The sequence below is a fragment of the Nicotiana tabacum genome, chromosome 13, assembly GCF_000715075.1.
Source record: "Nicotiana tabacum cultivar K326 chromosome 13, ASM71507v2, whole genome shotgun sequence".
In the NCBI taxonomy this organism is placed as follows: Eukaryota; Viridiplantae; Streptophyta; class Magnoliopsida; order Solanales; family Solanaceae; genus Nicotiana; species Nicotiana tabacum.
In genome coordinates this window covers 118492578-118564666 of record NC_134092.1, presented here as the reverse complement: position 1 = coordinate 118564666, position 72089 = coordinate 118492578, and the positions used below count along the sequence as shown (strand labels likewise).

General features: G+C 38.6%; 3 protein-coding genes and 1 pseudogene across 3 annotated transcripts; 1 reads left to right on the top strand and 3 right to left on the bottom strand.

The window, feature by feature from the left end:
- Positions 1 to 39769: 39769 nt before the first annotated feature.
- Positions 39770 to 41653, top strand: LOC107791604 (uncharacterized). Its single transcript, XM_016613689.2, has 2 exons — positions 39770 to 40039; positions 41004 to 41653. The coding sequence occupies exons 1-2, from the start codon at positions 39928 to 39930 to the stop codon at positions 41315 to 41317; spliced, it is 426 nt and encodes a 141-aa protein (XP_016469175.1). The 5' UTR covers positions 39770 to 39927; the 3' UTR covers positions 41318 to 41653.
- Positions 41654 to 44587: 2934 nt separating this feature from the next.
- LOC107791603 (ribonuclease H2 subunit A) lies at positions 44588 to 50667 on the bottom strand. Its single transcript, XM_016613687.2, has 8 exons — positions 50437 to 50667; positions 50251 to 50322; positions 48456 to 48579; positions 48285 to 48372; positions 45764 to 45901; positions 45576 to 45663; positions 45350 to 45470; positions 44588 to 44991 (listed from the first exon to the last, which is right to left on the bottom strand). The coding sequence occupies exons 1-8, from the start codon at positions 50519 to 50521 to the stop codon at positions 44814 to 44816; spliced, it is 894 nt and encodes a 297-aa protein (XP_016469173.2). The 5' UTR covers positions 50522 to 50667; the 3' UTR covers positions 44588 to 44813.
- A 1910-nt stretch (positions 50668 to 52577) lies between these two features.
- On the bottom strand, positions 52578 to 52760 carry LOC142168559 (U2 spliceosomal RNA; annotated as a pseudogene).
- A 10927-nt stretch (positions 52761 to 63687) lies between these two features.
- On the bottom strand, positions 63688 to 66698 carry LOC107791602 (uncharacterized). Its single transcript, XM_016613686.2, has 3 exons — positions 65535 to 66698; positions 64435 to 64589; positions 63688 to 64336 (listed from the first exon to the last, which is right to left on the bottom strand). The coding sequence occupies exons 1-3, from the start codon at positions 66103 to 66105 to the stop codon at positions 64073 to 64075; spliced, it is 990 nt and encodes a 329-aa protein (XP_016469172.1). The 5' UTR covers positions 66106 to 66698; the 3' UTR covers positions 63688 to 64072.
- Positions 66699 to 72089: the final 5391 nt, after the last annotated feature.

The window sequence follows — 72089 nt, the reverse complement described above, 5'->3', positions numbered from 1 at the left end:
TTGAAGATTTGGCGACACTATTTATACGGTGTCCATTGTGAGGTTTATACCGATCACCGGAGTCTACAACATCTGTTCAAACAGAAGGATCTTAATTTGCGGTAGCGAAGGTTGTTGGAGTTGCTTAAGGATTATGATATCACCATTCTCTATCATCCCGGAAAGGCCAATATAGTGGCTGATGCCTTGAGTCGTAAGGCGGAGAGTTTGGGAAGCTTAACATACTTACCGGTAGCAGAGAGGCCTTTAGCATTGGATATTCAGGCTTTGGCCAACCAGTTTGTTAGATTGGATATTTCCGAGCCGAATCGAGTTTTGGCTTGTGTGGTTTCTCGGTCTTCTTTATATGATCGCATCAGAGAGCGCCCGTATGATGATCCACATCTGCTTGTCCTTAAGGACACGGTTCAGCACGGTGATGCCAAGGAAGTCACTATTGGAGATGACGGTGTATTACGGATACAGGGCAGGCTATGTGTGCCTAATGTAGATAGTTTGCGTGAGCTGATTCTCCTGGAATCTCACAGTTCGCGGTACTCTATTCATCCAGGCGCCGCGAAGATGTATCAGAATTTGAGGCAACACTATTAGTGGAGGCGAATGAAGAAAGATATAGTTGGGTTTGTAGCTCGATGTTTAAATTGTCAACAGGTAAAGTACGAGCATCAGAGACCGGGAGGATTACTTCAGAAACTTAAAATTCCAGAGTGGAAATGGGAGCGTATTACCATGGACTTCGTAGTTTTTCTTCCACGGACTTTGAGGAAGTTTGATGCGGTTTGGGTAATTATAGATCAGTTGACTAAGTCCGCGCATTTTATTCCAGTTGGTACCAATTATTCTTCGGAGTAGTTGGGTGAGATTTATATCTGCGAGATTATTTGCCTACACGGTGTGCTAGTGTCCATCATTTCAGATCGGGGCACGCAGTTTACATCACAGTTTTGGGGAGCAGTGCAACGAGAATTGGGCACACAAGTTTAGTTGAGTGCAACATTTCATCCTCAGATGGACGGACAGTCCGAGCGCACTATTCAGATATTAGAGGATATGCTACGCTCTTGTGTCATTGATTTCGGGGGTTCTTGGGATCAATTTCTGCCACTCACAGAGTTTGCTTACAATAACACCTACCAGTCGAGTATTCAAATGGCTCCATATGAGGCTTTGTATGGGAGATAGTGTCAGTCACCGGTGGATTGGTTTGAGCCGAGTGAGGCTAGGCTATTGGGTACTGACTTGGTACAGGATGCTTTAGAGAAGGTCAAAGTGATTTAGGAATGGCTTCGCACGGCGCAGTCTAGACAGAAAGGTTATGCCGACAGGAAGGTTCGTGATGTTGTTTACATGGTTAGGAAGTAGGTTCTGCTCAAGATTTCACCCATGAAGGGTGTGTTGAGGTTCGGGAAGAAGGGCAAGTTGAGCCCTCGGTATATTAGGCCTTTTGATATACTTAAGAAAATTGGAGAGGTGGCTTATGAACTTGCCTTGCCACCTAGTATATCAGGTGTTCATCCAGTGTTTCATGTATCCATGCTCCGAAAGTATGTCGGGGATCCGTCTCATATTCTGGATTTCAGCACAGTACAACTGGACGGTAATTTGACTTATGATGTGGAGCTGGTGGCTATTTTAGACCGGCAGGTTCGAAAGCTCAGGTCAAAGAACATAACATCAGTGAAGGTATAGTGGAGAGGCCAGCCAGTCGGAGAAGATACTTGGGAGATTGAGAAGGAGATGCGGTACAGATATCCACACCTATTTGAGACTCCAGGTATGATTCTAAACCCGTTCGAGAACGAACGCTTGTTTAAGAGGGGAGAATATAATGACCCTGCCGGTCGTTTTTAGCATTATAACCTCGTTCCCCCATTTACTGCTCAATTTATGCCTTACAATTGATTTATGACTTATCGGGTTAGTTGGTTCGGGTTTGGAAGGAATTCGGAGTGAAATGAGACACTTAGTCTCATAATTTAAAATTTTAAGTAAGAAACATTGACCGGATATGGAGTTAGGTGTAAACAACCTCAGATCTAAATATTTATGATTCCAATAGCTCCGTATGGTGATTTTGGGCTTAGGAGCATGTCCGGAAAATTTTTGGAGGTCCGTAGAGGAATTAAGCTTGAAATGCTGAAAGTTGAATTTTTGGAAAGTTTAACCGGGGGTTTGACTTTTTGATATCGGTGTTGAAATCCGATTTTAAAAATTTTAATAGGTCTGTTATGTCATTTATGACTTGTGTGCAAAATTTGAGGTCAATCGGACGTGATTTGATAGGTTTCGGCGTTGTTTGTAGAAATGGAAAGTTTCAAAGTTCATTAGACTTGAATCTATGTGTGATTCATGTTTTTAGTATTGTTGGATGTGATTTGAAGACTCGACTAAGTTCGTATGATGTTTTAGGACTTGTTGGTATATTTGGTTGAGGTCCCGAGGGCCTCGGATGAGTTTCGGATGGTTAATGGATCAAAAAGTGGACTAAAATATCTGCTGCAATTTCCTTCTGCTGCAAATTCCTTCTCCCAGAATCGAGCCCAGAAGCGAGCCCAGAATCGAGCCTTGAATCGTTCCCAGAATAGGGCCATGATCGAGCCCAGGATCGAAGTCACGATCGAAGGTAGGGCCGAGAGCCATGATCGAGGGCCAAGATCGAGGTTCAGAATCGAGGTCCAGGATCGAGGCCGAGGATCGAGGGTTGTCTGGGCAGAATTATAAAGCAGGGGACTTCGTCCCATTCGCCATTTTTGACAAATTGGAGCTTGAGGAGAGGCAATTTTTAATAGATTTTCAAGGAAAACTTGAGATAAGTCCCTTGTGATCATTTCTACTCCATAATATTGAATTATCATCGAATAATACGACTAGATTACATGTTTTTGAGGTGTATATCGGAGATTTGAACTTAGAAATTTGGAAATAAGATTTGTAGATTTGAGGGTCGAGTTGTGGTCGGATTTTGGTAAAATTGGTATGGTTAGACTCGTGGTTGAAAGGGCTTTCAGATTTTGTAACTTTTGTCTAGTTCCAAGATGTGGGCCCCACGGACGATTTTTTGAGCTAAATTTCGAATTTTTATAGAAAATTTGTATTTTCTTATGGAATTAATTCTAATAAATTTTATTAACTGAAATGAATTATTTATGATTAGATTCGAGGCATTCGGAGGCCGATTTGCGAGGCAAAGGCATAGCAGAGTAAAGAATTTCATGTTTTGAGGTAAATAACAGTTATAAATCTGGTCCTAAGGGTATGAAACCCCGGATTTTTGTGTCATGTGATTATTTTGGAGGTAACGCACATGCTAAGTGGCAGGCGTGTGGGCGTGCACCGAAGGAATTGTGACTTGGTCCGTCCTGTGAAACTGTAAAGTTGAATCACTTGTTATTAGCTATATGCTATCTTTGTGTTGAAAACATTTGACTGTAAATCATGTTAAAAATCATGCTTAGGCTATGTGATAGTACTGTTCGGACCTACAGAGGTCGCGTACTTGTTGAATTATTTGATAATTGCTGTCTTGTACTCGGTCATGATTTTACTTGTACATCATACCTCAGTCTTTCTTGATATTTGTTGATTCACTATGTTATTTTTGTTTGGGCTGATCTTTTTGATTTTCCAGAGCCCGAGAGACTAGGGAGGTTGAGGACTGAGTAAGGCCGAGGGCTTGTTGGTGAGGTAAGGATACTATGGCACGTGAGTTGTCCGTGCAGGATATTATAGCACGTGAGTTGTCCGTGCAGGATATTATAGCATGTGAGTTGTCCGTGCGGATTATGGTGCTTGGGCTGTAGGAGCCTCTCCGGAGTCTGTACACCCCTAGTGAGTGCGGGTACCCATTGAGTGCTGAGGGCTGAGAGCCGAGTAGTTGAGCTGTTGTGACGAGTTGAGTGACTATTGCATGAGAGGTTGTACTTGCTTTTCATTTGTTATTGTATTTAGTTGCTATCTGTCATTGTTGTGAAATTCTCTGAAAGATTCTATATCCAGATTACATGAACATGAACTGTATAAAATTGATTTGATTTGAACTGCTGGATTTGAAAGCATGTCTATTCTTTGCTGGAATTCCTGTAAGTGAACTATAACTGTGTAGCTCGTCACTATCTTCAGTTCCTTATTTATTATTGTTACTTGCTGAGTTGGTTGTACTCATACTACACCCTGCACTTCGTGTGCAGATCCAGGTATTTTCGGACATAGCGGGTGTTGATTCTTTCGCACATTTGATTTTTCGGAGATTCTGAGGTAGCTGTCGTGTTTCGCTGACCCTGCCTCTCCTTCCCTATCTCCTTATTTACTGTATTTGGTCATAGACTATTATAGACCATTTTTTCCTGACTTGTATTCATATTAGATGCGCATGTACTTAGTGACATCGAGTTTTGGGAGTAATTATATTTGTACTTGTGAAATGTGATTTATTGAGATTGTCGGCTTGCCTAGTATTGAGATAGGCGCCATCACGACGGATGAGATTTTGGGTCGTGACAATGAGGTGCTGGGAATTTTTCTCAAATGGAAGGCGATGATAGAGACTCAAACAGGCTGAAAGATAAAGTGCCTCCGCACAGATAACAGTGGAGAATACAAAAATAATCTTTACAATAAGATTTGTGAAGATGATTGAATTTTGAAACATTTCATCGTCAGAAATACACCACAATAGAATGGAGTGACAGAACGCATGAACCGGACTTTGTTGGAGAAGGTTCAGTGTATGTTGTCCAATGGTGGCTTGGGTAAAGAATTTTGGGCTGAGGCAATAACATGTGCATGCCACCTCATTAATCATCTATCATCTGCCACTATTGGTGGCAAAACACCATTTGCAAAATGGTATGGAAAACCTGCTGAAGATTATAGTTTTTTGCATGTATTTGGCTCAATTGCATACGATCATGTGAAAGAGTCAAAATTGGATCCAAGAGCAAAGAAATCTATATTTATGGGGATTACTTCTGGAGTCAAAGGATACACTTATTGTGTCCAGAGACAAGAAAAATTATGTTTAGCAGAGATGTTACCTTTGATGAATCTGCCATAACAAATAAGGTGACAATTGAAGATTTCAAACAAACTGATGGTGCTTCAAAGCAGGTGGAGTATGAGGGAAAATTAATTTTTCCAACACAAGGAGAAAATAAGAAAACAATAGAAGATTTTTCCTTGAAAGAAGAGTCGGCAGAGAGGGAGATTCTAATTCAGGAACCTCAACAACTTGAATTAATATCAACTAGCAAGCCAAAAAGAACAATAAAGAAACATGTTCGTCTCATAGAGACGGTGGCTTGTGCAGCCTCAGTTATAGCTGATAGTATTCCTACCACTTATAAAGACGCAATCCAAAGTTCAGAAGAAGATAAGTGGAGGATTCCCATAAATGAAGAAATGCAGTCCCTTCATCAGAACCGCATATGGAAATTGGCCAATCTCCCGAAGGGCAAGAAAATAATTGGGTGCAAATGGGTATTTGCAAAGAAAGAATGATTTTCTAACCAAGAAGATGTTCGCTAAAAAATAAGTTTGGTGGCCAAAGGGTACGCTCAAAAGGAGGGAATTGATTATAATGAGGTGTTTTCTCTGGTCGTGAAATACTCCTCCATTAGAGTTTTGTTGGCTTTGGTAGCATAGTTGAATTTGGAACTAGTTCAGTTAGATGTAAAAACTGTATTTTTACATGGAGACTTGGAAGAGGAAATCTGTATGACTCAGGCAGAAGGATTCAAAGTTGCTGAAAAGGAAAATATGATGTGCAAACTTGAAAAATTATTGTACGGATTGAAACAATCTTCTAGACAATGGTACAAACAATTTGACAAGTTTATGTTGCGGCAGAAGTACAAAAGAAACAAATACGATCATTGTGTGTATTTGTGCAAGCTTGAAGACGGATCTTTCATATATCTTCTCCTATACGTTGATGATATGTTGATAGCTTCCAAAAGTCAAGAGGAAATTGAGAAGTTGAAGATTCAACTAAGAAAGGAGTTTGAGATGAAGGATTTGGGTAAAGCGAAGAAAATTCTTGGCATGGAGATAAAAAGGGATAGACATTCAAAGAAACTCTATCTATCTCAGAGAGAATACTTGAAGAGAGTAATCAATCGATTTGGCATGAATGAGAACATGAAGTCGGTTAGCACTCCTCTTGCTCTTCACTTTAAGCTAAGTGTTTCTATGTCACCGAAGAATGAAGTTGGACGAGAGTATATGTCAAGAGTGCCATATGCGAATGCTATATGCACAAGACCTGATATTTCACATGCTATCGGAGTTGTAAACAGGTATATGCATGATCCAGGAAAGGAATATTAGCAAGCTGTGAAATAGATTCTACGGTATATTCGTAATACCGTAGATGTTGGATTGATTTTGAGCAGGAAGATAGTCAGTATCGGTTGGATATTGTGACTCGGATTATGCGGGTGATTTGGGCAAGCGTAGATCAACTACTGGTTATGTTTTCACTTTTGCAAATGCATCAGTTAGTTGGAAGTCTACTTTGCAGTCAACGGTTGCTTTATCTACTACTGAGGCAGAGTACATGGCAATTACGGAAGCTGTAAAGGAGGCAATTTAGCTTCAAGGGTTGCTTAGAGAGCTTGGTATTGGTCAAGAAAGCATCACACTATTTTGTGATAATCAGAATGCTATCCAATTAGCAAAGAACCAAGTTTATCATGCAAGGACGAAGCACATTGATATTCAATGTCACTTTGTACGATATATTATAGAAGAAGATGGAGTCATGGTGCAGAAAATTCGGACTACGGACAACCTTGCCGATATGCTAACAAAAGTAGTGATTGCGATCAAGTTTCAACATTGTTTGAACTTGATCAACATTGTTGAACTTTGAAGATTGAAGTTGAAGACACAATCAGAATTTATCAGTGAGAGAAAATTAAAAAAAATGGAATCTTGCCAAGGTGGAGATGTGTTGAATTTGACAAGATTAATGTGAATTAGTGTGAACATTTGAAGCCTCCTTTTAGGAAGAAATTGGTAGATGCATTTTTCATGCATTTATATTGCAAGATCACACTTAATATGATGTCATGCATGACATTATTAAGGCTATTTCCCTTCTATAAATAGCAAAGGTTTTGTTCATTTGTAAACATCTCTTACTTGCCTTCTTATCTCCTAAGGCATTTGAATCTTCTTTCTCTCTTGTAGTATTTCACTTGTATTTTTGGAGTGAAATAAAGTTTGAATTGATTGTGTCTGAGGACTAGGCAAAAATCATATTTTGCCGAACCTCGTTAATTTCTGGTGTTCTTTTTATTATTGTCTCATTTACTATTTATTAGCCACCTTTAGATATAGTAGTGATTTAATCACTCTCTATATATTCGGCTTCCGCAACATATAATATATAATATAACAATAAGTTATATTAACATTTTTTATTTCTTGTCTCTATAAACACCAACACATAAGTGAATAGAGGGAATTCAAATATCATCGTCATGCATAAGTAAATAGAAATGATTTAACTAACATATTTTATCCTTATCAATTATTTATTACTACCAGTATTATTTTTGCAAATTATTATATTGAACTTGTTATGAATAATCACTGTCGAGTACGGCAGCACCGGGCCATGCATTGCATCGGGTAGACTTTTTAGAGCCCCGGAACCAAAATGTGGTTCTTTTGGACTCAAAGAACTATAATGTGTAGAAAAAAAAATATGATGACCATTTTATATATGACGCCCTTTTAAAGGGCGCTATACCTTAACGGTCATTTGCTCAGTTAAGTATAGCGCCCTTTTAAAAGGCGCTATATATATAAAGCCTTTTCGAAAGGCGCTATATATATATTATGTGGGCCCACCAATAATTTTTCTGGGCTTAACTGGCATAACAATAATTCAACTGGGTATAGCGCTCTTTTAAAAGGCGCTATACCTCAAATAATTGTACCCCCTGGACTGGTTTTTGCCTTATTTAAAGAGGTTAAGGATTTTGTAAAAATTCATTCTTAAATATTCTCAAGTCTTCTGAAATATTTCTTCGTTAAGTTGAAATATTAACAAATGTCTGGATGCAATGACGTACCAAGGTGTTATTGTGGCAAACGTGTGAATTTGAAGCCATGTTGGCCAAATAGTAATGTTGGGCGCAGACGCTGGATATGTCAACAACTTGTAAGTTATTGTTTTGAAAAAAATATTTGTTAATATTTTATATATAAAATGTTAACTAATAGTGTTATGTTATAATCCATATTGGTAGGACGAAATTTAATGTAGATTTGAAGAATGGTATGATGAACCCATTAACCAGGAATACTACAAATTATGTTTGCAGTATGTTTGGAATATGACCGGTGAATACGAACTCCAGATCTTTAAAATGCAATGACAAATTGCGGCAGTGCGGGAGAAACTAAAAGAGGCGGAAGAAGAAAAAAATAGGTTGAAAGAGAAATTTAAGTGGTTGAAGCAGAGAATAATGGGCGATAGTGACTAAACAAATACAAGTATGTGTTGAGTGTAGTATTTTATCTTTATATTTTCCGTATCATGTACTTTCATTAGTTGTACTGAATTTAAATTATGTTAAGTTGTTATGTTTGTGTTTGTGTTGTAGTATTAAAATAACGAAGAACCGGAGAAATAAAAATATAATGCGCATATAATGTAAACAATAAAAATTATTGCTATTATTTACTGAATGTCATATGTACATAAAATAAAAAAAAGTCAATATGTCCCACATCTTGTATGCTTTAAAGCAGCCGTTGGCCTGACGCGCATCCTATCCTATCCCGCCCGGCTACACTATCAGGATCATCCTCATCATTTCGCCTCTTTATCGGAGGATGCGTTGCAGCATGATCGTCAGTAGGGCTGGCAGGCTCAGTAGAAGGGGTCGTCGGTCCAGCAGTAACCTACAGAATAATAAGATATTTTAGTATATGAAATATATATTAGTAATGTACGTGTTAAGTCACAAAAATTAAAATTGTCTTACCATGGTCTCGGCGGGCTCCTGAATATAATCATCCGTCTCAGCCATGTCAGTATCGCACAAAGTGGCCTCCGTGACGGGCGAGGATGATGCCTTCAAAAAACAAAGGCTTTAGATATTTATGATGAATAAATGAGATAAAAACAAATATAAATAATAGCAATACAAACAAACTTACGCCTGTGAAAGATCCTCAGCATCCCTCGATGATGAGCCATAACTCAGTCGGCGCCCACTATCCACATCTCGTGTCGGACAATCATCAGCAACCGTCGATGGCTCTGGAGTGTCATGACCCAAAATATCACCCGTCGTGATGGCGCATATCTCAATACTAGGCAAGCCAAAAATCTCAATAAACCACAATTTCTCTCAAGATTGAAAATATAATATTTAAATACAATACAAATACTCCCCAAAATCTGGTGTCACTGAGTACACGAGCATCTAATATGAATACAAGTATGGAAAATATAGTCTATAATAGTCTGAAACCAAATACAGTGAACAAAGAGATAGAGAAGGAGAGACAAGGTCTGTGGAACACGGCAGCTACCTCAAAATCTCCTGAAAATCAATCGCGCGAAAGGATCAACACCCGCTATGTCCGGGAACACCTGGATCAGCACACGAAGTGCATGGTGTAGTATGAGTACAACCAACTCAGCAAGTAACAATAATAAATAAGAAACTGAAGATAGTAACGAGCTACACAGTTATGGTTCATTTCCAGTAATTCCAGCAAAAGAATAGACATGCTATCAAATCTGGCAGTTTAATGTCAAATCAATTTTTATACAGTTCCTATTCATGTAATTCGTATATCAACAATCTTTCAGAGATTTCACAACAATGACAGATAGCAACTAAGTGTAACAACAAATGGAAATCAAGTACAACCTCTTAGGACAACAATCACTCACTGGGCTCCCAGCCCTCATCACTTTCTGGGCTCCCAGCCCTCATCACTCACTCTCAATGGGTACTCGCGCTTACTGGGGGTGTACAGACTCATGAGGGGCTCCTACAAACAAACTTATGAGGGGCTCCTACAACCCAAGCTCTATAAGCACGGACAACTCACGTGCCATAATATAAATATCTGAATCTGCACGGCCAACTCATGTGCAATAATAATATAAGGATCAGCACGGCCAACTCACGTGCTGCACGACCAACTCACGTGCAATAATAATATAAGGATCCGCACGGCCAACTCACGTGCTGCACGGCCAACTCACGTGCAATAATAATATAAGAATCCGCACGGCTAACTCACGTGATGCACGGCCAACTCACGTGCAATAATAAGCCAATAAGGCATGCTGCAGGCGGGCAGCCCCGATCCATAAAATATCCTCACAATCAGGCCCTCGGCCTCCCTCAGTCATAAATCTCTCCAGTCTCTCGGGGTCTCAATAATCATGAAATCAGCCTAAACAATAATGATATGATGTATCAATAATAATAACAAAGACTGAGATAAAATGTGCAAGTAAAAACTGAGACTGAGTAAATATAGCATTTAGCAGGCAATTCAACAAGTACACGACCTCTGTGGGTCCCAACAGTACTATCACATAGCCTAAGCATGATTTCTAACATGATTTACAGTCAAATTTTATCAACACATGGAGAGCATATAGCTAACAACAAATTATTCAACTTTACAGTTTTTCGAGACGGACCAAGTCACAATCCCCCCGGTGCACGCCCACACGCCCATCACATAGCATGTGCGTCACCTCTAAAATAATCGCATGATACCAAAATTCGGGGTTTCATACCCTCATGACCAGATTTAAAACTGTTACTTACTTCAAGCCGTGAAATTCTTATTCTGCAATGTCCTTTCCTCGTGAATTGGTCTCCAAACGCCTCGAATCTGGCCATAAATAATTCGTTTCAGTCAATAAAAATTATTGAAATTAATTCCATAAGAAAATAATGATCTTCCATAAAAGTCCGAAATTTAGCTCACAAATTGCCCGTGGGTCCCACTTCTCGGAACCCGATAAAAGTTACAAAATCCGAAAGCTCATTCCACCACGAGTCTAACCATACTAATTTTACCAAAATCCGACATCAACTCGACCTCCAAATCATCAAATCTTATTTCAAAATCCTAAGTTAAAAACCCCTAATTTATACCTCAAAAACATGTAATCTAGTCGAATTATTCGATGATAATTCAATATTATGGAGTAGAAATAATCACAAGGGACTTACCTCAAGTTTTCCCGTGAACACCTTGCTCAAAATCGCCCAACCCGAGCTTGAAATTCCCAAAAATGGCAAAAGCTCGGAACTCCTCTGTTTTTGTACTGGCCAGAGGTTTTCGCACTTGCGACAACTTGGTCGCTTCTGCGCCAACTGCATGTGCGAAAAAACTCCCGCATCTGCACCTTTGCCCGCATCTGCGCGCCTATTTGCGCTCCTGCGTAAGCCGCTCCTGCTCGCGTCCCTCCGCATCTGCACTCACGCAGGTGCGGAATTTCCCTCGCACCTGCGACCACTTCCCCACAGTCCATTTGCGCATCTGTGCTTGCCAGGATCGCTTCTACGAGCTCGCACCTGCGATGGAATTTCCGCAGGTGCGATTGCAGCAGAGGACAGAAACTTCAGCTATTTCTTCTAAGTCCGAGTTGGATCCGTTAACCATCTGAGACCACCCGAGGCCCCGGGGGCCTCAACCAAATGTACCAACAAGTCCTAAAACATAATAAGAACTTAGTCGAGCCTTCAAATCACATCCAACAACACTAAAACATGAATCACACATAGATTCAAGCCTAATGAACTTTGAAATTTCCAATTTCTACAAACGACTTCGGAACCTATCAAATCACGTCTGATTGACCTCAAATTTTGCACACAAGTCATAAATGATATAATGAAAGTATTCAAATTTTCAGAATCGGATTTCGACCCCGATATCAAAAAGTCAACCCCCCGGTCAAACTTCCCAAAAATTTAACTTTCGGCATTTCAAGCCTAATTCCACTATGGACCTCCAAATAATATTCCATACATGCTCCTAAGCCCAAAATCACCATACGGAGCTATTGGAATCATCAAAATTCAAATCCGAGGTCTCTTACACATAGGTCCATAACCGGTCCATTTTTCTAACTTAAATTTTCAATTATGAGACTAAGTTTCTAACTTAAATATTCAAAATGACCGGCCGGGTTGTTACATTCTCCCCCTCTTAAAAAAACGTTCGTCCTCGAACGAGTTTTAGAATAATACCTGGAGTCTCAAATAAGTGTGGATATTTGTTCTGCATCTCCTGCTCAGTCTCCCAAGTAGCTTCTCCGACTGGCTGGCCTCTCCACTGCACCTTCACTGATGCTATGTTCTTTGACCTTAGCTTTCGAACCTGCCGGTCTAAAATAGCCACCGGCTCCACATCATAAGTCAAATTACCGTCCAGCTGTACTGTACTAAAATCCAGAATGTGAGACGGATCCCTGACATACTTTCGGAGCATGGATACATGAAACACTGGATGAACACCTGATAGACTAGGTGGCAAAGCAAGTTCATAAGCCACCTTCCCAATTTTCTTAAGCATCTCAAAAGGCCCAATATACTGAGGGCTCAACTTCCCCTTTTTCCCGAACCTCAACACACCCTTCATGGGTGAAATCTTGAGCAGAACCTTCTCCCCAACCATGTGAACAACATCACGAACCTTCCTGTCGGCATAACTCTTATGTCTAGACTGTGCCGTGCGAAGCCGTTCCTGAATCACTTTGACCTTCTCTAAAGCATCCTGAACCAAGTCAGTACCCAATAGTCTAACCTCACCCGACTCAAACCAACCCACCGGAGTCCGACACCATCTCCAATATAAAGCTTCATACGGAGCCATCTGAATGCTTGACTGGTAGCTATTATTGTAAGCAAACTCTGCGAGTGGCAGAAATTGATCCCATGAACCCCCAAAGTCAATGACACAAACGCGTAGCATATCCTCCAATATCTGAATAGTGCGCTTGGACTGTCCGTCCATCTGAGGGTGAAATACGGTACTCAACTGAACCTGTGTGCCCAATTCTTGTTGCACTGCCCTCCAAAACTGTGAGGTAAACTGCGTACCCCGATCTAAAATAATGGACACCAGCACACCGTGTAGGCGAATAATATCGCGAATATAAATCCCAGCCAACCGCTCCGAAGAATAATTAGTACCGACTGGAATAAAATATGCGGACTTGGTCAATCGATCTACTATCACCCAAACAACATCAAACTTTCTCAAAGTCTGTGGGAGTCCAACTACGAAGTCTATGGTAATACGCTCCTACTTCCACTCTGAAATTTCAAGTCTCTATAGCAATCCGCCTGGTCTTTGGTGCTCGTACTTTACCTGTTGATAATTTAAACACCGAGATACAAACCCAACTATATCTTTCTTCATCCGCCTCCACCAATAGTGCTGTCTCAAATCCTTATACATCTTCGCAGTGCCTGGATGAATAGAGTACCGCAAACTGTCAGCTTTCTGGAGAATCAGCTCACGCAAACCATCTACATTAGGTACACATAACCTGCCCTGCATCTGTAATACACCGTCATCTCCAATGGTGACTTCCTTGGCATCACCGTACTGAACCATGTCCTTAAGGACAAGCAGATGTGGATCATCATACTGGCGCTCTCTGATGCGATCATATAAAGAAGACCAAAAAACCACACAGGCCAAAACTCGATTCGGCTCGGAAACATCCAATCTAACAAACTGATTAGCCAAGGCCTGAACCTCCAAGGCTAAAGGCCTCTCTTCTACCGGTAAGTATGCTAAGCTGCCCAAACTCTCTGCCTTACGACTCAAGGCATCGGCCACCATATTGGCCTTTCCGGGATGATAGAGAATGGTGATATCATAATCCTTAAGCAACTCCAACCACCTTCGTTGCCGCAAGTTAAGATCCTTCTATTTAAACAAATATTGTAGACTCCGATGATCGGTATATACCTCTCACTGGACACCGTACAAGTAATTCCGCCAAATTTTCAAGGCATGAACAATAGCTGCTAATTCAAGATCGTGGACTGGATAATTCTTCTCATGTACCTTTAACTGTCTGGACGCATAGGCAATCACTCTACCGTCTTGCATAAGTACTGCGCCGAGACCAATTCGCGACGCGTCACAATACACAGTATAAGACTCTGAACCTGTAGGCAACACCAATACTGGAGCTGTAGTCAAAGCTGTCTTAAGCTTCTGAAAGCTCTCTTCACATTCATCCGACCACCTGAACGGAGCACCTTTCTGGGTCAATTTAGTCATAGGCGATGCAATAGATGAGAAACCCTCCATGAAACGACGATAATAACCGGCCAAGCCGAGAAAACTCCGAATCTCAGTAACTGAGGATGGTCTGGGCCAATTCTGAACTGCCTCTATTTTCTTCGGATCCACCTTAATACCTTCACTAGATACTATATGTCCAAAGAATGCTACCGAACTAAGCCAGAACTCACACTTAGAGAATTTGGAATAAAGTTTCTCCTATCTCAGCCTCTGTAATGCAATACCCAAGTGTTATGCATGCTCCTCCTGGCTACGTGAGTACACCAGAATATCATCAATGAATACCACGACAAATAAATCAAGATATGGCTGAAATACACTATTCATCAAATGTATAAATGATGTTGGGGCATTGGTTAGCCCAAAAGACATCACAAGAAATTCATAGTGGCCATAACGAGTCTTGAATGCCGTCTTTAGAATATCCGAATCCCGAATTTTCAACTGGTGATACCCAGACCTCAAATCAATTTTGGAGAATACCCTTGCTCCCTGAAGCTGGTCAAATAAATCATCAATACGCGGCAAAGGATATTAATTCTTGATTGTAACTTTGTTCAACTTCCTATAATCTATGCACATCCGCATAGTAACATATTTCTTCTTCCCAAACAGAACCGGTGCACCCCAAGGTGACACACTAGGCCTAATAAACCCCTTTTAAGGAGTTCCTGAAGTTGCTCTTTCAATTCTTTTAACTCAGCTGGTGCCATACGAAACAGAGGAATAGAAATGGGCCGAGTGCCCTGCACCAAGTCAATAGCGAAATCAATATCCCTGTCAGGTGGCATACCCAGCAGGTCTGCAAGAAATACATCCAAAAGGTCTCGCATAACTGGTACTGAATCAATAATAGGAGCATCTGCATCAACATCTCTCACAAAGGCCAAATATGACAAGCATCCCTTTCCAACCATACGTTGGGCCTACAAATATGAAATTACCCTACTAGGAACAAGATCTAGAGAACCCTTCCATTCAACCTTTGGCAACCTCGGCATCGTCAACGTCACGATTTTTGTGTGACAGTCAAAAATAGCATGACATGGACACAACCAATCCATACCCAGGATTACATCAAAATCAACCATACCAAGTAATAAGAGATCAACTCTAGTCTCCAGTTCCCCAATAGTTACCACACACTACCGATACACATGATCCACAGTAATAATATCGCCCACCGGTGTAGATACACAAACAGGTGAAACTAAGGACTCACAGGGCATATCCAGATAATGAGCAAAATATGATGATACATATGAATAAGTGGAACCAGGGTTAAATAATATAGAAGCCTCCCTATGACACACTGAAACAATACCTGTGATCACTGCGTCTGAGGCAACAGCATCTGGCCTGGCAGGAAAAGTATAAAATCAAGCCTGCCCACCACCTGATCGGCCTCCCCCTCTTGGGCGACCCCTAGCTGCCTAACCCCCACCCCGAGATGGCAGGGCGGGTGGTGCAACTGCTTGTGCTGGTGCCGTCAGTCGAGAACTCTGCTGTGAAACCCCACTCAACACCCTAGGACACTCTTTATTAAAATGTCCAAATTCTCTGCACTCGAAACAACCCCTCCTCTGATGGAATTGCTGCTCCTGATAACCCGAGGAATGACCTGCAGAAGCCTGTGTGGACGAGGCATGATGAGAACTTTGCACCGGTAGTGCACTGAATGAAGACTGGCCTGAGTGAGCACTGTAAGAACCATGGCTAGCTGATTCACCACGATGAGCTGGACGACCCGTCTGAGCGTGTCTGTAAGAACGATCCCTACCTCGGTGAAACTGACCCCCTGAAGGAACACCGCTGTAATCACCCGGACCATGAGGCCTCTTAGCCTCTCTCTATGCACGTTCCTGGCTATGAACCATCTCTATCTTCTGAGCAATATCCACTACCTCATCAAAAGTAGCACCAGATACTTTCTCCCTAGTCATAAGTAATCGCAGCTGATATGCGAGGCCATCAATGAACCTCCTAATCCTCTCCCTATCAGTGGGAACCAACCAGACTGCGTGACGATCCAACTCAGAAAATCTCATCTCGTATCGCGTCATGGACATATCACCCTGGCGAAGCTGCTCAAACTGTCTGCGCAACTCTTCTCTGCAGGACTGAGGTACGAACTTCTCCAAAAAGACCACGGAGAACTGATGCCAAGTAAGGGTGCTGCACCAACAGGCCTAAGTCTCTCGTAAGTCTCCCACCATCTAAGTGCACACCCAGAAAACTTAAAAGTAGTGAATAAGACTCCACTAGTCTCCAGAATACCCGTTGTCTGAAGCATTCGTTGACGCCTATCCAGAAAATCCTGAGCATCCTCTGACTCAGTACCGCTAAATGGTGGAGGTCGAAACCTCTCAAATCTCTCAAGCCTCCCCTACTCATCATCTTCCATAACAGGAACTACCGGGGCCTGAGCAACTACAGCCGGCTGGGCTGGTAGTGCTCCCGGTATCTGAAGTCCCTGTACTACCTGGTCTGGAGTACGGGCAACATGGGTGTGAGTACCTCCCCCAGCCTGAGAAGTGGCAGGCGCGGCCTGAGCCGAAACCACCTGAGCAAGACCAGTGCAGGCTGCCAATATCTGGGCTAAAGTCTCCTGAATGCCTGCAATCTCAATGGGCATAGCTGGTGCCTGAGCTGACCCTGTCGGCTCAACTATATCTAAAATCTGCTCCTGTGATGGAATAACTGGTGGTACTACAGGTGATGTTCCAACTGTGGTACGAGCTACACCTCGACCTCTACCTCGGTCCCGGCCTCTACCACGGCCCCGGCCTCTCGCGGCCCTAACTGGTGGCTGACCGTCCGATCCGGTAGTACGTGTCCTCACCATCTGTAAGAGAATAGAATAGCAGAAATTTAGTTTCCAGAATCAATGAATTCGCACGACAGAATACAAGAAAGTGAAATTTTTCTAAGGGTTCTGCAGCCTCTCGAAGATAAGTACAGACGTCTCCGTACCGATCCGCAAGACTTTACTAAACCTGCTCATGACTCGTGAGACTTATGTAACCTAGGCTCTGATACCAACTTATCACGACCCAAAATCTCACCCGTCGTGATGGCGCCTATCTCAATACTAGGCAAGCCGAAAATCTCAATAAACCATAATTTCTCTCAAGATTGAAAATATAATATTTAAATACAATACAAACACTCCCCAAAACCTGGTGTCACTGAGTACATGAGCATCTAATATGAATACAAGTCTGGAAAATATAATCTATAATAGTCTGAGACCAAATACAGTGAACAAAGAGATAGAGAAGGAGAGACAAGGTCTGTAGAACACGGCAGCTACCTCAAAATCTCCTGAAAATCAACTGCGCGAAAGGATCAACACTCGCTATGTCCGGGAACACCTGGATCTGCACATGAAGTGCAGGGTGTAGTATGAGTACAACCAACTCAGCAAGTAACAATAATAAATAAGGAACTGAAGATAGTAACGAGCTACATAGTTATGGTTCATTTCCAGTAATTCCAGCAAAAGAATAGACATGCTATCAAATCTGGCAGTTTAATGTCAAATCAATTTTTATACAGTTAGGACAACAATCACTCACTGGGCTCCCAGGCCTCATCACTTCCTGGGCTCCCAGCCCTCATCACTCACTCTCAATGGGTACCCGCGCTCACTGGGGGTGTACAGACTCATGAGGGGCTCCTACTGCCCAAGCGCTATAAGCACGGACAACTCACGTGCTGCACAGATAAATCACATGCCATAATATAAATATCTGGATCCGCACGGCCAACTCATGTGCTGCACGGCCAACTCACATGCAATAATAATATAAGGATCCGCACGGCCAACTCACGTGCAATAATAAGCCAATAAGGCATGCTGCAGGCGGTCAGCCCCGATCCATAAAATATCCTCACAATCAGGCCCTCGGCCTCCCTCAGTCATAAATCTCTCCAATCTCTCGGGCTCTCAATAATCATGAAATCAGCCCAAACAACAATGAAATGACGTATCAATAATAATAACATAGACTGAAATAAAATGTGCAAGTAAAAACTGAGACTGAGTAAATATAGCATTTAGCAGGCAATTCAACAAGTACACGACCTCTGTGGGTCCCAACAGTACTATCACATAGCCTAAGCATGATTTCTAACATGATTTACAACCAAATTTTATCAACACATGGAGAGCATATAGCTAACAATAAATTATTCAACTTTACAGTTTCCCGGGACGGACCAAGTCACAATCCCCTCTGTGCACGCCCACACGCCCGTCACATAGCATGTGCTTCACCTCCAAAATAATTGCATGATACCAAAATTCGGGGTTTCATACCCTCAGGACAAGATTTAAAACTGTTACTTACTTCAAGCTGTGAAATTCTTATTCTGCAATGTCCTTTCCTCGTGAATTAGTCTCCAAACGCCTCGAATCTGGTCATAAATAATTCGTTTCAGACAATAAAATTCATTGGAATTAATTCCATAAGAAAATAATGATCTTCCATAAAAATCCAAAAATTAGCTCAAAAATTGACTGTGGGGCCCACGTCTCGGAACCCAACAAAAGTTACAAAATCCGAAAGCTCATTCCACCACGAGTCTAACCATACTAATTTTACCAAAATCCGACATCAACTCGACCTCCAAATCATCAAATCTTATTTCAAAACCCTAAGTTAAAAACCCCTAATTTATACCTCAAAAATATGTAATCTAGTCGAATTATTTGATGATAATTCAATATTATGGAGTAGAAATGATCACAAGGGACTTACCTCAAGTTTTTCCGTGAAAACCTTGCTCAAAATCGCCCAACCCGAGCTTGAAATGCCCAAAAATGGCAAAAGCTCGGAACCCCTCTATTTTTGTACTGCCCAGAGGTTTTCGCACCTGCGGCAACTTGGCCTCTTCTGCGCCAACCGCATGTGCGGAAAAACTCCTGCATCTGCGCCTTTGCCCGCATCTGCGCACCTATTTGCGCTCCTGCGCAAGCCGCTCATGCGCGAGTCCCTCCGCATCTGCACTCACGCAGGTGCGGAATTTCCCTTGCACCTGCGACCACTACCCCACAGTCCATTTGCGCATCTGCGCTTCCCAGGCTCGCTTCTGCGAGCTCGCACCTGCGATGGAATTTCCACAGGTGCGATTGCAGCAGAGGGCAGAAACTTTAGCTATTCCTTCTAAGTCCGAATTTGATCCGTTAACCATCCGAGACTCACCCGAGGCCCCTGGGACCTCAACCAAATGTACCAACAAGTCCTAAAACATCATACGAACTTAGTCGAGCCTTCAAATCACATCCAACAATACTAAAACAAGAATCACACATAGATTCAAGCCTAATGAACTTTGAAATTTTCAATTTCTACAAACGACTTCGGAACCTATCAAATCACGTCCGATTGACCTCAAATTTTGCACACAAGTCATAAATGACATAACAAAAGTATTCAAATTTTCAGAATAGGATTTCGACCCCGATATCAAAAAGTCAACCCCCTGGTCAAACTTCCCAAAAATTTAACTTTCGGCATTTCAAGCCTAATTCCACTATGGACCTCCAAATAATATTCTGGACACGCTCCTAAGCCCAAAATTACCATACGGAGCTATTGGAATCATCAAAATTCAAATCTGAGGTCGCTTACACATAAGTCCATATCCGATCCGGTTTTCTAACTTAAATTTTCAATTATGAGACTAATTGTCTTATTTCATTCCGATAAATCATAAATCATAAATCAATTGTAAGACATAATTTGAGCAGTAAATGGGGGAACGGGGTTATAATATTCAAAATGACTTGTCGGGTCGTTACGTGGAAGACTAGGAAAATTCTGATTCCACTCATGTCGCGTAATAGTCGTGCCCGCGATGAACAATGAAGCTAACGGGGTCACCTGCGAAGTCTCTGGAGTAAGCTAAAGGCTAAATGACGGCATATCACTAGGAGCATAGTCTGACTCATGGTGGTCACCCGGCTGATCAACTCCAACATCCTCAACAGGTGCCTCAACGCCCCCTTGCTGGGGACCACCTCCTCGCCGACCCCCACGACCTCATGGAACACCCCTACCTCTCTGGGCACCCCTGCCATGTCGACCACTTTCCGGCTCCACTGCTGGCCCACGATGGTACTGCTCTGGCGGCACATTATCAGCCTCGTATCCTAAGCGCTCATCATCTCGGGCTCGCCTCAATTTTTGGGAAGCCAGATTTGTAACCTGCCGGCCATACTCGTGCAAAGCGGCTACTCCCTCGCCGGTATGCTGCTGTATCTGCAGTCCCAATTGGTGGAACAGATGTAGACCAATAGCCTGCACAACATGTAAAATATAAATTATGGAACACTAGGTTAACGTTATAAGTAAGTATACCAAATAACATACCAGTGCCTCGTTCCTCCCGGTGTATGGGACGTACTGACCGCCAACACGATGAATGGGATTCCCGACGAAAAGTCGGGTAACGCTGCGGTACCAGCCCATATAGTCATGCTCATCAACCGTCCGGTCAGGTGGAGGGGGGGATTAGGTCATGTCTACCCTGAAACGATCATCCCGCTGGTAATGTGTCATATGCCAAGCGGGCAGTGGAAGTACAAGCTGCGGTCGACCAAACTGGTGAAGGACTCGCTCGGTGGCATGATGCTCGACAATATCGAGACACATCAACGGGACGGAAGAGCTCCACATAATTCGGCCGGTCGAGCAATAATCGGGCAAACCAGTTATTAGCTCGTCGTTGTATGGCCTTCAAATGAACTATTAAGTAAAAACAGAAACTGTGAGTATACGAAACACATATAAAGCCAAGCCAAGTAAACTTAAGTATACATTTACCTATGCGCCCTCCAGCAAATCCAACAAATCCCTGCAATAGGGGAGATTATGTCGAGCCTCGTACTCCCATCCATATCCTCGCCTATCAACCCACCTCCTAGCTAAAGGGAGAAACGGAGGTGGTGCATCTGGAGCGAAGGGTGGTAGAGGTGGCCGTAACTGCAGGAATCGCTCCCAGGCCCAAACCTAATATACAATGTGGACGTAAAATTTAAGGTATATTTTTACTATGTATGTTATAATGAAGAGAGTATTCGACTATGTTTTCACCTGCAGCAGCGGAAAAAATCCGGCAACGTCTCGCTAGGTGCCCATGCTCGCTCGACATATCTGCCTGTACAAGTAACCGAGAACAGCAGCACCCCAGCTGTAATCGTGTAAATCATCTAGTCGCTCAAGATGATGAAGAAATCCCAAGCTGACTAGGTTTCCCGAAGTGTTCGGGAACAAAACCCCTCCAAACATAAGCAACAGCAACAACCTCGTGTACCGGTTAATATGAAGCTCCGGTGTATCATCCGTGATGTCAGCATGCATCGCCTCCAGATGCAGCCGGACGGGCGTCAACTGCAGACGACTAGCCCCAATCAATGCAACCTCATCCGCTAGCTGAAAACCGGTGAGCCGCTGTAACATCTCCAGGTACTGCAAACCCGTATACTCTCTGATGGCATGCGGCAAAGCAACAGGGCGTCCATCAACCGGCAGCCCATACATGACCTCCACGTCCTGAAGCGTGATAGTGGCCTCGCCAATGGGCAAGTGGAATGTGTGCGTCTCCGGTCACCACTGCTCTATCAGAGTCGTGATCAACGACCAATCCAGCTACAGCCGGCCGATCTCAACAATCCTATAAAACCCTGTATCCTGGAGGCATCTGACTATACGGGGATGGAGATGGTGGGCCCTAAGAAAGTCCCACGTAACATCTACTCTCCTGGCGCGGAACGTCTGGGCCAATAACTGTCCCTCCCATATGTAGGAAGACCTATGCTCGGCCTGTAGCAACAGTAGCTCTAGCGAGGCAGGTCCGGGATGCAAAGGCGGAACCTCCATGATGACTACTGTAAATTGAACAATATTAATTACATTATTTTTCTTTTTCATTGCTTAAATATATTGCAATACCTTCAATATTAATTATCGATATTGTTACTATATTGTTAACTAGATTGATACATTTTTAATATTATAATTTTATATTTTATATGTTACTTTAATATGTTAGTTTTATTATTTTATATGTTTGTTTGTTACTCACCTATTTTTGACTATAATAAAATTAAATAATTAACTTTCATAACTATACAGGATTTAATTATTAAATATTCACATTTTGATTTCGGACTCGATATTTGAGACCCAGTAGCACCAAGGTATCCTGAATTCTTGTGTTCATGATGAGAAAGTTTTTCCGATTTATCACTCAACATGTCTGTTATTTTATATGATAATTTATTATTTTATATGTTAGGTTATTATTGTATATATTAGTTTTATTATTTTATATGTTAGATTTATTATTTTATATGTTTGTTTGTTACTTACTTATTTTTTACTATAATAAAATTAAATAATTAATTTTCATAACTATACAGGATTTAATTATTAAATATTCATATAACAATACTTAGTTTGACAAATATTATTATTTTTTCATGTTATTTTCTTACGTTTGTTGACTAGAATTGGAGAGAATTTGTGTTTGAACTATCAGCTTTTTTGACGTATTTTTGGGTATAAGAGATACTTAAATGATTAATTTCAATAACTATAAGGATACTACGCTAAAGGGCACTACATTTTACTACGCTAAAAGGGCACTACATTACAAATACGAGCACTACATTAGGCCACAAGATACCACTACAGGGAACTAAAGTAACAATTTATCTATTTTGGTGGTCTTTTAGCAAATAAATAATCTAAATCGGATAAAAATAACAAATATATTTAATCACAAAAAAATTACGAAAATACATATACCACAGTAAAAAGTAACTAATTAACATTTTTTTTAACAACTAATAATATTTTCTCTATTTTAGCACAATAATACTATAGTCCGGATAAAAAATAACAAATTAGTTAAATCGCAAAATAATCACGAAATAACATAGAGCACATTAAAAATAACTAATATGCATTTTTATACTAGTTTTAACAAAAACTAAGTCGCAATACCTCGATTTAAAGTTTTTGAAAAGTTAAAGATGTGGTGATTTGGAGCGGAAACGAGCAACCCACTCCGAGATAACGCCTTAGCTAGGACGTGAGATCGAAAATCTATACTTTTTGTGGGATCGGTGGGCTTCACTCGAGCTTTTTTCGTCAACAATGGGGGGATCGTTTTCTGTTCTGTGGGGAAAGGGAAAGGGACGACTTTTTATATAGGTATAACGCCCTTTATTAAGACGTTATATTATAGCGTCTTAATAAAGGGTGCTATACCAAATATAGCGCCTTTTAAAAGGGCGCTATACTTAACTGGGCAAACGGCCGTTAAGATATAGCGCCCTTTAAAAGGGCGTTATATATAAAATAGTCATCAAATTTTTTTTTCACACATTTTGGTTCTTTGATTCCAAAAGAACCACATTTTGGTTCCGGACTGACTTTTTAGCTGCTCTTAATTCCCCTGTTTGAAATACAATTAATATGCTATATATAAATATTGGAACGTCAACTCTGTTCCTGTGGGCTATATCTAGAGAGGGAGAGTATTCCATCAAATCAAATATCAGCAGATATCTATAAATTTAATTCTTCAAGCAACTATGGATATATGTTATAGGATCGTAGGTGCAACTACTGAACTTCAATAAGTAAAAATATTTATTATTTAATTACTAAACTTTAAGCTTGAACTTCAACTAAATACTTAAATATTGGTTTCGGCGTGTATTTCAAATAAAATAATGAATTTTTAGCCACAAATCATTAACATACACAAACTTCTAAACTTTTTTTTTCTGTTCCAAGTAAGGGTGGTAAGTGGGCCGGTTCAGGCCCGGAACCGGTCTGGGACCGCAGGTCAAACGGGCTAAGATCGTTTGGCCCGATTTTAGTGGGCCAGTGCCGGTCTCGTGGGTCGGTCCTATGATTTGGGCCCGTCAGGCCCGGGACCGTTTAGTCCGTCAGAGCCCGGCCAGGCCCGGGACCATTTAGCCCGCCAGCGACCTAGACCGGCCCGGGACCAGATCGGTCCCTTAGCGGGCCAAACGGTCCCAACGACTATTTTATTTTTAAAATATAGCCATTGGGCTGTCAAAAATAGCCATTTAACCCCCCAAACTTTGTTTTAATCCCAAACTTTTTATAATTACACTTTTTCCCTATTTTCAACTATAAATACCCCATCATTCTTTCATTTTTTCTTACAAAATCATCAATCTATCACAATCTCTCTCTAATTTTCTTCTATAATTGCTACTATTGTTTACTTTATTGTTACTAAGTGTATAATATATAAGCTATATTCTATACTATATATACATCTTATATATAGTATATAAGATGTATATATAGCTTATCGAATATAGCTTATTACTTATATATATACATCTTATATCCATCTTATATCGATATACTATATATATATCTTATATACTATATATATTCGATATTAAATATTGAATATTAAAATTTAGGTCACAATTCTATAATAAAATTTAAAAAGCATTGTCTTAGATATTTTTTTAACATCCTTTTGTCTCTAATATCTATTTAATTTTTTTTATTTTTAAAAAATATGTTGAGCCCACTTAGCCCATTTAGCCCGCGGGCCGGGACCGTTTAGCCCGGGTCCAAACGGTCCCGAACCGGTCCCTACAAAAAGCCCGTTTAGGCCCGGACCCGTTTGGCCGGTTTAATTTGGGACCGGGACCGTTTGGACCGGCCCACTTGGCCCGTTTAGGCCCGGGACCGGCCCACCTGCCAGCCCTAGTTCCAAGTAATGTTCATATCCAAACGTAACTACTCGTGTAATTAACTTGTGAAAAAATTATAAATTCAACTTCAGATGCTTCTTTAATACTGGTGATCCAATGCCTATTTAATTTCCCAAATGCATGGCGCTCAAATATTGTCCAAACACCTTAGATTCTCCTAAATCACATGTTTAGAGTAAATACTCGAACAGATCATGTGGGTTGGATACTTTTATTAGTGTGAAGCCTTTTGGAATCGTGCGGGTTGACCTAAAGTGAACATTATCACACCATATTAAAATATTTTTTTCTTATAATATTCGATTCAGATGTGCTTAATAGAAGCGACACGAAAAATAAAGATTTATGTTCATCCCAAATTGCTTTACATTGAGGTGTTATAAGCTTGCATGTAGGAATCTGTCGACAGAAATTTGTCATATGTGGCCAATGTGGGCTTGTTAAAGAGAACCATGTTGTTCCTTCTGCACAAAATTTCTAGCATGTGAGCCATTCCAATGATATGCCAAAGCAGAAAAACACTATCGCCTGGTATTTAATTTTTCATCAGAATAACAAAAGCTTATTTTTTGTGCATTTAATAAATAAAGAAACAAGAAAAGGGAACACGCATGTGCCATCCATACATGCATGTCAGAGAGAAAAAGAGATAAAAAAGCTAACTTAAATCTGTCATTACTCCTGCAAGATATAAAAGATACAGTAACAAAAAACAAAGCAATGGAAGAAGTGAGAATTGTGTCTTAAATGCACGATATCTACAAGCAGTACATGTTCCACATTAAGAATGGCTTATTGCCAAGATTGCATTGACAACTCCAAAATAGCAAAATAGTGTTAATTGGAAAAATATTAGAGATGGTTAACTTGTTTACCCTAAAATCGGATAGCAATTGAATTTATACGCAGTTTTAAGAATACATGATATAACTTAATACAAATCGAGAGAACAAATTAGAATTGAAATTAATGAGAAGAAAATAAATGCAAACCACACAAATTGGACAACCTTAGCCTTGAAGGTTGGTCACTCTCTAGTCAAGAAATGCCACAATCGGTGCCGAAACAGAGCAATGAGATAATAATAATTAGAAATGACAGTTTATTACTTTGAGATGCGTGTTACAATGTGTTTTACAAATAATCATATCCCCCTTTATATAGTAGGGGAGTCTCACTCTTGATACAATTCTATTAAAGGTATAAAATCACATAATTTACTAATAAATCGGCCTCTCCTTGATACGCGCCGAGATTTTTGCCGTGATATCTAACCAATTGCGGATATTTTGGCCTTCTATTATTTGGCTCGACAAAGTTTCCTCGATTTTGTTCGATCCCGGAGTCACGAGCTCAATGATTTAACTTCGTACCTTGGTTCGATATAACCCGAGGTCGTTCTTCGACCTCTCACGTTTCTGTCTCGACTGGTCATACAATAGACGAGCTCGATTTCGACCGTATATAGATAGTCCCCTCGTTTTTCAGAGAGAAGATGACAAAAAACGATATGAACTTCCGAGCCTCACTTCGATAACTCATGACGTAAGCAACAAAAGGTAACTGAAACGTCCTGTTAGTCCAGTCTCCAAGGCATTAAATATGTGTTAGTTGTTGGTCGACCACTACGGGTTTTGAACCGTTGTTTACAAACTATAAATACTTCATCCTTCCATCCATTAGAACTTTTACATTCAAACGTTTATTCTTGTGATTTTAAGAAATATTTCATCACCATCATCCTCTGGTTTTCTGGTTTATGTTTAAAACATCTTCCTTTATAGTTTTCTGACAATTTTCATAAACTATCCGCCAATTACACCCTCTCTTTCATCAGTACCATCTCTTCATCACCCTTCCTCAGAAGCAATGGCAAAGACTTCTAAATCTATTCCTCAAAAGGAAACTCCCTCTCCTTTGAGACCGTCTAAAGAAGAAAAGGCTCCGTCTACTATTGACGAGGAAAAGACGCTGGAACCCTCCTCAACTGTGTTCGTTCCTGCGGGATGCCCAACCAGGGCCGACTTCAAGATCGAGAAAACCCCTTTCGTACCGGGTTGATGCGAGCCAGTCTCGAGGTATATATGCTCCATCACTGATGATCTCCTTCCCAAAGTCAAGAAATATTGTAATTGGGCCAGTACACACGTGATGGTGCCTACACCCGATGAGTCAATCACTACCCACGTGGAGAGTTTTCTAAGTGTTTACACCTATCCCTTCACGTTGGGCCCTCTAGACCCAGTTATCGTAGCCTTTTGCGAAAGCTACGAAGTGACGCTTGGGCAGATTCATCCTTCATTTTGGAGGATTGTTATTCTGGTTCGTTTTTTTCTGAGCAAGCTCGACAAGTGCCCCTTCACCATCGACCATCTCATACGTCTGTACAACCCCAACTCTACCGATGGGGATTGATAAAGCTTACCCGTCGAGTTACTAAGGCCCCATTATCGAGCATAGATGACGACCGAGGCTGGTTGGGCCGGTTCATTCGAGTGAAGACCTCATATCTAATCCCGGCCGAGAAAATGCCATTTTCCGAGAAATGGAACATGAAACGTAAGTATAACTTCACTTTTAAGATTTTGCGTATTATTTTTCCCTTTCCTCACACTTAATCGATGCTTCATTGTGCAGTTGTCGCTCGGATACCGGATGTTGTTCCTTGACTCAAGGAGTGGGTCCAGGGCATCGTATCTTAGAAGCCCTATTCCAAGCGCGCATGGCGCGGACTTTCAAAGGGCCAGTGGGAGGCCCATTCTCACGGTAAGATTCTTTCCTAGTACTAACATCACTTGGGTTTCTTTCCCAGCTAACTCATCTCCTTTTCTTTGTAGGCCTTGGGAAGGATGTTGCAATGAGGCCCTCACCCGCAGATGAAATCGTCATCCCCCAATCTCCTACTCCGAAGTAGGATAAAGAGAAGAAAAGAAAAGGGACTCCGAGTTCCCCGAACTCGGAATAGCAAAAATCGAAAAAGAGGCAGGCGCGCAAACTGGTGGATGAGTCTGAGGAAGAAGAAGATTCCGAACTGGTGGCTCAGGTGCGAGTCTATACCATATTGCCCCAAGCCAAGGAGGCTGCTGAGAAGGCGGTGACCGGGGTCCCTGAATCGGAGAAGGATGAGGACGCCATGCCTCAAGCTAGGAAGGTAGAAGAGGAACCCAGGGCAGATATTCCTCGAGCAGGGGAGAGTTCCCCGAAAGATGCGCTTGGGGCGATTAATATCACCGGGTATCCTTTACTCTCCGATTCCATGATCAATGAGGTCGGTATGCTAAAGGATCGTTTGCACGAGGGGCCTCAGGAGGCGGCATATCTCAATAACTTCTTCGATGGTTTAGAATCCACCGCCTTGGAGGATGTTACCGGGTTTGGTGATTTATCGGTGCCAAAGAAAGCACCGTCTTCGGGAGCCAGCGGGACTTCTTCGAGCCCGAGGTTAGTAGGTTGGTTCCTGGCTCCGAGTGCTGATCCTTACCGAAAACGGTCAATAGTTATCTTTGTCTCGGAGGATGCCCGGATTCTTTCTGCCCCCGTAGGGGTCGCTAGCTATCTTTGGTGCTTGATGACCGAAGAGGACCAAGCCAAGATGGAAGAGGTGGAAGCATCCTGCCTGTTCAATAAAGCTCAACAGGCAATGAATCGGGTAACTTTGAGTGCATCTTTACTAAGTACTTAGATTTTAAGTTACAAATAATCGTAACACTTTTCTTTATGCTCGCAGGCCTCGGTACTTCACCATGAAACTTTCCTCTGCTATTGGGAAGATTTATCCCAACACGAGGATGAGGTTCGGGAGCTGACTGAGAAGAGGGAAACCTACAAGCTTCTCAGCGGCAAACTCCAGGCCGAGCTAGAAGTGGCTCGGAAGGAACATGTCGATCTAGTCGAGTAGGTAAGATGAGTATTTGAACTTAGTGATGATGATTCAGACACAATGGCTAATGACCCGAACCCGCAGGTTCAAAAGAGACTTGACCAGATCGAGCAACTCCAGGTGGATGTGGACACGGTGAAGGTTGAGGCCGAGGAATAGAAGAAAAATATGGATTGCCTGGCTTCGGAAAAGGACACTGCCCGAGAATAACTAGCTTCGACTAAGGTCCAGCTCCGGGATACAAAAGAAAAAACCTTGGTGCAGGCCAAGAAGATCAAGGAGCTTCAGTCTCAACTGAGCTTGGCGGTCTCTGGCCAAGAAAATCTGGCCAAGGAACTTGAGGTGGCCAAATCATAGGTTGTTGCGATTAAGGCCGAGGCTAGTGAGCGGGTGGACCAGTATAAGGTCGATGTTTAGGGGGCTCAAGTCTAAGCAAAAAACTTGGTGGAGCACATGAGGTGGCAATCCCGAAGGGAGGCCCTGGAAGGAGTTCAAGCTCAGGGCTTCGACCTGCTGACTGAGATCAAGAATGACAAGCTATCCAAGGCCAAGGCCAGGAAGCTAGCTTATCCCGAGGAGGAAGATTCTGAGGGATTTGAAGACTCAGATGGGCCTGAAGGCGGTGAAGGCACCTAAGGCGACGACGCGGATCCCGGTGAAGATTAGTCCACTTAGGATCTTTTTAGACGTTTTGTCTTTGCCGTTTTGGCTATTGTAAATTTCTGTATCGGGGTCATTTGGCCCTTGTAAGAGAATTTTTGGTAAATATATACAAGGCTTTTTTTCCCTTTCAGCTTTCGGATTTTTCCTTTGTTTTATCATTTGTGTTCGCAAAAGGTCGAAATGTCTTAGCATGAAATAAGTAGGTTATGTTTGAAGGTTCGAACAAACCTTGCCTTTAATGTTAATTTGTGTTAAGGCATTGTAGGGATTCGGTGTTACCGAAATCTTTTTCCTAAAATAGTTTAGGTTTGTAGCTTACTGAGAGTAGCCTTTAGAACCGGTTATGAATTTTTTTTCGAAGGCCTAGTTTTTGTTACGTGTCTCAGACATCTTCAAGCCGTGTTAATATGGCCGTCGCCTTTTAGTTCGGGATCCGCCCATTGGACTTGCTTTCCCGAGTTATCCGGGCTTGCCCAAGATAACAGTCCCCGAGCGGGGGTGGCTGTGGCCTTTAAAATTCGGGGGTTGCCTAATAGGTCTTATGCCCCCGAGGTCTAGTAGCTTGGGCCGTCCGAATTTTTGATCGGCAATCCCAGAGTGAGAGAATGATCATTCGAACTCTGGTTATAAGTGGCCCTTGGGCTCATTGCCTTTAGGGGATCGGAAGTAGGAAATTCTTTAAGGAATGTAAAGAAGAAATTTTAAGACATATTAAAATATGAGATGATTACAAGAAAGAAACTTCTCTTTATTCTTGTGCATAATAAGGATGTATGTGTAGATGCTTTTCGTCAGGATTCGAGCAGTCTACGTGGGCACGGTTCATTTGACCGTTTGGCCCTTACATTGAATCCTACCGATCGAGACCCTTCAATCCCGAAATCTCTTTTCATGCTAAAGTTGATATCGTAGAGTAATGCCTCCCAGTGTTCGAGGTTGATCTAAGTGAGGCCTCGAATACTGTTCATTCGTTGTCGGCCTTCAATTCTAAGTTAGCACGATTTACTTGTTGCCTCGTTATAAACCTTGTCAAAAACCCATTTGGGACAAAACCGATTCAAGGGAAAAAGAGTGCAATGCATGCTTTCAGACCTAAAATCTCGTACTTTTCCTTGTCGATCACATGCAAGAGTTAGTCCTAAATAAAAGAAAATGAATGGGGGCGTACCTTAGTAGTAATATCATTTTAGGTGAGTTACATTCCAATTGCTCGGTAGTTGTTCACTGTCCATCGTCCCGAGCTTGTATGATCCTTTTCTAGTGATTTCGATGATATGATAGGCCCTTCCTAGTTCGGCCCCAACTTTCCCTCGTTCGGGTTTCGGGTGTTCAACGTAACCTTCCTTAGTACTAAGTCCCCGACGTTGAAGTACCGAAGGTTGGCCCTTCTATTGTAATATCTTTCGATCTGCTGCTTTTAAGCAGCCAGCCGAACAAGGGTGGCCTCACACTTTTCATCCAATAGCTCATGGATTGTATTCATGGCCTCGTCATTTGATTCCTTTGTTGCATTTAAAAATTTGATGCTTGGCTTTCCGACCTCAACCGGTATCAAAGCTTCAGCTCCGTAAACCAATGCAAAAGGAGTGGCTCCGGTACTTAGATTTCGAGGTCGTACGATATGCCCAAAGAACTTCGGGCAAGAGTTCCTTCAATTTTCCTTTGGCGTTGGTCAACCTCTTTTTAAGGTTCTGGAGTATGGTTTTGTTGGTTGATTTGGATTGTCTGTTCCCACTAGGGTGATAGGGCATTGATAGGATCCTTTTGATCTTGTGGTCTTCGAAAAATTTGGTCACCTCGCTACCTACGAAATATTTCACGTTATTGCACACGATCTTGGCCGGCATTCCGAACCGACATATGATATGGTCTCAAATGAAATCGATGACCTCCTTCACCCTGACCTTTTAGTATGCCTGGGCCTCCACTCACTTAGAAAAATAGTCAGTCATAAACAAAATAAATTGAGCCTTACTGGGTGCCCATGAAAGTGGGCCGACGATGTCCATTCCCCACTTCATGAACGGCCATGGAGATAAAATTGAATGTATCATCTCACCAGGTTGGTGTATCATCGGAGCATGTCGTTGGCATCCATCACATTTTTGTACGAACTTCTTCGCATCTTTTTCCATGTCGATCCAGTAGTAACCAGCCTTGATCACCTTCTGAACCAATGATTCGGCGCCCAAATGATTTCCACAGGTGCCCTTGTAAATTTCCCTCAGAACGTAATCGGTATCTCCTGGATCCAGACAAATTTCCAGCGGGCCATCAAAAATTCTTCTGAATAAAGTTCCATCCTCATACAAACAAAATTGGGTTGCCTTTGTACGGAGGGCCCTTGATTCTTTTGAATCCGAGGGAAATTTTCTGGTCTTCAGGTATTCTACGTATTTGTTTCTCCAATACCAAGTCAGACTTGTAGAATTTATCTCGACATGCCCCTCTTCTACTACTGATCTCATGAGTTGCACCACTGCTCCCGAATTAAGCTCGTTGTCTTCGACCGATGATCCTAAGTTAGCAAGGGCATCTGCCTCACTGTTTTGATCTAGGGGCACGTGTTGTAAAGTCCACTCCTTGAACCGATGTAATGTTATTTGTAACTTATCCATGTATCTTTGCATTCGTTCTTCTCTGACCTCGAATGTTCCATTAACTTGGTTTACCACAAGGAGGGAGTCGCACTTGGCTTCTATCACCTCAGCCCCCAAGCTTTTGGCTAGTTCGAGACCTGCAATCATGGCCTCATATTCGGCCTCATTGTTAGTCAATTTCACAGTCCTAATAGATTGTCTAACTGCATTGCCTGTTGGTGGCTTTAAAATGATGACAAGTCCGGACCTTTTTTACGTTCGAGGCACCGTCCGTAAAGAGGGTCCAGATTCTTGAGGACGTCCACGAGTTTACCAACAACTCTCGTTCCACCTCGGGTATTAGGGCCGACGTAAAGTCGGCCACGAAATCTGCCAAAATTTGAGATTTGATGGCTGTTCGGGGTGGATACTCAATATCGTACCCACTGATTTCAACGACCCACTTGGCCAATCGTCCTGAGAGTTCGAGTTTGTGCATAATATTTCGTAATGGGTAAGTTGTTACAACACATATGGGGTGACACTGAAAATAAGGGTTTAGTTTTCTAGAGGCGCTTAGTAAAGCGAGCGCCAGTTTTTTTAGGTAAGGGTACTTAGTCTCAGCCTCTCCTAGGGTCCTGCTAACATAATAAATTGGAAATTACGTACCTTGTTCATCCCGAACTAGGACTCCACTTACCGCTATTTCTGATACTGCCAAATACAAGTGTAGTTGTTCGTCTGCCTTCGGCGTGTGAAGCAGCGGCGGGCTCGATAAATATCGCTTAAGTTCTTCTAAGGCATGTTGACATTCTGGGGTCCATGTGAAATTGTTTTTGTTCTTTAGTAATGAGAAAAATCGGTGACTCTTATTGGAGGACCTCGAGATGAATCGCATCAGGGCGGCAATGCGCCCGGTTAGCCTTTGCATGGACTTCACGTTGTCTACTACCGTGATATCCTCGATAGCTTTGATCATGTCGGGGTTGATCTCGATTCCTCGATTGGATACCATGAACCCGAGAAATTTACCTGAACTTACTTCGAATGCACATTTTTCCTGATTCAGTTTCATGTTGTACTTCTTTAATATACTAAAAGTTTCCTGCAAATGCTTTAAATGGTCCTCTGCTCGCAGGAACTTTACTAACATATCGTTAATGTAAACTTTCATGGATTTCATTATTTGTTCTTCAAACATCCAGTTTACTAGGCGTTGGTAAGTGGAACCGACATTTTTTAATCCAAATGGTATTACGTTATAGCAGTATGTGCCATACTTAGTGATGAAGGAGGTCTTTTCCTGATCATTTGGGCTCATTCGTATTTAATTATACCCGGAGTAGGCATCGAGAAAACTGAGGATCTCGTGGCCAGTCGTGGCATCGATCATGCGATTGATGTTAGGAAAAGGGAAATGGTCCTTAGGACATGCCTTATTTAAATCTTTATAATCTACACCCATTGTTAGTTTGTTCCCCTTTTTAGGGACTACTACTACATTTGCTAACCAATCCGGGTATTTAACCTCCCGAATGGATCCTATTTAAAGGATTTTAGATACCTCGTCCTTGATGAAAGCGTGTTTGACCTTGGACTGGGGCCTCTTTTCCTCTTTGACCGGATGGAATTTTGGGTCCAGGCTTAGCTTGAGGGTGGTTACCTCTGGGGGGGGGGTCCCTGTCATGTCAAGATGGGACCACGCAAAACAATCCATGTTAGTCATAAGAAATTGAATGAGTTTTTTCCTGAGCTCGGGGTTTAGCTCCGTGCCTAGGTATACCTTTCGATCGGGAAGATGTTCGATCAATACGACCTGGTCCAGCTCTTTGACCGTTGATTTTGTAGCATCGGAATCATCGGGGATTATAAAGGATCGGGGGACCCCGTAATTGTCCTCTTCATCAGTCCCCTACTTATTTGGTTGGTTCGAGGCTCGCATCGGTGATTTCTATTTGGCCTCTTGTTTTGCTTCCGACCATGGATCCTTTGATGTTGCAAGTGTTGATATCGGAATTACTTCATCAATTGCAAACATATCCTTTGCGGCCGATTGTTCTCTGTAAATCGTCTTGATCCCTTCTGGCATTGGGAATTTTAACATCGGGTGAAGGATCGAAGGCACTGACCTCATGTTGTGGATCCATGGCCTCCCAAACAGGGCGTTATATCTCATGTCACCCTCGATCACATAAACTTGGCTTCCTGGATGGTACCGGCGGAATTGACTGGTAATGTTATTTCCCCTTTAGTGGTTTCACATGCCATGTTGAATCCATTCATGACTTAGACTGCGGGTACAATTTGGTCTTGTAGACCAAGCTGTTCCACGAGTTTTGATCGAATGATGTTGGCCGAGCTACCTGGATCAATTAACACACGTTTAACCCGAATTTTATTCACCAGTACAGAAATTACCAGTGCATCATTATGGGGATGTACGATCCCTTCGGCGTCCTCATCGTTGAAAGATAAAGTTCCTTCTGGTACGTAGTCTCGAGTTCGTTTTTCCCTAGTGATGGATACTTTGGTGCGTTTCAACATCGGCCCATTTGGGATATCAACCCCGTTGATGATCATGTTGATGACGTGCTGAGGTTCTTCTTGTTTTGCCCGTTTGTTAGAATTCTTGTTCCTGAAGTGATTCTTGGCTCAGTCGCTCAAGAATTCTCGAAGGTGCCCATTATTGAATAGACGAGCTACTTTCTCTCTCAGCTGTCGACAATCTTCGGTTATGTGACCATGAGTGCCATGATATTTGCACATCTGGTTAGGATCCCTTTGGTTTGGATCGGTCTGTAGAGGTCGAGGCCATTTGGTATCTTTGATGCACCCGATAGCTGATACGATGGCGGCAGCATCGACATTAAAGTTATATTCCGATAGCCTTGGTGCGTCTTTGGGCTCGATGGGTCTGTCAAAGCCATTTTTGGTCATAAGTCACATGTTATTCTGACCTCGGTCATTTCTCCTTTCGTTTCTCATGGAGTTACGCCCGGACCCATTGCCTCCCCGATCCCTATTATATGGCTGATACCGATCTTTATTCGTCCTCGGTTCCACTCAATATCTCTCTTGCTTCTTTCGGCGGGTCTGATAGGATAGACGGACCCGGAAGGAGCCCCGAGTTGATCGTCTTCGACCCTGATTTTTGATTGGTACCGATTATGCACATCGGTCCAAGTAACAGTCGGGTACTCTATTAGATTCTGTTTTAACTGTTGTGAAGCCACCGAGCTTCGAACGTTGAGCCCTTAGGTAAAGGATTGAACGGCCCAATCATTAGTGACCGATGGTAGGTCCATCTGTTCCATTTGGAATCGAATTCTCTGAGCATTTCATTGTCCTTCTGCCTTACTTTGAAAAGGTCTGACTTCCTGATTTCGACCTTGATGGCTCCGGCGTGTGCCTTTACAAAAGAATCTGCAAGCGTAGCAAAATAATCAATAAAATTAGGTGGCAAATTGTAATACCATATCATGGCTCCCTTTGACAGGGTCTCTCCGAATTTCTTTAACAAAACGGATTCGATTTCAACAAAATTTGCAACATTTCGAAGATCACTTATAGACTGATCCCGTCCCCTTCAACGTTTTGTGTGTTTTGAGTTGTTGATCGGACTCCACCACAAATGCTATTTTTTGGATCAGTAGGCAAGTTTGCATCGATAGCCACATGTGAAATAGCATCAATCAGATCTACTATCGGAATTCCAGCGGGATCCGCATGTGGTATCTCGTTACCGGGTGCTAAGTTATTATTTTCATCTTGATGATCGGACTCGTTGTTAACGTGCAGAGGTACTGATCGAGAATTTGACATTTTTGTATTTTAGCCTGGAATCAAAGACACTTCAAAGAGCAAGTGTAAAGCAGTGTGTGTTATCGAAATTTGTATCAAATAATCACTATTATCCTCAGCCCCGTGGTGGGCGCCAAACTGTTTACCCTAAAATCGGATAACAATTGAATTTATACGCGATTTTAAGGATACGTGATATAACTTGATACAACTGAGAGAACAAATTAATATTGAAATTAATGAGAAGAAAATAAATACAAACCACACAAATTGGACAGTCTTAGCCTTGAAGGTTGGTCACTCTCTAGTCAAGAAATGCCACAATCAGTGCCGGAACAAAGCAGTGAGATAATAATAATTAGAAATGACAGTTTATTGCTTTGGGATGCATGTTATAATGTGTTTTACAAATAATCAGACCCCTTTATATAGTAGAAGAGTCTCACTCTTGATACAATTCTATTAAAAGTATAAAATAACATAATTTATTAATTAATCGGACTCTCCTTGATACGTGCCGAGATTTTCGCCGTGATATCTAACCAATTGCGGATATTTTGGCCTTCCGTTATTTGGCTCGACAAAGTTTCCTCGATTTTGTTCGGTACCGGAGTCACGAGCTCAACGATTTAACTTCGCGCCTTGGTTCGATATAACCCGAGGTCGAGTTTCAACCTATCACGTTTCTATCTCGACCGGTCATACAATAGACAAGTCCGATTTCGACCGTATACAATACTAATAGGGGCGGATCAACACTATTGGAGGCCTAAAGCCAAACTAGCATAAGAGGCCTTTAATCGTTTTTCCAAAAATAAAAAAAAAACAAAAACAAAAAAGAACTTTCTTATATACTATAATTTATTTAAAATCTAATTTTCTAGCTTTTTGAGATGCAAAGTTATGAATAATTATTTTGTTATAAATTTCTTCTAATAATTCCTTTTCAATCGGTAATATAGCTAATTCATTCAGTCTTTCTTACGCTATAGTTGATTTTAAGTAAAATTTTATCAATTTTAGTTTTTAAAAGTTTCTTTCAAATTTCTAGTTTGTGGTTGAGGGCGGCCAATGGCAATTGTTATAGGAACTGGTATTATTATTCTATAAACAATATAAGCATTTGAAAAAGAATTAAAAATTTTTCTGATTGAGTATATCGACTAGAGTACTATCATATCTTCTTTTTTTGGGATTGTATCAATGATTCAACTTTTTTTTCTTAAGTTTTGAATAACCAGATTCATACTTTCTATTTGACATATTTAAATTTTGATAAATATTAAAAGGATAATATATGCATACGTATTGAAATATCAAGAAAAAAAATGTTAGATGAAAACCAATACTAAAAAATTGGAATAGAAGAACCTAATTCATTAACTTGATGTGAAAATAAATTTTTGTTGCTTTCGCAATATACTTCTAGTAGGCTTTAGCTTGAACAATAGGATCTCTTGGAGGCATAAAGGAAAAATATAATAGTTGTAATGTTTGGTAAGAACCGAGAAACATTAAAAAAATGAATATTGTGAAAACCCAAAAAAAAAGTAGAAAGATTTACATAATATTTAATAAGGAAAAGACATAATCACTTGATTCTTTTCATAAATTTTGCATTTACATGTAAGGGCCCAATTTTATGGAACATAGATATTTTTCCTTTTTGGTTTTTACCAAGATATGTAATCAGAGAAAATAATTAATTTTAAAATAATTATAGGGTAAAAAGTGGGGACACTAAAGTTGGGAGCCTAAAGCTTGGGCTTCAGTGGCTTTACCCAAAAGCCGGCCCTGTACACTAAGAAGAAAATTTAATCAAAAGATAAGATCACAACAGTTAACATGAAAGGTATGATAGAATTGTATGTCAAAATTTAGTCAGCTATAGAGTCAGATTTACGGGAGGTAGTCATGAGGAACAAGCCCAGAGATACAGGGACGAAGCTAGCATAAGACTTGCGGTGGAATGTTAAGAAGATGGATTTAAATAGAATTGGTAGCAACCAAATTAGGGTAGGATACAACCCTTCATTTTGTAGACACCTTTTCATTAAAAAAAACTACTAGTTAATTTTATTTAAACAAAACTCCAACATGGCTTTTATAGAAACTCAAAAAAGGATTGTTACTTCTTTGTTGCAGAAGCTGCCAACAATACACCAAGCAATGGAGTTTTAAGAATATATATAGATAGATATATGATTTGACAGGCAGAATCCTGAGAAGGGTCGGATCCAAAAAGTATGATATAGACAATCTAACCTAATACAAGTATTAGTAGTTGCTTCCAAGAAAATTTTTACTTCCTATGATGAAGAAGAAGAAAATTCCAATTTGTCCAAGAAGACAAGGGGTCCAAGCATATACTCGCACGTAACAACTAAGAAATAAGAAGAGCAAGATGGAAAAATAATAACACTATAACAGAACAGAACTAATAGTGTACAACGAAAGTTCCAACTAATAGTTAAACTTATAATACGCGAATACTGTTGATTTCATGCAACTTGTGTAAATTTAAAACATACCGAATTTGAACCCATAATATTTTAATTTTGAATCCAGCTCCGGCTAGAAATGTTATTGGAACAATATCTTCGCATAACAAGTTTGAACCACAACTGAAGAATTTGCATAATGTTTGGCACAAAGTATTGGACTACTACATATAGATTAACAAATCTTAACTAAATTAATGAAGCAGCTAGACACCCTTTGTTTACTTTCCACAAGCCAATTAACAATTAGATAAAGGAGAATGATGTGCTCAAATTTATTTATTTATTTTGAAAATTTTATGGAAAACTGATAAATTTAGATTACTTAGGTTTGACTAAAATGAGACAAAGATAAACCGAAGGGAAAAAATGAGTCATCATTTATGGTCCCAAAGGAAAGGTGAGATTATTAAGACCAAGTGATAACTCACTCGTGAGCTATGATTGTGATATCCAATACTCACCCACCCTTTTAACAAAAATCACTCTAAGGAATAAAAACTAGTGGGATGGAGCAATGATTGAAACATCCTTTGAAAAGAGGTGTCATCCGATGTCGTTTTACCAAAAATAAAATACTGTATTTTTTAAGGAAAAAAATGTACACATATCTCTGTATTAAAAAGTAGGGATAAAAAAATATATGTATGCATTGTTGGGCTTAGCTAGCGAGATAATTAGTATAGCGATGATAAAGAGATGACATGAGACTAGGTTTACTTAATCTTACGAGCCTAGAGACGCACACTGTTTAGAAGATGATAATTGCGGACTTCGAATGTCATAAGTGCTTTAACGATGTGAATGGCACACAATGAATCTCGAAAATTAACTGGATCAATGTAATGGGTCATGTCGAGCTTAGTTCGAGTAGTAGATGGTTGGGTATACAAAATATCTTATAATGTATTAGTAATTGAAAAGATTTGAAAACAATATATAAGGTGTAAAATACTTTTAACAATGTGAAAACTTTTTAGAAAAATCGTATGATATTGGTAAACATCAATTTGGGATAGAAATTTATGCCTTGAACCAACATATAAATTTACTTAAATAAAATTGTGACAATAGACTCACTCTGCTAGCTGCTGCTGGCAAAAAATTTAGATTCACCGTTGGTTTAGGCAAATCAATAAATTTAGAGACAGAAAACCGTGTCCTAAGATTGGTATCACTTATATTCAGTCCCCACTTATGACTTATCAACTCTTTTTACTAACTGATAAGATCACTCGGTGTAACAGGAAAAGAAACTATTGTCTTTTCTAACTTTAATAAAGTGTTTCTTTTTAGTGAGAAGATCAACTCAGGAAGAATAAACAAAAGGGTATAAATAGTGGCATAGATCATAGCTCAAGGCTGTAGGAAAGAATACAAGAGAATAAGATCAAGTTTCTCTGCATGGGAGTTCTTGAAAAAACAGCAAAAATGGGAACCAAGAAAATGATATTAATGCTCCTTTTGGCTTTCTACTTTTCATGTGGTTTATATCTGGCCAAGATTTTGCCTTCTGGTACTTCTTCTTCATCTCTAATCCCTTTAATTTATACCCTTTTTCCTCTTTCATTAAACCTTATTTGCTCAAATTTGCTGTTTCTTCTCTGTTTAACTCAAACAGTTGAAATGCTGATTTTCATTATTTGACGATCCATGAGCAATCCAATTTTTGTAATTTCCCTTGTTTTAATGAAGGGATATGTGCTTTTACTTGTCATCTAAATCATAGAGTAGGTAAGTTTCCCCAGCCAAATTTTTTCCCCTAAGAGCACTAGTTCCTGCTTTGGAATTCTTCGGAAAAAGCAGCCGAGTGCACTAAGTCCCGCTATGTGCGGGGTCTAAAGATGGACCGGATTATAAGGGTCTATTATACGCAATCTTATCTTGCATTTCTGCAAGAGGCTCTTTTCATGGCTTGAACTTATGACCTCCTGGTCACATGGCAGCAACTTTATCAGTTACGTCAACGCTCCGAATTCTTTGGAGAGTAATCAAAAAAAAAATTGGTAGGTCACAATAAGGTGCTAGAATTATATTGTTGTGATGTATAGTTTCCTAATATTCCATATATTGCGTATAAAAAAACATATCCTAAACCAATTGTCACTTTTGAATTCCTTCACTGGAAAATCATATTCTGCAGGTAGAAAAAACATAATCATTTTGCATATATATTGTTAAATTCACTTGACATAAGAGAAGTTTCTACCTTTAGTAGCAAAGGTAGTTTAAAAATTACTTTAGGTAATAGGTTTGAATCCCAAGTGCGGCATTCTATTCCCTCGCCGCAATGGAGATAGGGGGCTCTTTCTTTCTATTCCTTATTGATGTGCCTCAATTTCTTAGTGTTGTAAATTTTTGCTCAATTTGATGGCATTTGAGGATTTCAATTTTAAACTGATGGTTATCTGCAAATTGTGTATCTGATAATTAATGTGTATTACAGAATCTTTAATTCACAGAAATCTTCTATTTTGCAGATAACAAAGAAGCAGTAGTAGAAGAACAAGTTAATAATCATAATGTTGATGAAAAGATAGAAATAGATGTTAACAGCAAATATGGCCATGCTGAAGCTCATTTTGGTGGTAAAGGAGGAAATGGAGGGGAAGAATCTCGATCTCCTTCGAATCAAGGATCGTCGAATGTCATACCAATTTATGCTGCAAACGCGCACCACAATCACCATCGTAGTGCTGCAAACTGCCACAGAAACCACAATGAATATTTAGCCTTCTTCGCTGCAATGTTCTTCGCTTGCATTGTACTTAAATACCCTGTGTTTATTGCGTAAAAAGAGAGTACAACGAAGTCATTCTGAATCCCTGACTCCTCTTTTTCTAAGCCTTTGACATGTTTGACATTGGGTTAAATCGGTTGTCTGGTTTCGTCCCTTCTCTTGATCTACTTAGGTTACGACTGTGTTTTGTTATATATAGGAATAGGTTGAAAACCATGTGATATGTCTAGTGATTATTGTGTACTCTGTTTGTTTCGGTTTTGATTAGCTGTGGATGTATTAGGATGTTAATTTATGTCTTTTGTTTCCACTTTTTCTACTAAACTTCCTCTGTATAACTTGTTGATTGGACAAACTTTATAATTCTGTATTCAGGATTTTATCAGCTTATCTTGCTTCATTTTTCTCCCAAGTCTAGTCATTGAAGGGCTAGAGCGAGGTTTTGACCATTTCGAGGTTAAAGACTAGCTGGAAAAGTGGAATAACTTGTTGAGAACTAGTTTAATAGACCTTAGGAGTTACGAGTTATGATAAGTTCGTGATTTGTAAATGCTTGAATATATTATAAGTTTGCTCAAACACTATCATTATTTTCCCTTATTTTTGTTCTATTTGGTTAAACCAGGCAATTTAACTTTAGTAGTTAAAAAATAAAGTAAGAATATAATTTAATTATGGTTAAGTAATAAATATGTTTATGCAAGCCACATGTGTAGTATTTATTGGTTTAATATAAATAAATTAGTGTATATGATAAATGCTCTCATTTTACCACAGAGGACATAGATTTTCCAATCACTTCTCCTAGGAATCTTTAAAGTTAAATCAAGTGGAAAACTTCATCAGCATTTGCTATATTTCTAGAATATTAGGAAACCCATATCATAGGTGAAAATCAAGATGCCCCAATTGCCTTTCACCAACTACTATAGACTTAATATGTCAAAGAGTAGTATATATAAGCCATCCAATTATAGTCCACTGCATTTTTATAAGAAATACACATCAGATTATACCTTTTTCCAAGCTTTCTTTTTATCCTGTTTTGGATTCAAAGACATTATCTATATAAACTAACCTTTCCCTTTTAGGTTTTAAACCTAACTCATAGGCAAGTGCATGTATTTTCTTACTTAGATTAGTAGATAGACGTGCCCCATCTGCTACTTTGTTCTAAAAGCATCATTCTTCCCTTTTCTTTTTTATCAAAGTTAGTTATCTTTGTTTAGTTGGAAATGAATACTATAAGAGATGGGAATCAATAAAATAAATGGTACAAGACTTTCCAGCCACAGATTTGTTTCCTCAAGTAATGAGAAGTTTAAAGATGTATGCTTTGTTCTTTTTTTTTTTTTTTTTTATAATGACGGTGTTCGGACCAACTTACGTGCAACTCGACTAATTCCACCAGATACCTGCTACCTCTCATCAACACAGATAAATACCGAACAACTCTGACCACCAAGACTTAGACAGATGGATGTATACTTATTTCTCATTCATCAACACAAAAGAAATAAGAAAACTCTAGTGAGTATGTGAGATTCCTTTCTTCTAGAGGTTGGATATGTAGAATTCTCTATCTTCTTCTTGTTCAGCGGTCAAAGGTAATTTGCCTTTTGAATTTAATAGCGAGTGTTCAAAGTACCTGCCTATGTTAGGTTCAACAAGTAAGATCCTTCTCCCTCCAAATGTTTGATATAAAAGGGTAGTAGAGGTGGAACCAGAATTTTAAGCTTATGGGTTGGGGATTCTAATCATTTTAAGTTATTAGGTTCTAAATTAATAATTTATACATATTTAATGGATTTTTTAAGACAAATACAAAGTTCAAATCAAAGCTATTGGGTTTGACCGAATCGGCGAACCCGCTCCCGGCACTCTAGCTCCGCTCCGAAGAGAAGTGAAAATCCATCCTTCCCCCTTTTTGTCTCACAGTTGCAAGGAAAATAACTTCCGTTAATAAGCGAAGACAGTCATCTTTCCCTTATGATGAAAAATATTTTTCTTAGAAGATGTTTTCTAGTAATCAAATACTAGAAAAATAACTTTTTTATTTAAAACATTTTCCTGGAAAACGACTTTCATCATACCAAGCATCCCGTATATTAACATACCAACTTTTACTTAATTCTTCTTTGCTCATACTTCCTAACCAAATATTTTACTTTCCCTGTTGGAACTCCCTTTCTTTTATTCCTTTCAGCAGAAGAGAATTGATATATGATTTCTCCACAACATCTACTCAAAGTTCAAGATTTGAAAAGAACTTATTCTCATCTGATGCATACTTTGATTTAAATGTGTAACATAACCTTAAGCAGAAAATTCAAACTTGGCATATACTATAAGTCATTTCTTTCCACATCTAAAATTCATGCTCAGAATCAAGTATTTAGCTCCAAAATATCCAGACATATAAATTGTTCGGGGAATAAAGGGCGAAAATTTAAGGACACTTGTGAAGACAAAACATAAAGAAGCTACTTTCAAACGTTTGTGAATCATAAACTTAGACAAATAAGCCCAGAAATGTCTCAAACAACTCATTCTAGCTTTAGATTAAGGGTGCCTAAAACGTGAAGAACTCCTCAATGAGGTGGAACTAATCTATTGTATCCGAGTTCTAAAGCTAGAAGCAGGGTATGTGGAAAGCAGATACATCAAACACCAATAATTGGCACATATGAATAGAAGCCTGGCACGAGTTCAGCCGAACCCAAAACTTTGCTCAAACAGTACATTTGTGTTAAGAATTCATTAAATATGTACAAATATTAAATTTAGAACCCATTTATAAGCACTTGTAGTCATCGTTCTAAAATCCAGAACTAAGTTAAAATCCTAGTTCCGCAAATAACATATAATTTAAGTGATCCTGAGTAAGAAAAGTGCCAAAAGTATGAAACCCCAGGTCAATCAAGATATATAGACCTCCACTCATACACTAAGATATTTGGTAAGAATGGCCAATGCTTAATGCTTTTTCAACCTGATTGATCTGGGTGTCTAAGAACTATAGGAGTACTTGTCAACTCATTCCTAGGACAACGCCATTAGATATGTATAAAGATCATCTAGTACCCTATACTCTGAAAAAGAAAAAAGATACTTCATCCAAACTAAATTTTTGATAATGAGACAGATCTGGGTAAGGCGAAAATTCAGTAGCTACATCTTATGATGTAATAAGGAGTTTAACCTATGTCCAATATGACAATGAAAAATGGGATGTTCGTAGTTCTTTAAGACGCTATTTGTTTGCAGAAAGCAAAAGATATTCCAGAAGCGGCAAGCTGGAGACGTGGCGAGTACAAAGACTTTGGTAGCCAGAGAAAAAAGTATGAATAATCCTATATGATGTTATGACATTCAGAGTTACAAATCTGGCCAACACTTTTTCAATCAGCTAGCAGGTACGTATAACAAACTAATCTAATCACCATCCGGGAAGGATGTCGAAGGAACCAATTTCACTGTTCTAGTTTATATCAGATGAATAAGGTATGAAGCTACAATTCATCCTATCAGTAAATATCAATTGTGTCCCTCAAAACTGTGAGAGGAGTTCAAGCTTACGAGCTTGGAAGAATTTGCAACGGCCTTTCCCACTTGACTCGATATCTTCACTTTTCCTCTTTACACCTGTGAAACCAATATCAGTTAGCTTCACCTGCCGCTTACTAGCTCTTCCGTTGGATTCATCTTCATCATTAGCATCAGACTCCCTATGGAAACCACATAAAAAGGATCCACATTAAACAATAATAGCTCTCACTCGTTTCCTAGTTCCAACTCTCTATTAAAAGCCGTAGAGGAAACCTATCAGAAGAATAGCTCAATAGAGGCGAGGATGCTTTTTCTTTCTTTTAAAGAATGTTTTCTTATCCCGACACATTTCCAATGGTTATAAGCATGAAAAGAATTTGAAGGAAAAAATAGACCAATTGATATGATTAACCACACAGAGGGATTTGAGGAGAAAGAAAAACAATGAGATGCTAAATAAAGGATCCCTGCATGCTCCAATTGCATATTAAAGTTGAATCATGTGAAATGTTTTATGGGAGTTATAAATGGACTCACCATAGTACTTCAACATTATCCTTGGAGTATGAATTACATGTTCCCCAGCTGAAACGGACCAAAGTTGGGAAACCAAAAACTACGTGTTTGTGATGATCCAGCCAAGCTTTTGTCTCAGGATCTACAGGCAAAAATGGATGCCAAATTTCCCCATCCATTTTGAGTAAGATATTAGAATCTAGCAACATATATTCCCAACTATAACTGAATGGAAATAAAAAAATACCTCCAGGATATCCAGATCCAAAGTTCCTTTGCATGTTCTCAGCAGTTTCATCAAGCACCCAATCCCGCAACGCTCGGTCCCTAGTAACCTGAGAGATGGTTCAAAATGACATTAAGAATTGTACATTCAGATTTAGTCTAGCAAAGGGAGATGAATAGAGCGAGACAAAGTGGCAGATGTCAAGTCACCTTTGCAACAATACTGGCTCCACTTACGACGGGGTAAAGACTGTCAGCTTTTTTTGCAACAACAAATTTGATTGTTGGAAATATTTCAGAGAGCTTCACTCTGTACTTTTCAGGATCACCAACAGTATCCACATAAACCTGAAATGGATTCATTAGTGCATTGCTTCTGACAGTGTCTAAATAACTTGGGGAGTAAAATATATACTTCATTTGTAAATGTTATTTGTTTCCTTTTTGCTTCTTAGTGAAGTACAGGCATCCAGGAAATCGACCGATGTGTTCTGGAGCAATTTATACCACATATAGTATAATAACAAAAGTAAAGGTGTGATGACCAAAATCAAAGCAGCTATATTCTATTTGGTTAGATATATTGGGTTGTCTGTGGCAGAGAGAGCACGGCATGCACATACCCATAGAGGAGAATGTTGCATTCTGAAAAAGTAAATGTGGAAATGTTGAGGTCTGACAAATATATGTGGACAAAAGATGCCATCACCTGTAGGACTCTAGGTTGAGCTTGGAGCTGCTAAGAGCTAGGTAAACTGCAAAGAGTTTAGTCTGGTTGTGTATGTGTCTTAAATTTTAACATAAAAGAGTTTCGTTCCAGCGGTATGTTATGTACATCGCAGCCTCATCTATCAGGTATAGCAAAATGGCTAAAGGTTGAATTTTAGAAGCTGGTACATAAGTTTGTCAATCAAGAAAAAGATAACCTGTAGATATCCGGAGCTGAAGGAGCCAGATTTATGTAATACATATTTTGGTTAGAATAACTTCATGACCATGAGCAATGCGAAGCATAGTCGGTCTCAAGCCCAAATAAAGGAGGAGAGTTTGTAGTGAGTAGACGAACAGCATAAAATTAGTCTAATTATGATGAATCCTCTAAATGGGTTATGCATGATTCCAATAGCCGAACTCAACTAGTTTAGGATTGATTGATTTATATTTTGGTTCAAATAGCAAGGATGGTTGAAGTACAGTTCCTCTATCTGACTTATTTCAGTTTTTCTGTCCCCTCTCTTAACAGTCAGAGAACAGGATCTCTATGTACGCTACAACAACAACAACAACAACAACCCAGTATAATCCCACTAGTGGGGTCTGGGGAGGGTAGTGTGTACGCAGACCTTACCCCTACCCTGGGGTAGAGAGGCTGTTTCCGATAGACTCTCGGCTCCCTCCCTCCAAGAACTCCCCACCTTGCTCTTAGGGTGACTCGAACTCACAACCTCTTGGTTGGAAGTGGAGGGTGCTTACCACTAGAGCAACCCACTCTTGTCAGGATCTCTATGTACGCTAACTAGCGAAAAAGAAACAGGAGCCATAAAACAGAAATTCTCATTCTTCTCATCTTCGTTCCTTATTTTGTTCTCTTACCTAAGTAAGGTGGAGTAAGGAGTGGTAGGACACACATTTAACTTTTTATTCAATCATCAACCAAAGCATCAAATAAACTAAACCAGGAAATGAAGTCGGAAGGTTGAATGTAGAGTTAGCTGGTAGTCAGCACCATAATAGTCTCCCGAACACAAGCAGCACAACCAGGGAAAGAAGTTGGAGAGCTGAGTGGTATGTTGTAAACAGATCTGATAGAGTAACAGTGAGTAATCAGTTTCCTGATCAGCACCACTGCAGAGTTGGTTGGTTTGGCTCTACCAACATGATTCAAGTTATTCAACTTATCCCTTTCTCTTCTTTTATGTTGTGGTGTTCCATATGACCAACTTGAGTCGGGGTTGTTTGATAGACATCTACTTACCACCAGAAATCGCCCTATTATTCTGTTGGATTCCCATCTTTGTTTGTAGATCAAAAGGGATAATTCTTAAGCCCAGAGGCTCAAATAGCATAGCAAATGCACTTGAAGTCCTTCCTTGACTCTAGGGGTGGCAAACGGACGGGTTGGGTCGGATATGGGCGGTCTAAAACAGGTAATGCAAAAAACGGATAAATCATCCGACGTAACCCATATTAAATTCAGATAAAAAATAATTTAAACGACGGATAATATGGATATCTATATTATCCATGACTTCTTGAATATGATTACTTTTGGGAGAATTTCTAGTCTCCCATACTTGAGGAAGCTCCAATTTGAGGCTTTACAAATGTAAAAGTTAAACCCATTAGTTATCCTTTGGTTATCCATTTTCTAAGTGAATAATATGGTTTTTATCCATATTTGACCCGTTTTTAAAAAGTTCATTATCCAACCCATATTTTAATGGATAATATGAGTGGATAACTGTTTTCTTTTAACTATTTTGTCACCACTACTTGACTCTCTATAATTTATAGTATTATTTCCTTACTTCACCACCCCCACCCCCAAACAAGAAGGGGCAAATCTTCTTCTGCACCAATTTTCAGTAAAAACTGGGACAAACTAAGTTGGCCGTACACATATTCCACGAAAATGTAAGTTTCCCCTTTTGCTAAAAGAATACACAAGCGAGTGCAGCATAGACAAATTCAAGGGAGGCAAGTTTATCGAATTCAAATAAGATAATTTTACCTCAGTTAAAAGAACACCAAGGTCCAGTGCCTTCCTTACAAGGCCTATCGCAGAATTATGTGATATTTCATTAAGATTTATTTTGGTTCTGTCAATAAGTAGAAAGGAAAAAAAATGTGAGGAGTTGATAAAATTGGAGTATGATGAACCAAAAGAGAGTTTTGTACAAACTTCTTTAACATCTTGGCTGAGAGATCTCTTGGATCTATCACATCAACCGCCCATCCGATGGATTCATTTGTCTTTAATTCCTCAAATAATTCTTCCCTCTTCTCTTCTTTCAAAGTCTTCGAGTCTGTATTGTTTATCCCAAAAAAGAAAAACAAGTTCTTGAGTCTGCATGAACATGAAAGAAATTTGCAGGTAATATAGTTATTTGTTATATGTAGAGAAAACAACATGAAATCTTATGCCAATCATCCAATATTTTCTCTAACATTTTAATCAGGATATATAGCTTCTTTTTGTTACATTCACCCGGCTGAGGATTTGCTGTAAAATTTTAAATGATTATCTTCGCACTTTAAGGAAAGGCAGTCTTATAATTCTATACAAAACGGCTCTATGTAGATTCAGTTATCACAGACTCAATAGGAAGAAAGGAAAGGAAAAGAGAAAGGAACAAATATGAAAATTGAAATAGTGATCCTCACTTTCTCTGAGTTGAGAGAAAAGAAAACAAATCCCAGAAGTCTCAAGAAGCAATGAGAAAGGTGCAGTTGCTTGTATATAACCGAAAAAAATGAGAATGAAGAGATGTTAACGGGAGACCATATTTTAAATAAGTAACCCTTTTAGTGGACAGTTTGATGTGGCAGCTTCTAATACCGTTAATCACTACAAAACCTATAAACATCTAAAACATGAAAACCTAAATAGAATGAAATGGGAGGCTTATTCAATCGAACGCATCGTTATAATTCAATTACACTTGTAAAATTACTACAAATCAAAATGCACATATTGTTTGCACGCTCTGAAAAAATGTGTGCCTTTACAGACTGGCACACTCCTAAAACAGCATTGCTTTTGTTAGTACAAGTAAATTTAGTGCTGATTCTAATATTCAAGTAAGCTGATTTCTGTTGAAGCGTCCATTTACTAGGTGAATGCTGAATAGTTTTTGCAATAGCTTTTCTCTTTATTGAGCTCAGCATTTCTTTTAAATGTGTTAATAGTTCTTCATTGCACTAAATTGTAATTCAGAAAGAAAGAGACAACATTTTAGAATGATCTTCTTTGGTCATCCAAATAAACAATGAATTTAGCTGACTAATAAGCACCTTCTTTCTTTAACTTTTCTTTTTTCTCCTCGCATTACAACCTTCAAACAGATCTAAGCTGACTACTCTTCATATGACATAAAAGATTAGAGAAGCAGAGAGTGAATATGCAACTTTGCAATACAAAATGGCAATGGCCTTTAGCTTAAAAGTCTTTTCACATAAATGTGACATAGTATACATTGATTATTGTCTTTAAAAAAACTGCAAGCACAGTGCCCATTTCGAAGTACTTCATCATCAAATCAAAATTCAAGAACAAGCAGACCCTCCATCAGCAAGAATGAGTAGACATAAACTATATAAATCTTTAGAGATACCTTGAATCCAAATCCAACGAAGATCAAAGAGTGAAGGTGGAACAACAACAATTATGCCTCAATCCTAACTAGTTGACATAGACTATATGAATCTTCTACATCCATTCTGCTCTATTTGGACCCGAATTTTCCTATCTAACATTTATATCCTGGCACGGATAATAGAGCATACCTAGGAGATTACATCCTGATATATTCAATATTATAATGAGGATTCGCTATAAATTTGACTAGTTTTACGTTGCGGGTCAACCTAGCACAGTTATCCCCCTTTATTTGGGGGTTTGGGCTGGCAATGTAAGCTCAGCTAGAAAAATGAAACAAAAAAAAAAAAAAGAACTAGAAATCTTAATTAGTAGTAACCTGCAAATTGTAAAGTGGAAAGAGTCTTCTGGTACGAGCGGGCACAGTAGAGGCATCCATACACCATTGGCCCTGTAAATCACACGCATAAATGCAGATAAAGTGTTAAAACATACGCAAAGTGAAAGGCGTCAACAGCATTCAGTGAAGAGCAAAAGAGGGGATGAATAAAGGAAAATAGAATACCTAAAACAGGACCACGACCAGCTTCGTCAATACCCATGATACAAGGTTTCGATGCCCAAATCGGGAGCTGTCCTAAAGAACCCATTTCGGCTCCAAACACAGTAGCCGCCGCTCTCAGAATCACTGCCCTTAACTTTCTATATCTATTTGCTCGCTTCCCGCCAGAAAGGGGCTCCCTCCAAAGCAGATAGTGGAGACTCCACTCTGGATTTTTCCCCTCGTCAACTAATGGTATTTAAATCAGAAAAGGATATTTTATCTCAATGATATGACTTTTTAAATTTTACTAATAATTTACATTTACCAACACCGATTGTGGATCTTGGATTGTAGTTGAACTTTGGGTATGAAGTCCTTTTTTATTATGGAGCATTTTATCCTTTAATATGGGATTTTTTTGTGCATATTCAAATTTAGTCTGGCTCTCAATTGAATCAGACTTAAATGTAGATACCGAACACCGGATAAGAGAAAAAAAATTTAGCCAAAGGTGATTTATACGAAAAGGATCTTTCTATGCGATTGTTTAGATTTTGATCCCGCTAAAAGAATTATCGGGAAAAAGACGACAATCACCAAGTTTTAAAGGTAATCGTCAGAATTTCTGAAAAAATCTTTGTGTTCATCAGAATTTCTCATAAGTTCCTTACCGATCTCTAGAATATTTTACATTGTGGGTGAAAATTCTTATCACCATGATTCTTGATGCTTCAAAGTTCTAACGAGCATACTTTAAAATTTTGGCACACGACTATTTTTCTAAAATATTTTTTAATAAGATCAAAATATAAATATTGATTTTAAAAGGATCCATCATAGTAGTTTGTGAAAATAGCACGGGTTAGCCAATTTTCGGACTGGTAATTGAAAAATAACCAGCATTTACAAAATCATTGAAAATATCCATTTTTTTGCTGCAACACGGAAAGTTCTAGCATAATATACTAGGGATTGGTGCACTTGTATATGAACTTCCAGCATATTATGCTGGAACTCCATCACACGGAAAGTTCCAGCATAATATACTGAAGATTGGAGTACTTGTGTATGTGTATGAACTTCCAGCATATTATGCTGGAATTCCATCACACGGAAAGTTCCAGCATAATATACTGAAGATTGGAGTACTTGTGTATGTGTATGAACTTCCAGCATATTATGCCGGAATTCCAGTATATTGTGCTGGAAGTCATATGTAAAAAATTTGAACTCCAGTATATTATGCTGGATTATATTCCGGATTTTGAACAGTATTTTCGTTCAGGTATATATTTACATGAAAAATGTCTAAATTTCGATTACTTTTGAAACTGTGGCTGTGTTTCAATTAACACTTGTAAATCTGGCTATTTTTAAATTTCACAAGTAGTTTCTTGTTTAACCAAACTGATTTGGGCCGCTAAAGACCAATGGGTTATAAAACTAATTTTTTTATTTTTTATTTTATAGATAAAATATATTCGTTTTATAGGTAAGTCCATAATGTTGATTAAAAGGAGAAAAAAATTATAATATTAAAAAATTTAAAAAGAAGAAGATAAAAGTTGATAATTTAGTGGGTAAAATAGGTATTTGACAATCAAAAGTTAGAAAATTTTGGTTGATTGACCTTCTCAGTGCTATAGTATGCCAAGCGACTTTTCTGTTACAAACGAAAGAAATATGACTTTACAAGATAATTTCGGATAGTTGAGTGACCATTTAAGTAACAGACTTTTTATTTTGGAAAGTGCTTTTTTAAAAAAAATACTTTTGGTGAGACTCAATTTGTGTTTGGCTAATTAATTTGAAAAGTACTTTTGAGCAGCAATCAGTTGTTGGGCCAAACTTTTAAAATTTATTTCTAAATGTATTTTTCTCAAAAGTAATTTTCAAAAAAGTATTTTTGAAATAAACTACATTTTTCTGCTCTCAAGAACTATTGCTTCTACTCAAAATATTTTTTTCTTTCTAAAAACTTGGTCAAACACCTTAACTTCGAAAAAAGTACTTTTGGCAACAAAAACAAAAGCAATTTTGACCAAAAAAGAAGCTTAAGGAACAATGCTATTTTTTTTGCTCTCAAAAACTGCTTCTGCTTATACTTAAAAGTATTTTTTTAAGTTTAGCCAAACACCTTAAAAAATTATTCTTTTTTTTTGGTGGGGTGCGCCACGCAAGGACTGTAGTGCAACGCCTAGGCGACGCGCGAAGGCCCGGGCAACAAGCTACCAGATGTGCCTTCCCCTTTAAAAATTAAATTAATATTGTGTCAGTCGATCCCCACGTATCAGGTATTAAACTTTGAAAAAACACTTTTAACAAACAAAAATTGTCCAAACAAACTAGCAATCTAAGAGGGGCTTTTGCATCTATACCCGATTTTTGGGTCACAATTGAACCTATACCCACTTTGTAAAAACGTTTACAAGTCTATCTACTTTACGATCAACTTTAGAGTTATCGGGTCTGAAGTTAAATAAAATTAGTTTGAAGTGAAAAAATTACACTTCAAATGCACTTAAGGCCAAATAGGTCTAAAGTGCAACCAATGATTTCATGCACTTAAGACTAATAAGTCTGAAGTAAAAAATTGCACTTCAGATGCACATAAGGCCAAAAAGACTAAAGTGCAACAAACGTTTTCATTCACTTAAGACCAATAAGTCTGAAGTGAAAAAGTTGCACTTAAGGCCAAATAGGTCCGAAGTGTAACTGATGGTTTCATACACTTAAGGTCAATAAGTATGAAGTGAAAAATTGCACTTCAGATGCACTTAAGGCCAAAAGGTCTGTAGTGCAACAAACGTTTTGCTACACTTAAGGCCAATAAGTCTAAATTGAAAAATTACACTTCATGTGCGCTTAAGGCCAAAAGGTCTGAAGTGCAACCAACGTTTTTAAGCACTTAATGCCAAATAGGCCTGAAGTGTGATCACGTCCAATTCTAGTCCTAAAAAGGATAAGCAGTTGTTGTAAATATAATCAGGTTTAAAAGTCCGGAGTCGAATCCCACAAAGAACTAAGGTTTAGCTGCAATTGTCTACTATCACTAAGAAGACAAGCTCGAACAATTCCTAAGTTATAAATTTTAAGATTTTTATGTATAACAAATTAAAGTAGCAAATTAATAAATAAGGATACTAAGGGTTGGAGACAAAATTAGAAAAGCCTAGAGTTATGATTTTCCCAATTGTCGGAATCCTTTCCGCTACTCCTCCTACAATTTCGCCTAAGTTTTCTCTACTAATCATGAGCACTTGACTTATCGTAATTCTCTCTCGAGCAACTACAATAATGTACTATTCATATTCTCTCGAATTACGCTAGCTCGCACTTTTTCACCGCTCACTATGATCACGTCAAAGCTTCATTATCTCTAATCTCGCTTTTAAACACGCCTTATTGATCTCTCATATACCTTGAGAGTGACATTGTTCGACAACAACCTAAATATGCACTCTTTCTCAAGCAATACATGATAAATAAGCACAGTCAATTGATGATCATTCAACCAACAACAATAAACACGTAGTTAAACAAGTAGAGATATTCAAAGGCAAATTTATATTAAAACGTAACAAGAATTCATTCCCAAAAAGGTTCTATCAAAACCTAAATTAGAGAGTTTAGCTACTCATAACTGTATAAACAATCATAGTCATATTCAAAAGTATTATACTACAGATTAAAGAAGAACGGAGAGAAAAACTCTTGTAGTCCGCGCTCCAGAGTGTTCTGTAGCCTTTTGCCTCTCCAATGATGTCTCGCCTCTCTAAAAACTAAGTTTAGGAGGTATTTATAAGGTAGGGTTCGAAGTCTAGACGTCCAAAAATAGTAAGGAAATAAAAGTGGCTCGGATAGCATCGTCGGCACGGGACATTGTCAGAGGCACCAAAATTACTCCGCGGGGCATTGTCAGAGCCACTAAAATTACTCCGCGAGGCACTGTCAGAGGCGCCAATATTTTCCCATGAGGCATTGTGGAGAAATCATTGCACTGTCTATGGCCATGACTTTTCATTGCCTTGCATGTCTTCTTTTATTGCTTCATTTGGTAGCTTTGAGTGTTACACCTTGTGCGTCCCAAGGTGACGTATAATGAACGTGAGAATTGTTAATAATGATTTAAATGAGTTTAAAGTAATAATATGACTATATATGATATTTGGATATAAAATATAAAGTTTGGGGAAAATCGGATTTAAGTTGCGGAAAAACCGACTAAGGATTTGCCTTGTAACAGAGCTTTTTCAGAAATACATTTCGTATGCTATATGAGGTCTTTTGGGATATATTATATACCACATTTAAGGTCTTGGAATGTAGTTTCCAACTCTATTTACCGTTCGTTCATACGACATCCGGATAAAAAAATATAAGCGTCAGAAGACGGGCCAATGAGAGGGTGACAAGCTAGCACCTCTTTGACTTTTCAAAAGTTGATATATAGGTCTTAACTCGTCTCTCTCTTCATTTTTACATAGAACCAGACAAGAGAACACCATAAAACCTATCCTTGAGCTCTCTAATAGTGTTTCAAATAATACTAACATCCCGGACACGAAAATCGAAAAACGATAACATCAGAACAATCCCTACGATGTAAGTATCATTAGACCGCCTCTTTTTTTTTTGTACTTCGAGTTTTGTGAGGTACTTAATAGTTAAGAAACATCTAATTTCTGTATTTAAGTATTTAATTATCAAGGAGGGTTGATAAATTAGTTTTCTAATATTTAGAACTCACGGGACGGCGATCGAAAGTCGTGAGTTCGATTTATTTCACTTTTAGTAGACTGTTTTGTAGTCCATTCGTGTTGGCCTATTATGCTGCTGATTTATGGAGTTTGGAAGGATGAAGGGCGTGGAGAAATGCCACATGTGGTAGGGTAGTAGGCTGGTCGCTCGTCGTTGCAATTTCAGGCTAATTGATAACTTATTGATTGGGTATGTTATGGTATATTTGGGAGTTTTGTTGTATTGAAGGTCCCGAATTGTAGTTGGGTTATTTTTGAGTTGCTGATTATATTGTGTATGTATCTCGCCTATAGTAGGCTTGAGGGAGCAGTGAAATCAGGGGAAATGCTGCCCGTTTTATTTTAGAATCGAGTTATCATTTGAGATACGTGATATATCACCGCCGTATAAGTTGTACACGTATTTCTTTGTTATAGGGTTGGCGTGCTAGTTATCATAAGCTTATTGTTGAGTTGCATTGATGACTTGAGGTATATTAAGGCTATCCATTCTTTCCTTTTGGCATGATCCATATGATACAAACGAAACGTGCAAACGCTGAACTTTCATAAATGATTCTATTCATAGAAGTACTAGGGTTCCTATGTTCTGAATTCCCCATATGTCCTACTTTCATATAGTTTGTTCATGGGTCTCATGACATTCCTATTGACTTACTTCATTATACATTGCATCCATTTATACATGTATACTGACCCATGACCAGTTGGCATTATATACGCATATAGTATATGTATATGGGGTATAGGGAAAGGTTATGGCGTTATATACGCACCACCACCTGATCAGCTGGTATACATTGATGATTTCGCCCACAGTGGCTGAGATGATACGATGAGATGCACTCGTATGCTTGATGATGTTATGTACGCATATACCTATGCATGGTATGGCATTTATATGCACATGCATGACATTATAATATTTTCATGATTCACATAGCTATTCAGACTTACAGGTTGAGTTCCTTACTCCATGTTTCTTTCATGCCTTTTATATATTAGATTTTATGCCTTATATACTCGATACATTATTCGTACTGACACCCATATTGCCTAGCGGCCTAAGTTTTATGTCTGCAAGTGCAGGTAGACAGGCTGACGGTCCCCCTCCTTAGGATCCTAGCTCAGCGAGAGTTGGTGTACTCCATTTGATCCAGAACTGCTATTGGTTTTTGGTACGATACTTTTATATACATATAAGGGTATGACGGGGCCCAGTCCAGTCCTTTATACAGTTTTACACTCTATTAGAGGTCTGTAGACAGTCATGTATAGTTGGATCGTATCTAGTCTTGTCAGCTTGCCCTACTGTATTCCGCATGTATATGTATATATGTCTTTTGAGTATGTCTCCTCACGTATGTTATTCACATGATTCAGCAGTTTAGGGGTAGATGTTATGCATAACCTGCACTTAGTTCATGTTTATAGCTTAGACGTATGCTTAGGGGTGTTCAGTAGATAGAACTCGGGCACTCGTCACAGCCTATCGGTTTGGGTCGTGACATTGAGGTACCATTTCGTGCAACTTTTCTCCACTTCATGTCCAAGCATTCCTACACGTAAAATAAACTCTATTAAGTTCAATTGTCATACAAATTAGCATCCAAACAACAAGCAAGTAGGGTAACTAACGTCAAAATATATGGAATTATAGCACGACATCAACATCCCACACTTAAATGTTGCTCGCCCTGAGTCAACCAACCAAACACTTCCTCTTCAAGGACCCAACATTCCACTCATTCACAGCACCCTACACCTATGACCATAGTTGATAGTAACAATTAAGCTCTAGCATATGCGGTCAAAATACACTTCCTATACTCATGTCCGATTTCAAAATATCCACCCTAGGAAAAACATTATTATAACAATCCTAGCCTCAAAAACTAACTCAATATCACAATGCACTCGAGGCTTGAATACTTAATCTAGCATAAAGCTAATAATGTTACCTATCCTTTGTGAAACCATGTTCCTTCGCAATAAAACAAAGCGTAAGCAGTCTGCACATCCAAATCACATGATCAAATATATTTTAAGGACTCACACATATGAAGAAAAATCACTCACTTTCTCAAAGAAGTCACATGCACACAAAAGGTACCATAGGCTTGCCCATTATGTAAACATCTACTAATGTAGGCCTGCTCGGTCCAAAATCAACTAAGACTTTATTATGGTTGTAATGTGGGCTAAGGGACGAGTAGGATATATTTAGGATATAATGACTAACCCTCCTAATCACTTTAAAACATCATGTATTCAACTTTAAGCGCAAAATTCCTCAATCCACTTCAACCATCACAAGATAGATCACCCCATAATATTTTCCTTCTTCTTTACGCGCTACTTCATATCACATCCACTAGTAAAAATAAGAAACTTTTATTTATTTATTTATTTATTTCTTCTCTTTTTTTCTTTTTCTTTTTGTATTTTTGCCTTGCCGCTAGTGGAGTTTTATTAAAATACAAGTTCACATTGTTTCCTTCTATTGGTTCCACTCAAAAGTTACCCCAAGTTTTCTCATTACTTCTATGTAGCGCTCTCTTTACAATTCAAGTTCTTTAAGAGATTTAAGGATCGAAATAATTCAATTAAGAATAAATGAGGATAGGCTTGTAATGCGGGTGCCAAAAGAAAAGCTTATAGGCTCAAAAGGGTAACTAGGGATGATTTTATTTATGATAAACAACAAAATTTTAAAAAATTAAAGAAAGCCTAACATCACTTTTCAAACCCAACAACACCTAGGATTTCGCTTCAATTCACATTCCGAGCAAGTTTTAGACTCAAATGTAATAATATGGACGGTTTCATTCGGACTCTCAATCAAATAAGTATTCACAAAGCCAAGAGATATATTAAGTATAAAGCACAAACTGAATACTAGCCAAGCAACCGAGACATATGAGTTATACCACATGCTATTCATTTTTATCAAGGCATCATCATATATTTAAAGCTAGGAGAAGGTGAAACACATGCGAGAACCTGAGTATGCAACCATCAAACAAGTCAAAAGGTGCAAATCACATCAATTCTTCTCCTTCGTTTCCTACATACTACTCTAAAAGTACAAAAATAAAATAAAAAGTTAAATCTACTACTCGCTTCAAGTTACATCCCATAAAAAAGAACCGAGGCAAAAAGAAAAACCACAGGGGATTATTATTACCTAAAGAAAATAAAAGACATTTTTGTATTTTCTATTTTTTTTGTATTTTTGTTTAGACTTTAATCTCTCAAGAAAACTGTCTATGAGATCCATCGTTGGGAAAATACCAAAATTTTTTAAAAAAAATATCAATTAAACTAACACAACTAATATAGCATAAAAAGTGACCCAACAATCTCCTCACCCCACACTTAAAAAATCGTGCATTGTCCCCAATGTACAACATAAATAATAAGAGGGTAAAAAAACTCCCTGGTAGGCCAAAGGCCGAAGCACTAGTAGCTCATGAGTTACTCAGATTTCTCCCGAGCATTTTTCTTTGTGCGGACACCCCAAACTTAGTTCTAACCATCTGGCTTGCTGCTGCGTCCTTCCAATAGCGATGCTTCCTATGCTTCTAAAAAAATAAAAATAAAACGGCACTACAAAAAATAACACAATTAAAAATAAAATAGTAAACAAATAAAACAAAATAAAAATAATAATAAAGTTTGGGTTGTCTTCCAACAAGCGCCTAATTTAATGTCGCGGCATGACGTGAACCACTTTCTGCCTCCATCGCGAGCTTATGAATTGAACCCCCAAGTTTTAATTCAAGCTTATGATTATGCTCATGGGGCGGTACAAATTATTTTGAGCCAAAAATTAAGTAAATTCTCAATCACCTTTTGGCTCTCGACCGAGGAGTGTTACTTTGCCTAGACGGCCTTGAATATTTCAAAATATAAGGCTCATCTACCTCTTCTCTTGTCAATTCTCATTTCACCATCCGAACATAATGTAAATAAGTGTTTGGAATGAGGTCTGACATGCTCAAATACATGAAATTCAAAATTTTCGACCTCCCCAACACCAATCACATTAGAGTCAACTAAATGTGTATCTTCAATGTCCTTGACTGACTTTAGTATTACTTTTTCAACATCGGCATCCTCAAATTCTAGTTGGATAGATTGTTGATGTTCTACTCTGACCTCCTCCATTAGCACCTCAATTTCAGCATCTACTTCATGCTCTTCTTGGCTACTATCCCCAATATTGGCTTGTTGAGCATTAAATACTTTAACCAATTGACTAACTTGTGCCTCCAGATTGCGAATAGTAGCATCTTGCCTTTGTATGTGCGGTTATTTCTTATTATTTTGTTCCATAAGACACCTTAGCATATCCCTGATCTCTTTCATGCCATCATCCCCAGGTTCTTTGTTCCTATTAACTTCACAAGAAAAAGTAGAACCATCATAGTAAGAGGTTGGGAGAGGATAAAATATATAAGCACAACCATGAAAGTGACCATTTTGACCAAAACACACATCACACACATTCCACAAATAAGATTGAGTTGGTGCACATAACTCGCTCTCGGGAATATTTTGATAATTTTGCCATGGGTGATTTTCTCCACAATAAGTATTAGGAGGAACAAAAGTAGAATTACCAACATAAAAACTCTCATAATTCCAAGATCTCATGTCTCTCAAATCAACAAGTAAAATAAAAAAATAAAACAAAACAAAATAAAAGTTCAAACTTGAAACCTAGCAATATATACAACTACAACTACACTGTTAGTTCTCCGGCAGCGACGCCAAAATTTTACCGCGAGGCATTGTCAGAGGCGCCAATGACAGTGCCCTTGATAATTTTTCCATGGGTAATTTCCTCTACAATAAGTATTAGGAGGAACAAAAGTAGAATTACCAACATAAAAACTCTCGTAATTCCAAAATGTCATGTCTCTCGAATCAACAAGTAAAATAAAATAAAATTAAAAAGAAAATAAAAAAATAAAAGTTCAAACTTGAAACCTAGCAATATATACAGTTACAACTACACTGTTAGTTCCCCGGCAACGACGCCAAATTTGATCACGCCCAACTCTAGTCCTAAAAAGGATAAGCGGTCGCTGCAAATATAATTCGGTCTAAAAGTCCAGAGTCGAATCCCACAGAGAACTAAGGTTTAACTACAACTATTTACTATCACTAAGAAGACAAGCTCGAACAATTCCTAAGTTATAAATATTAAGATTTTTATGTATAACTAATTAACTAACAAATTAAAATAGCAAATTAATAAATAAGGATACTAAGGATTTAAGATAAGATTAGAAAAGTCTGGAGTTATGATTTTCCCAATTGTCGGAATCCTTCTCGCTACGCCTCCTACAATTTTGCCTAAATTTTCTCTACTAATCATGAACACTTGACTTATCGTAATTCTCTCTCGAACAATTACAATAATGTACTAGTCATATTTTCTCGAATTACGCTAGCTCGCACTTTTTCACCGCTCACTATGATCACGTCAAAGCTTCATTATCTCTAATCCCGCTTTTAAACCCGCCTTATTGATCTCTCATATACCTTGGGAGTGACGTTGTTCGACAAGAACCTAAATATGCACTCTTTCTCAAGCAATACATAATAAATATGCACAGTCAATTGATGACCATTCAATCAACAACAATAAATACGTAGTTGAACAAGTAGGGATATTCAAACGCAAAATTATATTAAAATGTAACAAGAATTTATCCCCAAAAAGGTTTCATCAAACCCTAGATTATAAAGTTTAGCTACTCATAATTGTATAAACAATCATAGTCATATTCAAAAGCATTATACTATAGGTTAAAGAAGAACAGAGAGAAAAACTCTTGTAGTCCATGCTCTAGAGTGTTCTGCAGCCTTTTGCTTCTCCAATGATGTCTCGCCTCTCTAAAAACTAATTTTAGGAGGTATTTATAAGGTAGGGTTCGAAGTCTACACGTCCAAAAATAGTGAGGAAATAAAAGTGGCTCGGATAGCATCATCGGCGCAAGACATTGTCAGAGGCACCAAAATTACTCCGCGGCGCACTGTCAGAGGCGCCAATATTTTCCCGCGAGACACTGTCAGAGGCTCCAATGATAGTGCCCTGGACAAATTCTTGCACTGTCTATGGCCATGACTTTTTATTGCCTTGCACGTTTTTTTTATTGCTCCATTTTGTAATTTTGAGGTACCATTTCGTGCAACTTTTCTTCATTTCATGTCAAAGCATTCCTTTACATAAAATAAACTCTATTAAGTTCAATTGTCACACAAATTAGCATCCAATCAACAAGTAAGTAGAGTAACTAATGTCAAAATATATGGAATTATAGCACGGCATCAAAGTATAAATTGCCCAAAAGTAAAAATTTGTCCTTCGTATTATTACAATCCAATATACGATTTAATACCTAATGAACAAAGTAACAACATGTTTATAGATGAATAAACTGTTTTAGACCTTTACTCACGTTCTTGTCGTACTCTTAAAACTTGACACATTTCTTAAAACGTGACATATCTTAGATTGGAAAAATTGCACGGGTTGGACGCTCTCATTTAACCTATTCCTACTTTTTAAAAAAAGTTTTTACTTGTATTCATTTTTTAAACAATTTCAGGCCTCTGTCTCCTCCTCGTCCTCCTTCGTTTTCTTCTTCTTTTTCTTCGTCTCGTGATAATGATTTTATATGGTGTTCGTGAATATATTTTAATGTAATTTATGACGTTTTATGGTGGTGAGTTGTTATGACGCTTTATTTTTTTTACTATTGCTTAGGATTTCTTCATCATTTTTAATTACAAAATAGGTTCATTAGATTTATTGTTGTTTTGACAAATTGATGATTGGGATTTTTTGATGATATTTGGAGGTTATGTTTCAAATTTGGAGTAGATTTTAAAAAGAAACATCTCTTACTTAGTACATTTTTATTTATTGATTCAATTGAATTCATTCAAGAACCATCAACGCAATTGCTGCTCGCCACTAAGTATTGTAGATTAGCAATGAACACAACACTGCTCCTTTCTTCTTCTTTCTTCTTCTTCTTCTTCTTCATATTAAAGGTGTAGGATTAATTTCAACCACGAGACTGCAATTTCACCCAATCTATATCCTTATTTGTTCCCCAACTCCATTATCCTAACACATTTGTGATTTAAAGATAATTGTACTTTCTTCTTTTGGCTGAAAGAAATCTCGTCTTTTATGTCAAAAAGAAAAACATTTTCTAAAGAAACCCAAGATCTCATCTTTTCCTTTGCCCTCATGAAAATACCAAGGGTCGTTTGGTTTGAATACGGCTTATGCCGGGATAAGTTATGCTGAGATTAGTTATTCTGGTATTATTTTTTATCCAATGTTTGGTACGTTGTATTAAAAATGACAATTGCATAATTTATAAGAAGAAAGTATAAGTTATTCTGACACTAATTACCCCACCCTCTATAAGGTATAAGTTATCCCGGTACTAATTTTAATCCCAGGATAACTTATACCAAGTTTGCTAACTAAAAAAAGTATTAAGGTAGTATTAAATTTTTATATCAACACTATACCTTCTTATATCTCATACCAAACGACCCCTAAGGAGTTTGGAAGCATTTTTTATATTCAAAAGCAACTCTCCCTGAAATAGTCAAGTTGTTTCAATGTAATGGTTGGGTCAATATTGTTAATGCAAGTATTCTTACGACTGCTAAAATCACGTGCGTTTTCCAGATTGAATTTATTTCGCCCAATAAGTGTTTCTAAACTGGGAAATTTAAATTTCAAAAATTGAAAATATTTATAGAAGTGAGGCTAGCTATCATCAATTTTAACACTGTAGACAGAATTAATTGCGCCGGATATTGTATTCAGTATTCTTCATAATTTGATGGAACTGGATCTGAAAATGTGGATAACCTGAAATACAAGATAAAGTTGAACAGACAAATTAAATTCTTTTTTTTTTTTAAAAAGAGAGAAAGAGAAGTGTTCAGACATGTCTGTGGTAACCCCCAGGCCAGACTGTTAGATTCCAAGAATAAAGACTAATACATTTGATTAACAAAAATAATTTAGCAAATAGTATTTAATTTTCCTAAGGCTGCAGAATCTAAATGGATAAGATACAGCTTCACTTGGAAGTGAAGAATAACAAAGGAAAAGACAGCAAAAAGCTAAAAAGCATAACCCAAATGAGGAAGCAATAGTCTCTTTGGTTATCTGCAATCCTATATTCCCTTGTTGCTCTCCCTAGCTAAAGGCATCAAAAGTTAATACCAAATTACATGCTATGCAAGAAACTAAATGAAAATGGCCAAAGCATAACAGCAGCAACAACAACAAAAGCTCAGCGTAATCCCATGGGTATGAGAAGGATAGTGTGTACGCAAATTTTACCCCTACTTGATAAAGGTAAAGAGGTTGTTTCCGATAGAAAACTGGACAAAGCATAAGTGACATAAAATCTTCCTTATTTACAGAAAAGTAACAACATCCACATGGACCACATTCAAATTATTTACATTAGCAGAGAAGTAGATTCAAAGCAACATCCATCAAAGCATATCTGTCCCCTACTATGTACAGACTAACTGTATAACCAGCTAAACTGCTAAAGTGAAAGAAAAAAGATAGAAAAAAATGAAAAGTAGAAAGAACAAAAGGCAACCTCTCCTCCCTTTTGCTTTGAGCATCTGCCCGTGAAAGAAACAACAAAAGGTATCATTGATGCTTAAGGACTCAATTTCGGAGCCCCAAAGGACATTAAAGAAGTGCAAAGCAAAGCATTTATAGTGAGCTTAACATCAAGTGCTCCACTTTAAAAGCAAAGCTAGAACAACAACTGTTGATGATGATAACTATTTATATTTCAAAGCGACGATGATTGATTGTCAAACTCGAATCATACAACCTTATCAACAATTAACCGTAGCATTGAAGACACTCGGTTTTGGTCACTGCACCTAGAAAGCATGTCCAAGTAATGCATTGCGTCCTGAGGGAGGAGGCCTTCCATAAAGAAACGAAAGAGATGGGAGTGTGTCCCGTGCATGACATCCAAGCACTGGTCTAGGACTTTATCCTGTTGCGCTTTACTCAATTCGGCTGCCTCCATCAGCGGCAGTAGATTCTTCTCCTCCTCTTCGAAGTGCTTCTTGCTATGCTCCTGTCATTAGATATATAGTAAGACTTTTAGTAATAGATATTCATATTTCAGAAGAATTTGGAGGACTAAAATCTTGACGTAGTGAAGGCGGAATGAACCTGTAAGGTTTTGAGCCGAGTAGAGAGGTTGCAGAGGGCCTCTTGGTAGGAAGGATGCCCTGAATCAAGAACTCCGATAGATTTGATATCTTCTTTAATACCATTCATCATCGGAAGGTCCCTTGCGTGCTCCTCATTTGCAGCTTTAGACAATCCTGAAATCATGACCAATTTAGAGGTCAATGATATTGCAGCAAAATAATAGACTACCAGATCAGCATGATCTGGATAAGCAACTTACCTTTGACAAACTAAGAAATTAAACTAGGAAAAATCACAATAGAAGAACTGAATAAGCTAAACATTCTTGTCGACCAGTTACTTCCCGTCTTGGAAAATTTGGCTTTGAGTTCAATAACCCCCGAGCCGAATAATCCAGGAGAAAACTCCCCTTCTGATGTATGCTTGGTTGATCTGCTATTTACAAATATTCTCCTATTTTTCAAACTTCATATTCAAGTTAGGATACTTCTAAAATATCGAATTAATTGTTCGATTTTTCTCACAGGCAGATACTGTTTTCATTTTTAATTAAGTTAATTGTGTAACTTACATAAAATTAACAATACCACCATGAAGAGAAACAAATCTAAAGATCAGAATTTGTTTTGCATCTCGTCATACATATGGTCACTAAACGATCAATAAATCTCGCAATTTCCAACTTTATTGCACACACTGCTATGCAACTCTGAAGCTGTAACACCACTCCCTTTTCCATTTCCAAATATCTTTCTTAAATTAGACAAATCTCAAATAGAATTAAGCATAACAAAGAACATTTTCCAAGCATAACCAATCCCAAGTCTGGATAAAAGGTAAAGAGTAGTTGTATGCTAACCAGTGTAAAACTAGTCTAACTATAGTGAATCCTCTGATTACTGAACCGTAGTAAAACAGAACAGATAAATATAATTCTTTGATCATAACAAACAATTTTGGATTGAGGTGCAATTGACTGATTGATAAAAAGATTTCCCACATTAGGTACTTGATTTACACTTGATCAATGGAACTAAAAAACAATTATCACCTCTAAATACTCAGCAATTTGATTAAAAGAAAAGAAATAGCTATCTATATTACTATACTGAAGTTACCTCTATCAGCCTTTTCCAAGATTGGGAAAACAACTCTCTCCTCCATTTGAGCATGCTCAAGCATCAGCTCCAACAACTGTGAATAACTCCTCGCAAACTTCCTCACTTCCATTTTCGGAGTCCCCATCGCCGGATCGCCCCGCGCCTTCCCGCCCCGACCCGCCAAGTCTTCACCCCACCTCCCCATTCTCTCCAAGTGCCACGTCATACTCCTATGCTGTAGTATCACCAGCCAAACCACAAACGGCGTCGTTTCATCACACCACCCACCCCCACCGATTCCCCACCTCGTCGACAACTTCGGCTCCGGAAACTTCACGTCCAAGTAACGCAACACGTCGTTAACGGACCCCGTAACGGAGTCGGATTTGTACTCCAGTACCGGCGAGCGGTGGGTCTCTGAGGGAATAAAATGGACAGTCACCGGCTTGTAAAGCAGAGCACATCGAATGTAATAGGTTGAAATATTATTCGGCGGTCCGTACAGTTTGACGGCCGGATGTTTCTTCATCACGTCGGCCGGCGCTATCTCCGACGTCAACTTTCTTGATATCCCGAAACAATTCCCCATTAATACCCAAATCCTAACAAAATCGAAAATATGACTATCTTGATGAAAATAATTTCTGGGTTTTGGAAAATAACCAAGAGTATATTATTTTCTCGAATATGACCAAATGAAGCTACAAAATATTCTCTCAGAGCACTTGCGGAAGAGTTCAATGGAAAAAATGACAATTATTTATGGGTTTTTGGAATTAAGCAAATTTAATATTCTTGGTTAGGACCAAATGGAAGAGTTCAATGGAAGAAATGGCAAGTGCTTAACAGAAAAGAAAAGGACAAGACATGAAACAAATCTTGAAAGTGAAACAGGGGAGTTCACCACTGTACGGAACCCAATATGTTTATATATTGAAAAAGCAAGTGAAAGGATCTAGATCAAGAGGGAAAAATATGGATTAAGTAAGAAATGGGTGTTATATGGGGGAGTGTGAAGAAAACTAGACGTGCACATTAATGGGGAAATTGCAGGGGTATTGGTATTGAGTTTACTGAATTTTCTTGAGTATTTAGCTTTGGGGATGTGTGCAGTATATTATAAATACTACTACTAATAATGACACATCAGTATAATGGCAGCTTCACGAGGAAGATGAGAACGAAAAATCAGGGATTATAAGCGCATTATAACAGTTGGATAAACAGAAGAAAAAGGGAGTTAAGTGCCAATTGGAATTCGACGCTCCTTTGGGACCGGACCGGGCGGCTTTGTTTGTTTTGGTTCGTTGTTGTTTACGTTGGGCTTAACGTCTTTGATTTGATGTCATCTTTTTTTTGACTTGCATGTGAAGCGTTACTCATTCTTAATTTGACCGGATTTAATTATTGCTAATCCGTTTCAATTTACGTGAACATATTTGACTGGATACGAAGTTTAAAAAAAATAAATTTTTTTGAAATTTGTGGTGCTAAATAAGTCAAAAAGGGACCCAGAGTATTTGTGTGGTTATAAAAACTTCTCATTAAGGGTAAAATTATAAGTTTAAGCTAAATTGTTTCCAAATTTAGAAAAGAGTCATTCTTTTTTGAACGAACCAAAAAGAAAATAGGTTCACATAAACTGGAACGGAGGAAGTACTACATCTCCCATCTCATTGATGCGAGGGCGGTGGCGAAGGCAGGATGGTTCAAAAAATGAAAAAGTTAAAAATGATTGTAGCTAGTGGGAATTGAATCAATCCTTACAAAAGTTTCAAACCCCCTTGACCACTAAGTTATGAGTTGTATCAAGGGGATTCAAAACATAATATATAGAGGTAAAAAATAAATTTTACCTTATATATACAGTGTAATTTTTTGACGAAAGAGGTTTGGATGAACCCCTTCTGCCCCCCCCCCCCTAAATCCCCCCATGTGTGAGGGCATTTGACTAGGCACAATTGTTTTTAAAAAAATTATAAAATTGATGATTTAAAATAAATTATAGACATTTGTTCTACAATAAATCATCTCATTAAGAATAAAATAAAAAATTTAAAATTAAAGTAAAATAACTTTAAATATAAAAAGATGTCATTTTTTTTTATAACCAAAGATGAAAAGATGTTAAATAAAATAGCCAATTGTGCATAGTGAAAGTGAGATAATACTCAAAATATATGTATATGCATATATACGAGATAAAGATGATAACATAAAGTGTATTCCCAAAAGTGGGGTCTGTGGAGGGTAATGCGTACGCAGATCTTACCCTTACCTGTTGTAGGTAGAGAGACTGTTTCTGATAGATTCTCGACTCGAGTTTGCATGTATAAAAGATTAATAAATGTGTTATATAACTGATTAAATTACACTAATCATATTAGTAATTTATATTATCATTTGACATAACTTCAAGCCTAGCTTACTTGTCCATATGCAGCTCTCTTGTCTCCAAATTTATTTATATGAAATTTTTTCACTTTTGTAGTAGGATAAATAAGATTCCTTCACTTTTTGATATAAATTTCGAGTTCTAGCTAGTTTTGGGAATGATGAAAATTATAATAAGGAGCGATTTCTTTTTTAATAAACTTTATGCGATGCAAATTTAAATTTGTTGGGGCTTCAACATAAATATCAAACACCGAGCGAAAACCCCCAAAAAGAAGATGAAGATTCTTCACCAAATAATAGAGTGTAATAGATTTTGGTTCAAGTCTCATGGTCTCCATTTTGTCTTCCCCTTCACTAATATCAAATGTGTTAAAAAAAAATAGTTTTATCTAGTCGATATAAGAAAACAATTTATGGATATTTAAGTAATTAAGTTGCGTATTCTGTTGTCTTACCATCAAATCATTTTAATGCATCGTAGCAACCTGGTCGGGTAACAAACACAAAGAAACACGTACGCTCCTAATAGATAAATAGACATATAACTATGGAGAGCCGGAGACATCAATCTATCAATATTGATGAACCAGCTTCTTGAAAGTTTTGTTGGCTATTAACTAGTGGCGGATTCAGAATTTAATTTTTAAATTTATTAGTACTAAATTTATTATATTTTTTAAATTATGAATTTATATTGACTAATTGTTATAATTTTAATAAATTTATATATATATATATTTATATTCCGCACATAAAATATTGGGCTCAGATGAACACGGCACCGCATCTGCCTAACTATTCATCTATGACAATGAACTTGATGATGCAATTTGTTAACAAGTGGCAAATAAGGACTTTCTTGAGACTAGCTTATAGTATAGTTGTCCAACGCCTTTTTGGACGATGCCAACTATCTGGGATTACTAAATTTTTAGGCACGATGACATGGTTAAAGTAGATTCAATATTTGCTAGGACTCTTTTAATAAAGTTTGGAGATTTATTTGTCTATAAAATTATACTAAAGAATTTCCATTATTAAATGAACTGAATTATTGGATGTTGAAATGATAAGAGTCAAAATGGAACGAAATAATAGTAAACATTTATACCGTATTTCCCAATTAGTTTGGAATTAAAACGTCATTATAAATATGTATCATAAAATATCGTAATTGTTGTTGTTGTCCCATCCTTTTATATTTACATCTAAAATTATGCCTTATTAGCCATGAGCTTGTAACGTTATAGATCTAAACTTTCATAAGACGTAAATGAAATGGTCCGGTTATTGCCACGAAGCATGTTTAAATAACTAGTTTAGTCTAGTGGAAGAAGATAGAATATTTATTACTCTACCGGTGTATCTTATGAAACGAAGTTTACCAGGTAAATTTTAATAGAAGAATGATCCTATAAGATATGATTTACCGAAGCGACGAAACCTTGAAAGCTGCATTTTCAAGTATTAGTAGCGGAACGATCTGTCAATCAGGGAAGGTTTTTGGTGACAAGACCTAGAGATATCAGAAGTGAGAATGCTGACATGAGTAACGAAAAATCCGGTAAAAAACGATATTATGTGTTTTATTTATTGAACTCTTATGTTAAATTTTTATTATTTTCGTGTGAAAATGAATATATATAACTAAAATAACATTTATAAATGATCATAAATCTAAATTAGCCGTTTATGGGGTACGTTAATTACATAAAACAATATTTTAAAAAGAGTGACAATTCCTGAGAATGAATGAAACTTTTCTAACTAGAACCAGATGGTAATAAAAGGAAAACAAAAAATGGAAATCCGTAAGAAAAAGGTTTTGAAGTCGTGTTCTCACCCAATGTACTAAGTGTTAGTTTGGTGAGTTGGTTAAGGAATGATTATTATGTGTAATGAAAGAATGTTAGAGTATGCATTTATCCTTCTTCCAATTGATCATGGCAAAGTGGATTTATGGCTTTTAGTGAGTTGTTCCTATCAGCATTTCCTCTTGAAGAATTGATTGCTACCTCAATGATAGAGTCAATATCTAATAATTCAAATTTATACAAGAAGTTTGAACTTCCAATTTTATAAATGGTATATGAGAGAGAGAAAAAAAGAAATAAAAAACTTTATCCATGTTTACCCGAAAAACGGATAGAATTAAATTTATACGTAGTTCTAAGAATATGTGGAAAAGCTTGGTACAAATCAGAAAAGTAAGTAGAAAAATATCCAATATTGACTGTAAAAAAGGAATGAAATAAAAATCCAACTGAGTAGAAAACGATTTATAAACAAACAAGATGAATCAATGTCCAAGCTCAAAAAAGGATAATCTTAACTATATATCAATGTAATAATCTTTAGAATGTGAGGGTATCAATATTTTCTTCTCTAGATGTTTTATCTACCCTTACAAAAATGATACCCACTCTTAATATAGTGAAAAATCATGATTTAGATATAATAAAAACTACATAGTGGAGATCCCATAATAGCTTGTTTAATTAGTTTTTCCTTAATTCTCGCCGAGATTCTCTCCCTAAATGCAGCTACAACGACTTTTTGTCTCATAGCTCGATCTTGGTTGGTCTTGGTACTGATCGATCTCCGGGTCTCGAGCTCGATATCGACTCGAGCTCGATATTGACTCGGGCTCGATATCGAGTCGGGATCGATATTGACTCGGGATCGGTATTTGACTTGAACTCGATATTGACTCGGGCTCGGTATTGAATCGAGCTCGATATTGACTTCGAGTTGGGTATTGAATCGAGCTCGATATTGACTTTGAGCTCGGTATTGATCTGTCCATGAATCTTGAGTTTGATAAGCTGGCTTCGGATCTCGTCTCGATATTATGAAGACGACCCTTGGTCCATCATGTTCCAATCTTGACTAATTATACGAAGGGCAAAACCGGTTTTGACCGTATATAGATAGTCCTCTCGTTTCTCGGGAAGAATATGGCGAGAAACGACATGATTTTCCAACGATATGACTAGATATACTCTAACGTTTGCATCAAGCCTGACCATGACGTACGTGATAAATATCTCGTCGGTTCAGTTACCATGGCATTAAATATGCGTCTGATGATGGTCGGTCACTGCTGATTTTGAACCGTCATTATCAGGCCTATAAATATTCAAACTTTTATCCACACCCAAACGTTTTACCCAAATATTTTTCCTCTGCTCTTGTATTTTCTTCAAAAATCCCTCTGCTTCATATACTTTACATCACAAACAAACCTAATTCTCTTTCCTTTATTAATTAATGGCGAAAACCTCCAAAACGGTGCCGCAGAAAGAGTTCGCTTCTTCATCGCGGCCTACCAGCGGCGAGGATGCAGTGTAGCCCCGCCCTGAGGAGTTCGTTCCGGTAGGGTGCTCGATTGTCATTGATATCAAAGTTGAAAAGCCTTCTTCGGTACAAGGCCGATGTGAGCCGGTCTCGAGGTACCAGTGTTCAATCACCGAGAAAATTCTCGGAAAGGAAAAAAGGAATGCAACTGGGGCGACAAACATGTGGTAGTTTCAACGCTCGAAGAATCAATTACTACCCACGTGGAAGGGTTCTTAAGTGTCTATACTTACCCTTTCACGTTGGGTCCATCAGATCGTGTCATCGTCGCTTTTTGTAAAAGATACGACGTGACCCTTGGCCAAATTCATCCTTTGGTGATTTTTCTTCAATTCTTCTCAAGGAAAATCGAGGGGTGTCTTTTCACCCTCGATCACCTTATGCGCCTTTATAGACCCCGACTCTATCGAGGAGGGCTGATCAAGCTAGCTCGCTGAGCCACTAAAGCATCATTCTCTAGTAAAGACGAAACTCGTGATCGAGGTTGGATGGGCTGGTTTGTTCGAGTCAAAACCTCGGACCTGATTTCTGTCGCCGACATGCCGTTTCCTGAGAAATGGAATATGAGCCTTGAGTATTTGCTTCCTTTCGAGCATTTCAATTTGGGACCGCCTTTCATTTTCTTGATCCACTCTCTCTTTTCTGTGAACCGATCCCGGACCTTAAACAATGGGTTGAAGGTCTCGTGCTGCAAAGACCGTATTTTAAGCATGCTTGGGTGGAACTATCAAAGGGTTGATGGGAGGCCCGTAGTCATGGTAAGTCTCTTTTTCAGTTTGTTTGTAGCTCGATCTGCTTCACTTACTTACCCTCCTTTCT

Bases quoted from the DNA above. Each gene is read 5' to 3' on its own strand.
- LOC107791602 (XM_016613686.2), bottom strand. From the start codon at position 66,105: ATGGGGAATTGTTTCGGGATATCAAGAAAGTTGACGTCGGAGATAGCG. The intron at 64,590-65,534 runs GTAACTTCAGTA...TCATGATTTCAG, and splicing joins CTTGGAAAAGGCTGATAGAG to GATTGTCTAAAGCTGCAAAT. The intron at 64,337-64,434 runs GTTCATTCCGCC...ATCTAATGACAG, and splicing joins CTCGGCTCAAAACCTTACAG to GAGCATAGCAAGAAGCACTT.
- LOC107791603 (XM_016613687.2), bottom strand. From the start codon at position 50,521: ATGGGTTCTTTAGGACAGCTCCCGATTTGGGCATCGAAACCTTGTATC. The intron at 50,323-50,436 runs GTATTCTATTTT...TGTGATTTACAG, and splicing joins TGGTCGTGGTCCTGTTTTAG to GGCCAATGGTGTATGGATGC. The intron at 45,664-45,763 runs GTGACTTGACAT...ACCATCTCTCAG, and splicing joins GAGCCAGTATTGTTGCAAAG to GTTACTAGGGACCGAGCGTT.
- LOC107791604 (XM_016613689.2), top strand. From the start codon at position 39,928: ATGGGAGTTCTTGAAAAAACAGCAAAAATGGGAACCAAGAAAATGATA. The intron at 40,040-41,003 runs GTACTTCTTCTT...TCTATTTTGCAG, and splicing joins GGCCAAGATTTTGCCTTCTG to ATAACAAAGAAGCAGTAGTA.